The 72,089-nt window shown below is 43.3% G+C and overlaps 2 protein-coding genes and 1 pseudogene across 2 annotated transcripts; 2 read left to right on the top strand and 1 right to left on the bottom strand.

The window, feature by feature from the left end:
• The first annotated feature begins 28,327 nt into the window (after positions 1-28,327).
• On the top strand, positions 28,328-30,158 carry LOC127313933 (inactive anthranilate O-methyltransferase 1). Its single transcript, XM_051344418.1, has 4 exons — positions 28,328-28,484; positions 28,706-29,098; positions 29,179-29,445; positions 29,552-30,158. Exons 1-4 carry the CDS (start codon positions 28,392-28,394, stop codon positions 29,891-29,893), a joined length of 1,095 nt encoding a protein of 364 aa, XP_051200378.1. The 5' UTR covers positions 28,328-28,391; the 3' UTR covers positions 29,894-30,158.
• Positions 30,159-50,986: 20,828 nt separating this feature from the next.
• LOC139833868 (uncharacterized) lies at positions 50,987-57,100 on the bottom strand (annotated as a pseudogene).
• Positions 57,101-60,286: 3,186 nt separating this feature from the next.
• On the top strand, positions 60,287-62,127 carry LOC127313934 (inactive anthranilate O-methyltransferase 1-like). Its single transcript, XM_051344419.2, has 4 exons — positions 60,287-60,444; positions 60,666-61,058; positions 61,135-61,401; positions 61,509-62,127. Exons 1-4 carry the CDS (start codon positions 60,352-60,354, stop codon positions 61,848-61,850), a joined length of 1,095 nt encoding a protein of 364 aa, XP_051200379.1. The 5' UTR covers positions 60,287-60,351; the 3' UTR covers positions 61,851-62,127.
• The last annotated feature ends 9,962 nt before the right edge of the window (positions 62,128-72,089 follow it).

Here is a 72,089-nt window from a genome sequence, read left to right as displayed (position 1 = left end):
CCCTCTCGTCTCATGATCCCTATCCCTGTTCAGATGGCACCCCCAACTCGCAACATGACTCAGGAGGCGATGATGCAGATGTTGCAACAGATGTTGGCTGATAGAGAGGTTGAGAGAGCTGAACGGCAAGCCAACTTAGCTGCACTTCAACAGATTGCTCAGGGCAATCAAGGCCACGGAAACCACGACCACCCAGGGTCGAAGCTGAAGAACTTCCAGAACACCAACCCACCGGTGTTTAGCAAGACGGAGGAACCCCTCGATGCTGATGATTGGCTCCAAACCATGGAGAAAAATCTTGAGGTTGCCGGAGTTGAGGACAACGAGAAGGTGTTGTTCGCCACTCACTATCTGGCTGGACCTGCACGTGCCTGGTGGACAAGTGCCCGCGCACTGAATGCGGGGCAAATGATGACTTGGGAAGATTTCAAACTCAAGTTTAGCAAGTATCATGTGCCCCCGGGCCTGATCAAGAAGATGAGGGATGAATTCCGGGAACTCAAGCAAGGCCGAATGACCGTGGTAGAATACCGCAACAAATTCCTCACTTTGTCAAGGTACGCCCCGGATGAGACGGATACCACCGAGAAGAGGAAGGAGAGGTTTCTGAATGGACTGCATGATGAGATGCAGACTGTGTTGATTAACATCCCCTTTGCTGGCCTGGAAGCCCTCGTTGACTCCGCCATTCAAATGGAGGGGAAGATACACCAAGCCAATGAGAACCGCAAGCGCCGCATGATGAATCAGAGTGGGCCCAGCAATACCCACAAGTATCGCCCCAGCTCAAGTGGAGGGTTCGCCCCAAGAAACAACAAGCCCCCGATGCAGAATTCACGTCCGGGTTATCAGAACCGGAGTGGAGGAAACCCCAGGCCAGGAGGCCACAACAACAACAACAACTTCAACCGCGCTCCACCCCGCGCCCCCAACAACAACTCCAACACCGCTCCAAGGACTGGGAGCAATGCTGTTCCCATCACCCCCAAGGACAAGTCCACCTTCAATTGTTACGAGTGCGGAGTGGCGGGGCACTTCTCCTATGAGTGCCCCAAAAAGCTCGCCAAGACTGCCGCCAACACCTCTGGCCCTGCTCAGCAGCAACACCGTGTCACCAACAACAAGAAGTTCACCCCCAACAACCCGAACAACCGCAATGGCCGCCTCTATCACATGAGTGCGGAAGAAGCTCAGGAAGCCCCAGATGTTGTGCTGGGTATGTTCTCTGTTAACTCAATACCTGCAAGAGTGCTGTTTGATTCTGGAGCATCGCATTTGTTTGTTACCGAAGATTTTGCATGCACTAGTAAGATTCAACCCATCAGTTTGAAGCATGTCATGATAGTTCAAATACCTGGGTCAACAACTAAAGCTAGAAAAATTTGCAAAGATGTGCCTATCAGAATTCATGAAATAGAATTTTATGCAAATTTGATTGTTCTGGGAGCCAAAGGTTTGGAAGTAGTCCTGGGTATGGACTGGATGGCGAAACATCATGGACTGATTGATTGTGCCAAGAAGGCCATCACCATGACTAGTAGCACCGGAATAATAGTCGAGCACATATCTGCAAGAATGCCCAGAAAGTTTACCTGCAACCAAAGTCTAGCCAAACCCACCTTGGATCAGATCAGGGTCGTTTGTCGATACCCTGATGTGTTTCCAGATGATCTACCCGGTATGCCCCCAGATCGGGATATCGAGTTTATCATCGAGTTAATCCCTGGAACCGGACCTATAGCCCAGAGAGCCTACAGCATGAACCCGACAGAGTTAGTGGAACTGAAGAAGCAACTGGATGATATGCTATTCAAAGGTCTGATTCGACCAAGTGGGTCGCCTTGGAGATCGCCAGTTTTGTTTGTGGATAAGAAGGACGGTGCCACTCATTTGGTTACGGACTATCGTAAGCTTAACGATGTCACCATCAAGAACAAGTACCCGTTGCCCAAGATAGAAGATCTGTTTGACCAACTGACCGGTGCCAAAGTATTCTCGAAGATTGATCTGAGGACAGGATACCATCAACTGAAGATTCGTGCCACCGATATCCCCAAAACTGCCTTTACCACCAGATATGGATTGTATGAGTACAATGTCATGTCATTTGGATTGACCAATGCCCCCGCTTATTTCATGAATCTCATGAATAAGATCTTTATGAACTTCCTGGACAAGTTTGTTGTTGTCTTCATCGACGACATCCTCATCTACTCCAAATCCGAAGAAGAACATGAGCAACATTTGGAAGTGGTCCTAGATACCCTTCGGGAACATCAGCTGTATGCCAAGTTCAGCAAGTGTGAGTTCTGGTTGAAGGAAGTAGGATTCCTGGGACACATCTTGTCTGCAGGAGGAATTGTCGTTGACCCCTCAAAAATCAAGACTGTTGAAGAATGGAAAGCCCCAACCACTCAGACCGAAGTCCGTGCATTTCTCAGATTGGCGGGATATTACCGCCGGTTCGTTGAAGGATTCTCGAGCATAGCAAGACCGATGATTCAGTTATTAAAGAAGGACAAGAAGTTCGAATGGACTGACAAGTGTGAAGAGAGCTTTCAACAGCTCAAGAGTAGATTGACATCAGCCCCAATACTGGTTATGCCGGATATTACCAAGCCATTTGATGTGTACTGTGATGCCTCCAAGATTGGTCTTGGATGTGTGCTGATGCAAGAAGGCAAAGTGATATCTTACCTGTCAAGACAGCTGAAGCAACATGAGCAGAACTATCCAACCCATGACTTAGAGGTAGCAGTCGTGGTTTTAGCACTGAAAGTATGGCGTCATTACCTCATGGGTAATCGATGCGAGGTTTACTCGGATCACAAGAGCCTGAAGTATATCTTCACGCAGAAGGAGCTGAATATGAGGCAGCGCAGATGGATAGAGTTAATCAAGGATTACGATATGGAAATCCACTATCACCCCAGCAAGGCCAATGTGGTAGCGGATGCTCTGAGTAGACTGCCGTGTCAGTTGAACTCCATGTTAGCAATCGAGCAACCCAGCCTGTTTCAAGAGTTTGAACAATTTAGAATTGAACTGGTTAGCGAAGGATATCTAGCCAGCATTGAACTCCAACCCACCCTGATTAGTCAGATCAAGGAAGCTCAGAAGGGAAATGCTAGCATTGATGGGATAAAGAGCCAAATAGCTGCGAGAAAGGCACCGGGATTCACCGCAGATGAAGAAGGAGTGCTATGGTACAACGGATGCCTTTGCGTGCCGTCAGACTCAGAGTTGAAACAAGTTATCCTGAAAGAAGCCCATGACACCCTTTACTCCATTCATCCCAGAGGAACCAAGATGTACCAAGATTTGAAGGAACAATTTTGGTGGCATGGAATGAAGAGAGAAATTGGAAGCTACATCGCCAAAATGTGACATCTGTCAAAGAGTCAAAGCAGAACACCAACGCCCCGCAGGACTGTTGCAACTCCTACAGATTCCCGAATGGAAGTGGGATTCCGTAGGAATGGACTTCATCACCGGACTGCCCAAATCTAATAAAGGGAATGATTCCATCTGGGTAGTGGTCGACAGACTGACCAAAGTCGCCCACTTCATCCCCGTCAAGACCACCTATCAAGGACCAAGACTCGCAGAGTTATATATCTCAAGGATAGTCAGCTTGCACGGAACCCCGAAGTCGATAGTATCCAATAGAGGATCCCAATTCACCTCCAGATTCTGGCAGAAAGTACATGAAGGACTCGGAACTCGTCTGAATTTCAGCACAGCCTATCACCCGCAGACAGATGGACAGACTGAACGAGTCAACCAGATACTAGAAGATATGTTGAGAGCATGTGTGCTAGAGTATGGATCTAAGTGGGAAGACTGCCTGCCGTACGCAGAATTCTCGTACAACAACAGCTATCAAGCCAGCTTGCAGATGGCCCCCTTCGAAGCACTGTATGGAAGGAAGTTCCGTACCCCTCTGAATTGGTCGAAAGTCGGAGAGAGTCAAGTCTTTGGACCAGATATTCTCCGAGAAGCTGAAGAGAAGGTTCACAAGATCCGCGAGTACCTCAAGACAGCCCAATCCAGACAGAAGAGCTACGCCGATAAGAGACGCCGAGAGATGACCTTCGAGATCGGATATTTCGTATATCTCAAAGTGTCCCCCTTAAAGGAATGCAGAGATTACAGCTTAGAGGAAAGCTTGCACCCCGATATGTCGGACCTTTCAAAGTCCTGAGTCGCCGAGGAGAAGTATCCTATCAACTGGAGTTACCGGAAGAAATGGCAGCAGTGCACAATGTGTTTCACATCTCGTTACTCCGGAAGTGCTTAGAGATACCTGAGAAGACCGAGGTTTTCAAGAACATCGATCATCGCGCTGTGGATATCAACTCAGATTTGACATACCGCGAAGTACCTATTCGCATTTTGGAAGAAGCTTTCAGAACCACCCGCACCAGGAGTATCAAGTTTCTGAAGATCCAATGGAGTAATCACACCGAAGAAGAAGCCACTTGGGAGAGAGAAGACTTCATGAGGACTGAGTACCCAGATCTCTTTAGTACCTATTTTTCTCTCAGATCTCGGGACGAGATCTTTTGTAAGGGGGAAGGGTTTGTAACATCCCAAGTTTCAACAATAATAATCAAGAAAGAAAATTTCCCAAACTCAAAATTTGCAACAAACAAAAACTTTTTCTATGCATATAGTGCCACATATAGTTTCATGCATATGAGTGTTTTTCTTTTGTGCAATTGCCATGATGAGTGTTAGTATGTTGATCAAGTGTGCTTAAACCCTAAACTAAGATCACCTAACCCTAATTTGAGAAGAATAGAAGAAATATAGAAAAACCCAATTCTCACTCACATACACATAAGGCCAAATTGCAAATCTTCACCAAAGGCCACCTTTGCTTGATATCTTGCTTGTAGAATGTTTATATATGATAAACAAACACAATTTCATCAAAGAAACAAGAATCAAACCAAAGCAAATCTCAAAACCTACATACATGTGATAATGGTCAAAAGTGACTTTTATAAAATGTTCCCTACTTTACCCCTCTGGTTTTATCTTTTCTTAAACTAAACTTGGTCAACCCTTGCCATGTCATCCAAGACCTTGTCAAGGTGAACAACTTTCATGTTGACCACCATTGCTAATGTTGACCAGGTTGACCAAAATGGTTTTGACAAGTGGTGATGTTGAAACAAAGTGAAGATGACCCCAAATTTGAAACTTTGCAATTCAACTCCAAAATGAACACCACCACCACCAATCTTTCACATTAATTATATAATTGAGTTGTACCAAAAAGATTTCCAAAATTCATCAAAAATCTTCTTGCGGGCATTGTGCCGAACACCTTGCTGGCATTGTTCCAGTTTTGTGTTACACACCATTGCACACTGGATAATAGCCTAAACCACCTTTAATTCTTGATGATGACCCTCCTCTGCATCCCCTGCATCGAGCCTAGCCCTTGCCACCGTCGTTTAAAGTGAAGAAATGAAGAGAGGAGCACCACACCGTACCATGCCGGCCACCTTTGGCCAATCTCTCTCTAGCCTCCATCTCAACCCATCTCCTTGTCCTGGAGCATCTCTAAAGCACAAGGAACCCCACCATGCACGGCCGAGCCTCGCCAAGCCACGGCATTGGCCAGAACGCGCGCGTCCAAACCTTGCCAGTACTGTAGGGATTCGTTGCATAGAAAACAAAAAAATTTCCTACCGCGAACACGCAATCCAAGCCAAGATGCAAACTAGAAGATGGGAGCAACGCGGGATGATCAAGACTAACCCTTGAAGAGATTCCAAAGCCTATAAGAGTAGGCTCTTATTGCTGTGGTAGACGATCACTTGCCGCTTGCAAAACGCGTAGAAGATCTTGATCATGGTGCCACAATCGGGGAGCACCTCCGTACTCGGTCACACGTTCGGTGTTGATGAAGACGATGTCCTTCTCCCCGTTCCAGCGGGCAGCGGAAGTAGTAGCTCCTCCTTGAATCCGGCAGCACGACGGCGTGGTGGCGGTGTGATACGTCCAAAACGTATCTACTTTCCCGAACACTTTTGCTATTGTTTTGCCTCTAATTTGTGTATTTTGGATACAACTAACACGGACTAACGCTGTTTTCAGCAGAACTGTTCTGGTGTCTCATTTTTGTGCAGAAATCCAACTTTCGGGAAAATCCTCGGAATTTATGCAGAAGGCCCTATTTTCCCAGAAAACTGACGGAGCCAGAAGGACAAGTTAGGTGGAGGCCCGAGGGCCCCACACCATAAGGCGGCGCGGCCTAGGGGGGCCCGCGTGGCCCTATGGTGTGGCCCCCTCGGCCGGCCTCCGACGCCCTCCTTCGGACTATTTATTGGCCTCGACCTAAAAACACACGGAGAGAAGTCGAAGTCGCCAGAAACCCTCCAGAACGCCGCCACATCGCGAAACTCCGTCGCGGGAGCCAGAAGTCTCCGTTCTGGCACTCCGCCGGGATGGGGAATTGGAGGAGATCATCGCCGCCATCACCGCCAACGCCTCTACATCAACCAGCCATGTTTCCCCCATCCATGTGTGAGTAATTCCCCCGCTGTAGGCCGAAGGGGATGGTAGGGATTGGATGAGATTGGTCATGTAATAGTCATAAGATTGTTAGGGCATAGTGCCTAGTGTCCGTAATTGGTACTTTGATGATATTGTTGCAACTTGTTATGCTTAATGCTTGTCACTAGGGCCCGAGTGCCATGATCTCAGATCTGAACATGTTATTGTTTCATCAAGATATTCATTGTTTATGGTCTTACCTATAAGTTGTATACACATGTCGCTGTCCGGAACCAATGGCCCCGAAGTGACAAGAATTGGGACAACCGGAGGGGATGGTAGTGATGTGAGGATCACATGTGTTCACGGAGTGTTAATGCTTTGCTCCGGTACTCTATTAAAAGGAGTACCTTAATATCCAGTAGTTTCCCTTGAGGCCCGGCTGCCACCGGCTGGTAGGACAAAAGATGTTGTGCAAGTTTCTCATTGCGAGCACGCACGACTATATATGGAACACATGCCTATTGATTGCTTTGTACTTGGACACCATTTTATTATTATTTGCAAATGCCCTGCTATGATTGTTACATGAGTTTCTCTCATCCATGCAATGCCCGTTCATCCGTCCCCGTGCCTACAGTATTTTAATCCTGCTGTTTACTAAAATCACTACTGCTGTCTTTGTTACTCTGCTGCTGTTATTTCACTACTGCTACTGCTATAAAACTGTTACTACTGATAAACTCTTGCGAGCAAGTCTGTTTCCAGGTGCAGCTGAATTGACAACTCCGCTGTTAAGGCTTCCAAGTGTTCTTTGTCTCCCCTTGTGTCGAATCAATAAATTGGGTTTTACTTCCCTCGAAGACTGTTGCGATCCCCTATACTTGTGGGTCATCAAGACTATTTTCTGGCACCGTTGCCGGGGAGCATAGCTTTATTTGGAAGTTCACTTGGATTGGTATTGTTCGCTGCAAATTCTCCATCATGGGTAAACCTCGCGATTCTAAAATCGCCATATTACCATCCACTACAAGAAAAGGTACAATTCTGAGTACCTCCGCTACACTTGATTCACCATCTGTGATTGATAAACTTGTTTCACCGCCGCATGCTTCACATGCGGGTACTTCTGCTGAATCTGAAAACTCTCATAATATTGATAATATTTCTGCTGTGCTTGATGATAGTGGTTCATTGGGATCTTTTCTAGATGCTACGATTGCTAGGTCTAGACAAATTGAAAATACTGAAACTCCTAATGCTACTACACCTGTTAATTCACCTGAACTTGATTATTTTAGTGATGATCCTGATGAAGATTATGTGGAGCTTAATGATGATTTTATTGAAAAATGCAATGCTACTACTGATGCAAGAAAAATTAAAAAGTTGCTTGCAGAACATGCTGTTAGATATAAACTGTCTCCTGATCCTAAGTTTGCCACATCTCCTATAAACATTAAGGATAAAGATTATGATTTTTCTCTTGATCTATCTCATATAGCTATTGTTGAGAAAACACCCTTTTGTGGTACTGAAAAAGAAAGTGCTGTTGAACACATGATTGAGTTATCTACTCTAAGTAGCTTGTTTTCTGATGATGTCAAGATGCGTACTTACTTTGTTGCTAAAATCTTTCCATTTTCATTAAAGGATGACGCTAAAACTTGGTATAATAGTTTGCCACCTAATTCAATTAAAAGTCCAAAAGAATTGCTTGATGTTTTCTTCCGTAAATACTTTCCTGCTAGTGCTCAACATATAGCTTTGCAGAGAATTTATAATTTTGACCAGGAAGATGGAGAGAAATTGCCTGAGGCTTGGGCGAGATTTTGCTCTCTAATTAGAGCTCGGCCTGATCATGATTTGGAAAAGCATGATTTACTTGATATATTTTATAGTGGACTAACCATTGAGTCTAGGGCATACCTGGATAGTTGTGCTGGTTGTGTTTTCAGGAAAAGAACTCCAGACGACGCTGAAGAATTATTGGCTAAAATAGGCCGGAATCATGATGATTGGACTACACCTGAACCAACTTCAACGCCAATATTAAAGAAGAGGGGTTTAATTAAATTGAATGATGAAGATATGAGGGAAGCCAAGAAGTCTCTCAAGGAGAAAGGTATTAAATCTGAAGATGTGAAGAATCTTCCTCCCATAGAAGATATATGTGAGATAATTCCCCCTTCATCCATGATTGAGGTAAACTCCCTTCAACGCTTTACTAGGGAAGATATTCCGTATTCGAAACCTCCTGCACAATGCTTAGATGAGTTTGATAATTATATTGTTAAGCAAGAAAATTTTAATATGAGAGTAGAGAATCATTTAATGGAAAATTCTCGAGCTATTAGTGAATTGCATGATATTGTAGAAAGAACCTCCAATGATGTTAAGATGCTTGTTAAACATTTTCATATGGTTCAAACTCAAATTGATCAACTCACTAAAGTGCAAAATGACTTGTTAGGGAATAATTCTAAAGAGAAACATGCTTATGAAGTAACAACTAGAGGTGGTGTCTCTACCCAGGATCCTCTATATCCTGAAGGGCATCCCAAAAGAATTGAACAAGATTCTCAACGCATTGAACCTAGTGCTCCTTCTAAGAAGAAAAAGAAGAAGAAACATAAAAATGTTGTAGAATCCTCTGAACCTGCTAATGATCCTAATAGTATTTCTATTTCTGATGCTGAAACTGAAAGTGGTAATTAACATGATAAAGATAATGATAAGAATGATACTCCTGATAAAGAAGAGGTTGAAGAAGAGCCTGAAAAGCATGCTAAAAATAAAAAGTACACTAAAGAAGACTTTATTGCTGAGAAACATGGTAATGAAAGAGAACCTTGGGTTCAAAAGCAAATGCCTTTTCCTGCTAAGAAACTGAAATCAAAGGAAGAAGAACACTATAATAAATTTTGCGATTGGATGAAACCTTTATTCTTGCAAATCCCTTTGACTGATGCTATTAAATTGCCACCTTATTCAAAGTATATGAAAGATATTGTTACTAACAAAAGGAAAATCCCCAATGAGGAAATTTCCACTATGCTTGCTAATTACTCTTTCAATGGCAAAGTTCCAAAGAAGTTGGGCGACCCAGGTATACCTACTATTCCTTGTTCTATTAAGAATAATTATGTTAAAACTGCTCTATGTGACTTGGGAGCCGGTGTTAGTGTTATGCCTTTTTCTCTTTATAAGAGACTTTACTTGGATAAGTTGATACCTACTGACATATCTTTGCAAATGGCTGATAAATCTACTGCTATTCCTGTTGGTATATGTGAGGATGTTCCTGTTCAAGTTACTACTAACTGCTTGATATTAACTGATTTTGTTGTGTTGGAAATGCCTGAAGATGATAATATGTCTATTATTCTTGGGAGACATTTTCTTAACACCGCAGGGGCTGTTATTGATTGCAATAAAGGGAAGGTTACTTTTAATGTTGATGATAAGGAGCATACCGTCTATTTCCCCAAGAAGATTGATAAAGTATGTGGAGTCAATACTATTTTTAATGTGAGAACTATCAAAGTGGGAACTATTGATTGTCCTATATATGAGCCTAAGGAAGAATATCAAACTCTCGTGATTGGATCCATATCAATACAATTCAAGGTAACATGATTGATTTGAGGTTTATTTCTTCTTATGCTATGTAAAATTTATTTGGTGGCAAGACTTGATCAACCTTGTTAACAAATACTTTTTATATGCATAGAGGAGGTAAACAACATCTCTTTCTTCCTCCACTTGCTCTAGTTGCTGTAGCATTTTTAATTTGCAAAGTTCCTTAGTTAATTGGAGATTCCAAAATTTTCCTGGCCAGTAATAGTAAACTAAATACCCAGAAATGTGCATTTTTCAAAGTTTTCAAAAATTCACAAAAATTATACCGTTGGTCCTATTTTTTGACGAGGCACCTGGGAGCACCAGAGGATGACCTGTGGGGCACCACAGGGTGCCACACCACAGGCCGGAGCGGCCAAGGAAGGGGGCGCGCCACCCTGTGGTGTGGGCCCCTCCTTGCCCCACTATCTCATCTCTTTCTCCCAGCATCTTCTCTCTCCCGAAAAAACTCGCACCAGGTTCCTCTCACTCGCGTTTTTGCTCAAGAGCTCCAGATTTCTCGATCTCTTTGCTCAGCCCAGATTTCTGTCTGAAATTTGGCACATTTGCTCTTCGAAAATGGAGTGGAATAGATATCAATTGAACCAACAAGAATTGGAGGTCCAACAAGTTATGAGAGTGAACCGTGAAGAGGGAGTATACCCCTCCTACTACCCATGCGCAGATTTCATGAGAAGCGCGGGAATATTTGAAGATGTTCAAAGTCTAATTTCTCGTGCAGGGCTGAGTAATTTTGTTGAGGGAGAGCCAAGACAATATGCAAAATTAACTATGTCTTTTGTGCAGGACTTTAAGTTCAATTGGTCACGATCTAACCCCACGGTCCAGTATAAAATTTACAATAAAGCTGTCAACTTGCCATTCAGTGATTTTTGTGCAGCAATTAGAGTACCGCAATGGGAATCATGCGAGAAGATAAGGGGATCGCCGCAAGAACTCTTAAACCTCTTCAAGATGATTTGCTATGGAAGGAGTTTCTCAGAGGATAGTGGTAAAATCACTAGCATTCAGCTCCCGGCTATCCGCTACTTTGCCTATTTTATTACTAAATGCGTTCTTGCTAGAAAGATTGGCGGTAAACTTTCTATCCCGGATTTAGCTTTTCTAGCTGCGGTACTGCAAGGTAGTAGGACTTATAATTTGGGGGCATTGATAGCTTATAGACTTGCTACTAACCGTGAGAAAGGTGGAATTCGTGGAGGTCTCATCGCCTCTCGTTTACTAGCTTTTCATAATGTAGAACCTCATCATTTTGATATTCCATTCCCCATAGAAAAACTTGACATAGCCTCTATGATTAAACATGAATTTGTTTCTGATTCCTCCAACTTGGGTAACCTGTTTTACAAGATGACATTTTATAAGAAAGTCTGGAGAATAACTAAGAAAACTGAGAAACTAGTAAAATTGCTCGCTACTGTTTTGTCTAACCTTGATTCCAGGGGAGATTGGTCGGTCACAGAAGGTGCACTGGATGCACACATAGAGGGAGGAGGCCAACATGCAAGAGACGACACGGAGGTCGAGGAGCACCTCGACTCATCATCCGATGCAGCAAGTTCCTCACATCAACATGTTGGGCATGCGGAGCCTCCACGCTTTTCTTCTGCACAGGAACTTTACTATGACTACTCCATAAATTATCCACCGGCGAGAAACAGCGATCCTCGTTGGGGTTGAACTCCACTTAGGCCAAAAGCCTAAGCTTGGGGGGAGGTATACCGGCATCACTCATTCTTTGCATATTATGATTGCTGGATACTTGTACATATTTGTTTTGTTCGTTTGAGTGGTTTTCTAATGAGAGGAAGATGATATTTGGGGAAGTGCTGCCTGAAAACAGATTCTGGACTGTTACTAGAAAAATTCGTGCGCACAGCCAGAACGTTATTTTGAGCTGCCAATTTTTGTGCAGGTTCCCCAGGTTGTTATCTAACTTTCATTAGTTGAACACTTTTCGAGCTGACCAACGTAAGATTTTTGTAAAAATCGATTTCTGTACTGCTGTCAGGTTTTGGCAGATTTCTGCCATCTCGCTTTTCTGTGTTTCTTTTAGTTTGCTATTTCTTGTTCTTGCTTTGTTTCTTTCCCAAAACATAAAAAGACCAAAAATATTTCTGTTGTTTCTCTTCACCATTTGTTTGCTTTGGTTTCTTGCATTTGTTTCGCTTTATTTGCTGTTGCTAGTTTGCTATAAGAAAACCCAAAAAGATTTTGCTTTGTTTGCTTGTTTCCTTTTGTTCTTGTTTGCAATTCGAAAACACCAAAAATATTTGCTGTTCTTCTTTGGTTTTGTAAAGTTCTTTATGAGTTCAATGGTCTTCGGTGGCTGGAGCGTGGTTTTCATTTTATATTATCCAAGCTACACAAGTGAAAAGGCAATAATGACGATCTACGACAATCTGATTGTGGTGAGAGGCTGGTATGAACTCTATTTGTTTTCATTTTTGTACATATACTCATCCATGTGAGCATGCTTAGTTGGTTCATGTGAGGTATATGTTATTTGAGAAAGTCTAGTAGTTTATGATCTCTCATGTTTAGCTCCAATCTATTAATATGAGTAGCATGTCATGGATGTTTGTTTGCATTGTTTTATTCATAAGTAAGTATGGCATTGTGGTATCCTCCTCTGAATAATTCATTTATATCGACTTGGCACATGCTCACGCATGCATATGACTGAACCAAAGTCAATTAAGCCTCGATGATTTATATTGCTTCAGAGTTCTTGTATCACTTTTATGCCTCCGTTAATTTATTTTGCCGCAAGCATGATTATGACAGTTACTGCTCTCTTGATTTGTCGCTCCCTAGTCTATTGCTAGCCTTCACTTGTACTGAGCGGGAACGCTGCTCGTGCTTCCAAACACCTGAAAACCAAGTTATTCCAGAGTGTCCACCATAAATACCTATGCATGGCATTTCAAACCATTCCAAGTAAATTCTCATGCGCCACCTTTAAAACCTTCAAAATGCTTCTCAATTTGTGTTTATGTTTCATAGCTCATGAGGAAGTATGTGGTGTTTAGCTTTCAACCTTGTCATTTATTTCTGACGGACTCTCATATGGACTAGTGGCACATCCGCTTATCCAATAATTTTGCAAAAAGAGCTGGCAATGGGATTCCCAGTCCCGAATTAATTAACTTAAATAGACACTCCTCCATGGTTTGTGATTGTTGGACGGCACCCGAAGGATTCGGTTAGCCATGGCTTGTGTAAGCAAAGGTTGGGGGGAGTGTCATCATCATAATAAAACTAAAATAAAAAGGCACTCTTTTATGGTATGAGATTGTTGGCAGGCACCCGAGGATTCGGTTAGCCATGGTTTGTGTAAGAAAGGTTGGAAGGAGTGCCAAATAAATATGCAATAATTCATGGGAGCCGCTCTTGGGAGTCCGGTTGGCGAGGTAGTTGGTGTACCCATTACCATTCGTTGACAACAACAAACACCTCTCAAAATAAATTTACTCCTGATTTCAAAAATGAAAAGCTCTAGCACATGTTAATCCCTGCTTCCCTCTGCGAAGGGTCAATCTTTTACTTTTATGTTGTGTCTCCATTATTTCTTTGAGCACTATCTTGAGAGCACAACTGTCATTCTTAGTATAATATGCTTGTCTCAAAATATGATTGATTGTGGTATAACTTTGATGCTTTTATCTTTGACAATCACTACTTCTAGTCTTTCTATGAACTCCAGAGGTGCCCGGGCATTTATGTTTTGCCAATCAAATACAGGCAAGCGAGATACCACTTTATCATACTCTCTTATGAACATTGCAATCCTGCTTACATACATGATTCATGATGCTTATTATTAATTGTTGGTACCTCTCCATGATTGACATAGCTGTTAGATGATCTTATTTGCATGTATCTCATTATGAACTGCTTAAGTATTAGCCATAGCATGAGAATATATACATCATATGAGCAAATGTGTTCGTGAAAGTTCTTTTATCGCTCAGTTGTTAACTGAATTGCTTGAGGACAAGCAATAAGCTAAGCTTGGGGGGAGTTGATACGTCCAAAACGTATCTACTTTCCCGAACACTTTTGCTATTGTTTTGCCTCTAATTTGTGTATTTTGGATACAACTAACACGGACTAACGCTGTTTTCAGCAGAACTGTTCTGGTGTCTCATTTTTGTGCAGAAATCCAACTTTCGGGAAAATCCTCGGAATTTATGCAGAAGGCCCTATTTTCCCAGAAATCTGACGGAGCCAGAAGGACAAGTCAGGTGGAGGCCCGAGGGCCCCACACCATAAGGCGTTGCGGCCTAGGGGGGGCCCGCGCGGCCCTATGGTGTGGCCCCCTCGGCCGGCCTCCGACGCCCTCCTTCGGACTATTTATCGGCCTCGACCTAAAAACACACGGAGAGAAGTCGAAGTCGCCAGAAACCCTCCAGAACGCCGCCACATCGCGAAACTCCGTCGCGGGAGCCAGAAGTCTCCGTTCTGGCACTCCGCCGGGACGGGGAATTGGAGGAGATCATCGCCGCCATCACCGCCAACGCCTCTACATCAACCAGCAATGTTTCCCCCATCCATGTGTGAGTAATTCCCCCGCTGTAGGCCGAAGGGGATGGTAGGGATTGGATGAGATTGGTCATGTAATAGTCATAAGATTGTTAGGGCATAGTGCCTAGTGTCCGTAATTGGTACTTTGATGATATTGTTGCAACTTGTTATGCTTAATGCTTGTCACTAGGGCCCGAGTGCCATGATCTCAGATCTGAACATGTTATTGTTTCATCAAGATATTCATTGTTTATGGTCTTACCTATAAGTTGTATACACATGTCGCTGTCCGGAACCAATGGCCCCGAAGTGACAAGAATTGGGACAACCGGAGGGGATGGTAGTGATGTGAGGATCACATGTGTTCACGGAGTGTTAATGCTTTGCTCCGGTACTCTATTAAAAGGAGTACCTTAATATCCAGTAGTTTCCCTTGAGGCCCGGCTGCCACCGGCTGGTAGGACAAAAGATGTTGTGCAAGTTTCTCATTGCGAGCACGCACGACTATATATGGAACACATGCCTATTGATTGCTTTGTACTTGGACACCGTTTTATTATTATCTGCAAATGCCCTGCTATGATTGTTACATGAGTTTCTCTCATCCATGCAACGCCCGTTCATCCGTCCCCGTGCCTACAGTATTTTAATCCTGCTGTTTACTAAAATCACTACTGCTGTCTTTGTTACTCTGCTGCTGTTATTTCACTACTGCTACTGCTATAAAACTGTTACTACTGATAAACTCTTGCGAGCAAGTCTGTTTCCAGGTGCAGCTGAATTGACAACTCCGCTGTTAAGGCTTCCAAGTGTTCTTTGTCTCCCCTTGTGTCGAATCAATAAATTGGGTTTTACTTCCCTCGAAGACTGTTGCGATCCCCTATACTTGTGGGTCATCACGGTGGCGGTGGAGATCTCCGGCGGAGCTTCGCTAAGCATATGCGGGAGAAGTGGAGGAGGAGAAGAAGCTAGGGTTTGGGGAGAGAGGGGGGTTGGGCGCCGGCCCTCTAAGGGGTGCGTCCAAGGCTGAGCCAAAGAGTGGCTGCCCCCCTCCCTCTCCTCCTCATTATATAGGTGGAAGCCCCAAGAGTTCTAGTCCAAGTCTTCGAATAAGACCCCAACACTAAAACCTCCCATATGTGGGAAACCTACTCAAGGAGGGAGTCCTACCCAAGGTGGGACTCCCACCTTTCCTTGAGGTGGGTTGGCCGGCCACCCTAGGGGAGTCCACCTTGGACTCCTCCCCTTTAGGGTTGGCTAGCCATGCAAGGTGGAGTCCCTCCGGGACTCTACTTTCCATGGTGATTTCTTTCGGACTTTTCTAGAACCTTCTAGAACCTGCCATAAATGCACCGGATCATTTCCAAACTTGGAATATGACTTCCTATATATGAATCTTATTCTCCGGACCATTCTGGAACTCCTCGTGATGTCCGGGATCTCATCCGGGACTCCGAACAAATATTCGAACTCCATTCCATATTCAAGTTCTACCATTTCAACATCAAACCTTAAGTCTGTCACCCTACGGTTCGCGAACTATGCGGACATGGTTGAGTACTCACTCCGACCAATAACCAATAGCGGGATCTGGAGATCCATAATGGCTCCCACATATTCAACGATGACTTCAGTGATCGAATGAACCACTCACATATGATACCAATTCCCTTTGTCACGCGATATTTTACTTGTCCGAGGTTTGATCATCGGTATCACTCTATACCTTGTTCAACCTCGTCTCCTGACAAGTACTCTTTACTCGTACCGTGGTATGTGGTCTCTTATGAACTTATTCATATGCTTGCAAGACATTAGACGACATTCCACCGAGAGGGCCCAGAGTATATCTATCCGTCATCGGGATGGACAAATCCCACTGTTGATCCATATGCCTCAACTCATACTTTCCAGACACTTAACCCCACCTTTATAACCACCCATTTACGCAGTGGCGTTTGGTGTAATCAAAGTACCTTTCCGGTATAAGTGATTTACATGATCTCATGGTCATAAAGACTAGGTAACTATGTATCGAAAGCTTATAGCAAATAACTCAATGACGTGATCTTATGCTATGCTTAATTGGGTGTGTCCATTACATCATTCATATAATGATATAACCTTGTTATTAATAACATCCAATGTTCATGATTATGAAACTAATCATCCATTAATCAACAAGCTAGTTAAGAGGCATACTAGGGACTCTTTGTTGTCTACATATCACACATGTACTAATGTTTCGGTTAATACAATTATAGCATGATATATAAACATTTATCATAAACATAAAGATATATAATAACCACTTTTATTATTGCCTCTTTGGCATATCTCCTTCAGTCTCCCACTTGCACTAGAGTCAATAATCTAGTTTACATTTGTAAAGATATAACACCTTGGCCTTCTAGTGTTTTATCATGTTTTGCTCACGGGAGAGGTTTTAGTCAACGGATCTGACATGCTCAGAAACGTATGTATTTTGTAATTCATTTGCGTCTCAACGCATCACTCATTTCCAAATGAGTCGGCATTAAATATGTTTGGTCTTCTGGTGGAACCTTAATTCCGCGGTCTGAAATATGTTACTAATATTGTCACACACAATATAGCTTCAAAGTTCCGACTCTGTCGGAACTACACCAAGTTCTCAAAGATCCTCTTGACTTTAACATCCTTTGTCATTTTCAAAACAATGACATATTCTGCCTTCTTTTGTAGAATTTTTCATAATATTTAGAACTCTTCTAAATCTAGCATAGACAACTTCTAGCTCATCGTGCTACCTTTTAAACAACACTTAGTCTAATTTGAGATTGAAATTTCATTTTCATATGTGACAAAACAAATATCAGTGCAACATCTTACAGCGATTTGTTTGTCATTTCCCATACAAAACTATATATATATCCTTAGTTCTTCTAAAGTACTCAAGAATATTCTTACTGTCGTCCAATGATCATCATATGAATCATTCTGGTATATGCTCATAACACTTTATAGCACATGACATCTGATTGTGTACATATTATTCGTGATCTATAATCACTCATGTGTTTTTACTCATTGAGTGTCAGATACACTCAAGTCTTGTTAAAACTTAACATGACAAGAATATTTTCTTAATATTTTTTATATTGAACTATTTCAATATCCATTCTATGTACTTTTGACTTAAACTTATTATGTGTTTCAATCTATCTTCATAGATCTTGACACTAAATTTGTTTCAGTCCATATCCTTTCATTGAAGTTAATTTCTCAATGAAACCTTTTAATCAAGTATATAATTACATCATTTATAACCAACTATATGTCACCTACATAAAGTATTATAAATGTGTCTTAGCGCTCCCACTTAATTTCTTGCAAATGCAAGCCTCTTCATCGACTCTGATGAAATCAAAAACTCTTTGACTATTTCATCTGGTGAAGAATCCAACTCCGCGATACTTACTTCATCCAATTGAAGTTCGTATACCTATCTAGTATTCCACAGACCAGCAAAACTCTTGGTTGTATCTTGTATACACCTTTTAATACACACTTCTGATAAGTAATGTATTTTGCCATCCTACATATCTCATAAAAGAAATATGTAGTGATTACTAGAATAATCCATATAGACTATAAGCATTGCTACGGAAGATCTAATCTTATCGTAGTCAACTCTTTGAACTTTGTCGTAAACAATTTTTCGACAAGTCAGGCTTCTTCAAGGATATTTTATCCAAGTCCATCAATTTTATAGATCTATTTACTTTCAAAAAGTATTCATCTATCTTGGATTTCATGGCGTATAGCCATTTTAACGGAGTCAGGGCCCATCATAACTTCTTTGTTTGTAGTTGGTTTATCATTGTTCAAAATCAATCCTTTGTCCACAAATCATTTATTTGATCACAAAGTAAACCATACCTACAAGGTTCAATATGTACTTCGATCTCCATGGCTAAAACAATTTGTAGTCATGAGAGCCATGATCGTCGTGGCCGCTTCCGAAACCAATTCCGATGCTGCGCTACTCTGACCATTATGCTCAGGTTCATAAACCTTATCAAGTTATATTGTCCTCCCACTCAAATACTTCACTAGAAACAATTTCTTGGAAATAAGAAACATTGACAAACACTTTTGTCTTTGTCTCGTGGGAAGAATTCCCAATTAAATCTCTGGGATAACCAACAAAGACATTCATCCGATTTTGGTTGTAAACTCTTTAGACCAAAATTTAAAGAAAAGACTATTAGGGTTTATATCCATACCATAACTTGTATGGTGTCATTTCAACGGATCATGATGATGCTCTATTTAGTGTAAAAGCGGTAGTCACTAAAGCATAATCCACAAAAATATAATGGCGTCATAATATTTTATCTCATCATTAATCCAACAAGGTTTGGATACATCTCTCGGATACTATATCATCATTATGATACTCCAAGAAATGTGAGTTGTAGAACAATGTCATGACTCTCTTAGATGTTCGCTAAAACTCGTAATTCAAATATTTTCACCATGATCCAATCATAGATATTTGATTTTTCTATTACGATGATTTCCACTTCATGCTGAAATTTATTTGAATCCATTCAAATGTTTCAAACTTCTTCCTTATTGAATATATCCACATATATACTCAATTCATTGTTGAAAGTTTTCATGAAGTAGAAGAATCTCCCGCACACAACTATGCTCAGTGAACCACATACATCATTATGTATTTTTCCACTAAGTTTGTTGCCCGTTCAACTCTTGGCCTATGAACGGTATTTTAATCATTCTCTTTAGAAAAGATTTGCAAGCGCCAAATGATTCAAAAATCAAATGACTCCAAAAATCCATTTGCATGGAGTTCCTTCATGCGTTCCTTTCTAACATGACCTAAATGGCGGTTCCACAAATAAGTGGAATTCAAATCATTTGCCTTATGGCATTTTAGCGTCAGTGTTATGTATGTGTGTTTCACCATTAAGATTTATAATAACTTATCCATCGTACATGGAGTAATGTCATAATTTGAACAACTCATTGTTTTCATTTGACCAGAGCAAAATAAAAATTATTAAGTTCTATATTATAAATTCTAAGGGCTAGATAGAATGCTAACGACGAACATAATAACACTTTATTTTGTTCCAGACGTGCATTCCTATCATATTCCTTGTCAGTCACTTAGGCCATTGTATTCTTGTATTGCGTTGTTTTGTATGACACTTCATACCAACCAATATAGTACTAATACCCAAGAATTTCATAGTGTGACTTAACTAGGAATACAACCATAACATGTATATCATTTATATACACCTGAGCTAGACTTTCTAGTCTTTTCTTTTCTTTTTGCCAAAATATCTTTTGCAGTTTCTCTTTTAGCTTTCCTCATTATTCAGAAAAACACTTCAACATCATTAACTTCTAGGTTTGTTGGTCAAATACCAATAACCTTGAGGTTCTTACTTTGAAATTGATCATCATATGACAAGTTTTCCAGATTTCACTTATTAGTAACTTTGTAATATGATGAACAATTTCACTCATAATTTTATCCATCATATCATGACGACTTTCCGAGACCATGTCTGTACATGCTAGGCTCGTAAAGTTTTAACCTTGGTATTTGCATGTGCAAATCTAGCTTGCACCCGTTGTATGCACACGTAGAATCTATCACACCCGATCATCACGTGATGCTTCGAAACGACGAGTCTTAGCAACGGTGCATATTAAGGATGGTCACTTCATGGATATGTGAATATCGTTAGTGCCCCAATAGTTGGAGGATTGTGACGCCTTGTGTCTTCAACCTTCGTACATTCCCATAAAACTTATGAGTTCATGTAGTCTCACCAAAATATATTCTATCATCTTGCAATAAGGTCTTAGATATCACTTATATCTCATACCTTGATTATTTCTGAAAACTAAATTTTCAGCTCCTTACTTTTCAAACAAATTTGAACTTCAAGTTTCACGGAGACAAGATAACTTTAGGTACTAATTGAAACCATAGCTCTTTGAATCAACAATGTGAGGTTTACTAAAAGTTTGCAATAGGACTTAATCAATTCTTGATTCTTTAACAATACGGTACCAATCCGTAAAGTTTCTTATCAGATTTTAACAGTATTTCTATCTCAATAACAAGACTAGCGCATGGTAGAAAACGGATGCCAATACTACAAAATTAATTCAAAATACTACTCAGACTATGTTTATGATAATTAGTTCATGTTTTAATCTAATTACTAATGAACTCCCACTTAATACAACATCCCTCATAGTTGTTAAGTGGTACACGATCCATATCCACTACACCAAAACCGATCATCACGTGAGATGATGTAGCTTCAATGGTGAACATCAACATGTTGATCATATCATCCATATGACTCGTGTTCAACCTTTCGGTTTCCGTTGTCCCGAGGCCATGTCTGTACATGCTAGGCTCATCAAGCAAACCCAAGTATTCTGCGTGTGCAATATGGCTTACACCCGTTGTATGTGAATCGTTGAATCTATCACATCCGATCATCACGAGATGCTTCGAAACGACGAACTGTTACAACGGTGCATACGAGGGGAGAACACTTTATTATCTTGATATTAATGTGAGGGATCATCTTATAATGCTACCATCGCGATCTAAGCAAAATAAGATGCATAAAAGGATTAACATCACATGCAGTTCATATGTGATATGATATGACCCTTTTGTCTTTGCACCTTTGATCTTCATCTCCAAAGCACGGACATGATCTCCATCATCTTCGGGCATGATCTCCATCATCGTCGGCGTAGTGTCAAGGTTCATGGCGCCGTCTTCATGATTGTCCTCCGTGTAGCAACTATTACAACTACTTTGAAATACTACTCAACATGAAATTTAAAGACAACCATAAGGCTCCTGCCGGTTGCCACAATACAATAATGATCATCTCATACATATTCATCATCACATTATGGCCATATCACATCACCAAACCCTGCAAAAACAAGTTAGACGTCTCTAATTTGGTTTGCATATTTTACGTGGTTTAGGGTTTTCGAGAGAGATCTAATCTACCTACGAACATGAACCACAACGGTGATACTAATGTTGTCAATAGAAGAGTAAATTGAATCTTCACTATAGTAGGAGAGACAGACACCCGCAAAGCCTCTTATGCAATACAAGTTGCATGTCGAACGAGGAACAAGTCTCATGAACGCGGTCATGTAAAGTTAGTCCGAGCCGCTTCATCCCACTATGCCACAAAGATGCAAAGTACTCAAACTAAAGACAACAAGAGCATCAACGCCCACAAAACCATTGTGTTCTACTCGTGCAACCATCTATGCATAGACCTGGCTCTGATACCACTGTAGGGATTCGTTGCATAGAAAACAAAAAAATTTCCTACCGCGAACACGCAATCCAAGCCAAGATGCAAACTAGAAGATGGGAGCAACGCGGGGATGATCAAGACTAACCCTTGAAGAGATTCCAAAGCCTATAAGAGTAGGCTCTTATTGCTGCGGTAGACGATCACTTGCCGCTTGCAAAAGCGCGTAGAAGATCTTGATCACGGTGCTACAATCGGGCAGTACCTCCGTACTCGGTCACACGTTCGGTGTTGATGAAGACGACGTCCTTCTCCCCGTTCCAGCGGGCAGCGGAAGTAGTAGCTCCTCCTTGAATCCGGTAGCACGACGGCGTGGTGGCGGTGGCGGTGGAGATCTCCGGCGGAGCTTCGCTAAGCATATGCGGGAGAAGTGGATGAGGAGAAGAAGCTAGGGTTTGGGGAGAGAGGGGGGTTGGGCGCCGGCCCTCTAAGGGGTGCGGCCAAGGCTGAGCCAAAGAGTGGCTGCCCCCCTCCCTCTCCTCCTCATTATATAGGTGGAAGCCCCAAGAGTTCTAGTCCAAGTCTTCGAATAAGACCCCAACACTAAAACCTCCCATATGTGGGAAACCTACTCAAGGAGGGAGTCCTACCCAAGGTGGGACTCCCACCTTTCCTTGAGGTGGGTTGGCCGACCACCCTAGGGGAGTCCACCTTGGACTCCTCCCCTTTAGGGTTAGCTGGCCATGCAAGGTGGAGTCCCTCCGGGACTCTACTTTCCATGGTGAATTCTTCCGGACTTTTCTAGAACCTTCTAGAACCTGCCATAAATGCACCGGATCATTTCCAAACTTGGAATATGACTTCCTATATATGAATCTTATTCTCCGGACCATTCCGGAACTCCTCGTGATGTCCGGGATCTCATCCGGGACTCCGAACAAATATTCGAACTCCATTCCATATTTAAGTTCTACCATTTCAACATCAAACCTTAAGTGTGTCACCCTACGGTTCGCGAACTATGCGGACATGGTTGAGTACTCACTCCGACCAATAACCAATAGCGGGATCTGGAGATCCATAATGGCTCCCACATATTCAACGATGATTTCAGTGATCGAATGAACCATTCACATATGATACCAATTCCCTTTGTCACGCGATATTTTACTTGTCCGAGGTTTGATCATCGGTATCACTCTATACCTTGTTCAACCTCGTCTCCTGACAAGTACTCTTTACTCGTACCGTGGTATGTGGTCTCTTATGAACTTATTCATATGCTTGCAAGACATTAGACGACATTCCACCAAGAGGGTCCAGAGTATATCTATCCGTCATCGGGATGGACAAATCCCACTGTTGATCCATATGCCTCAACTCATACTTTCCAGACACTTAACCCCACCTTTATAACCACCCGTTTACGCAGTGGCGTTTGGTGTAATCAAAGTACCTTTCCGGTAAGTGATTTACATGATCTCATGGTCATAAAGACTAGGTAACTATGTATCGAAAGCTTATAGCAAATAACTCAATGACGTGATCTTATGCTATGCTTAATTGGGTGTGTCCATTACATCATTCATATAATGATATAACCTTGTTATTAATAACATCCAACGTTCATGATTATGAAACTAATCATCCATTAATCAACAAGCTAGTTAAGAGGAATACTAGGGACTCTTTGTTGTCTACATATCACACATGTACTAATGTTTCGGTTAATACAATTATAGCATGATATATAAACATTTATCATAAATATAAAGATATATAATAACCACTTTTATTATTGCCTCTTGGGCATATCTCCTTCAAGTACATGCCAGCCGACGCGGTGAGCGTGCTCTGGCCGCGCCAGTACGTCACGCGCTCGAGCGTCGTCGTCCTCCACTGCACCAGCTACGCCTGCGTCGAGCATCCACTCACCACCCTCTACACGCTAGACACGCTCCTTAGCCTGCCCCTGCACCGTCGCCGTCGTCCTCGACGGAATCCTCCCGCACGTACTGCCGCACTCGAATCAAGCCCTCGATCGATCTCGTCGCCCTTTTTTCTGCGCCGCTACACGTTGAGTATCGCCAGGACGATGCCTACCCATAGCCGTCCTGGCCTTGCCCCTTCGTGCACCGGAGGCGCCGCGCCATGGACGCTCCTCCACAGCACCCGCGGCACTCCTCCCTCCGCTATAAATAGAGGAGCTCAGCGCTCCATTTCTTCACACCATCTGCTCCCCTCTCATCACTGGCTCTTCTCCACCCATCAATTCCACACCACATCGCCGGAGCAGCGCCAATTGCAAGATCGTTTCCGCCGGAGCCCGCAGATCATCTACACCAACTGGAGCCTCGCCGAGCGCCGCCGCTGTACCAGGGACTTCTTCATCTACTTCCACTTCACCGAGTAGCTTGCCCTCCCTCGCCGGCGGCCTGGTACTCCCTCCGACCCCCTGGTCACGCCGCCAGCACGGCGGGATCTCGTCGGAGACGACGACAATCACCGACCGCACGATCTCTCTCTAATCCTACAGTCTATAGCTTGCGTAACGTTTCGCTGGTTTAAAAGCCACTGACGGGTGGCCCCCACCTCGTCAGGGCGGCCCAAGTGCACCAGTTGCTTGTTGGGCTGCGTTGTGTAGTTTAAAACCGTTTCGGCCCGTTTACGTTTCCCGCCTAGCCCACTAATTCAAATACTGGATTTTGTTAATAATTCAAATACCCTGCAGATGCTTTAGTAAAATTTGAATAGTTTGAAATCTACAATTCCAAATCTAGCAAACTTTATACCGTTGGAAAGCTAATGAAATTATCTATCCAATGCCAGTGGTCTCATCTCCAAATTCAAAGTAAAATTAAACTGATAAAAATAACAAGACAGGGACTTTTGAAACTTTATTTAAAATTCAACCATAATTGATTTTGAATTGATTCCAACTCTAATAAATCACAATTGATGTCCTATAATTGATTATGCAATAATAGAGACAGGTTGTTTGTATGATCATGGCCTAGATCAAAATAATGGCTATGTAGTCATTTCTAGTGCAATTAAATCTTGGATTTCAAATTCTATAAATAGTATGAGAGCTACTCTCTCATTTAAATCTTGACCCTAAGTAATACAACCAGAGGAAATGACCTTAGGCTAATGAACCTCTGATTTTATTACTTAGAGAGTTTAAATCATTTCAATGTTAGTCTTAAATTGTGTGAAGTGTAGCACTTCATTTAAATTATACTCCCATATAATAGATATGGAATGTTGACCTTGGTCAACTTATATTTCATACCTGATTATTATTTGAGGAGATTAAATCTTAATAATATTTAATGAGAGGAAATTATTTTCTCTAAAGATCTAAATAGCAAATTAAAGAAATAAGAATAATGAGAGGAAATTATTTTTCTCTTAAATAAGAACCAACCAAGTAATCCACCATGCCATGATTGATATGATGCTAGGATTAGTGTGTGAATCTTTGGTGTGTTTTAGTTTAGTATGTAAGCTTGGTTGGGTATTTATACCTCGTATTCGTATATAGACGCTAGTAACGAGGAGTATCAAGAGGAGGAAGCCTACTCCCAGGAAGAGGAGGAGAACTTTGACAACTACCTTGCTCAAGGCAAGCTAACCCTTGCTAACCACCAAGTGCATAGCTCTACAAGAGCAAGGCACCATCACACTTTATTTAATGTCTTACCTATCCCATGTTTTTACCTTGCAATTATTTTGCTTATTTACTTTCAAAGTACTTTTTGATTTACGATTCACTTGGTCTAGAGTAGAACAATATTTAAAGTTAGCTTAGAACAAATCAAAGCTAGATAGCACCCCTCATGAAATAGTTGCTAGTGCTAATCAAATAAAATTGACTACTCTAGATGGGAACATGGTGAAGTGAAATGACTTTGAAAGAATGTGAAGTGAAGGTGACATGGTTGACTTGGTGAATTTAAATGAAAACTGATGATTGGGTTTGAATGCGATACCCTTCCAATTATACAAGTACCCCCACAATACCTGATTATGGATAGGGCTTAACTAGAAACTTGTGTATTTTAGTATGGGTTCCCTCTAAACAAGCATCATAGGGGTTACGCCGAGGCTGCCTCCGTTAAGTGAGAAATGATGGGAATATGAGGTGAATGTACGACCCAAGCCCTGTGCAGTTCCCGGGTTAACAGTTGGTTTTCACCGGGAGGCCAAGCTCATGGGGAGAGGTGCCTATACTAGTATATATAAGTGAAAGGTTATGGTTGATGATCCGCGTACTGAGTTACGATGATTCGGGTTATCCTCGACGGATGTAATCAAAAGTTGTGGCACAAGAGTACAACCTCTGCAGAGTGTTAAACCTATTCGAATAGCCGTGTCCACGGTTACGGACGATTGGAAAGGCCATACTGTTCCGTTATCAGAATTTTTGATCTTAAAAAGGAATGGTGAATTGAAAGATGATATTGACTTGAATCACAATGATTTGTGGGAATGACACTAATGTTCCCACTTGAGTTAGTCTAGCAAATGATAAGGCTTTACTAAATGTTTATCAAACTAAAACTTGGCTTTATGCAAATAAATCTAGAGCTTAGCACCCCCTTACTACACTTAATAAGTAATTACTTTAGTATTAGTTTGCGAGTACCTTAAAGTACTCATGGCTATGCCCTAGCTATTCAAATGCCAGACTTTGAAGGAGAGCAACAATATCAGGATGACAGACAGCAGGACGTCTACGATAACTAGGATCGTCTTCTAACGTCAAGCGTTGCTTGTGGAATAGATAGTCCACTACTACTGCGCTTCCGCTACTATTTGTGTTGTTGAACAATATATTTGTGTAATATTGGATCATGTGATCTATGGTTGTAAGACAAGTATGTGTTGTAATAAATGATGACTCTATGCTACTTACTATTATGTCTCGCAAAAACATTATTCCTGAGATTGCGATGTACGGCATAATAGGCATCTGGACTTAAAAATCCGGGTGTTGACAACGCTCTAGTTCGAGATATAGGTTTTCTAATTCCGATCATTTCCATTCTAGCTTCCCCATTGCGGCTGCGAGGATCTGCATGGTGAGATAAAGCTATGTGTTGAAGGGCTACGAGAAGAAAACCAAGATCATTTGTGATCCTCTAAAACGCAGACGCTCAAGAAAGAAAACTCGTTTGCAAAGGACTAAAAGTTCGCAGAGGATTAGGTGCCATATATAAACTGTCATCCACCCTTGCATAATAAAAATTAGGTAAATCGTGTGTGACTGGCCAATATAACCGTATGAAGTGTTACTAGTGATCCTTCGTATGTGTTCTTGGACAGAATAACACAACACAACTACTTCTTTGTCCCTTCTATTTTATTGGATTTATATGTAACTAACTTATACCAATATTCTCACACGTGTACATTGAAGTCAAATCACATGTTAGTATCTCTGATTATTTGACCCATCCCTGTCGGCTGTCGCAATTTTATTGGACTAACGGTTGACTAATTTATAGCACTCTCACGTGTTCAAGTGAGACGGCAATACGTCATTTGCTTCAACGTTTGGAAAGCTCGGAACGACTAGCAGAACAAGGATCGCCCTTCTTGTAGCAAGAATCTTCATTCGGTAATGTGTAACTTTAAAAAGAACCCCATCTTTCTTAAAATACATTTTTCTCTGAACATTGTTGTTTTTGCTCAGTTAGAGATGGAATGCAACAAGCGGTGGAAAGATATCTCCGAAAACCTCTGAAAGTACCATTTCCCCGTCAGGGTACAAGCTTTTAACATCCAAAACAGTGCAGTTTTGGTGTCCGTCTCGGATTAAAAGTCAGCCATGGCATGCGGTACCCATTCTTCCTGGCTGATGCTCACTCATGCATGCGGAGGAAGTTGCGCAGTAGGTACTATATCTTCATGCATCTGGCTTGGATACTCCTTTGAAACTGTGGCACATAGAGAAGAATGTTAGCCATATTCTTGACATTAGATTCGTGGAGCCGGACGTTGCGGCCCGCCGAACAACAAAAATTGTCTCGATTATTGTTTCTCTCTGAGAGTAGGTAGAAGAAAGGGGCTGCGAGAGCAGCCCCAACAAAGAACTAGTCGCTGTATTACATGTGCAAGAGACCGTGACAGATTGGTATCCATACTTTGCCGGTCTGCCTCCGCCAATGGGTTTGACCAGTCGTTTAGCCTCACTACCTGCTCTCTTATGAATGAAAATAATAGACCACGCTGGCCTTACTATCCCCCCCCCCCCCCCCCACACACACACACACACACACACACACACACACACCCCACCTCTATAAAAAGCAGCCATAATAAGCCCAAAGAAGCAATCCAGCTGATCTTAGTAGAATACCACGTCTCAAGTTTACCATGGCTCCAAGCACAGCCATGGCCTCCAAGCAGATAGTGTATATGAATAACGGACAGGGGGAAACAAGCTATGCCTGCAACTCCCAAATTCAGGTATCTTTTCCTATCTTGATTAACCCACCATTCCGTAGCCTGTAACATATGACTACTGGCTTCTTAAATTAAATTGTTTCATCGCGATCAACTTCACAATATAGCTTATTATACTACTGAGGTTGAAAGGAAATTCTTTGTAATTTAAGAAGCAAGGCAAAAAAGAACATTTAGCAAACAGATTAAACCAGATTTTCTAAAGAATTAGAACTCGACTGCAGGGCGGTGCGCAGAACAAGATGAAGCCCCCGATAGAAGCGGCCATCAACGATTTGCGCAGCAGCACCACCAGCTTGCTCCCCGCACAGATGCTGATCGCGGACTTGGGCTGCTCCTCTGGCCCAAACGCGCTAGAACTGGTATCGGTTGCCGCTGAGGCCATCAACAGACACTGCGATAAGCTCCAGCAGCCACCGCCAGAAGTGTGCTTGTTCCTAAACGACCTACCTGGCAATGACTTCAACATCGTGGTGAAGAGTTTGCACACACTCCGCCAACGTAGTAGTTCTACTGTTACGACCGGCGTCATACCGGGGTCGTTCTACGAGAGGCTTTTCACTACTGGCTCCATGCATCTTTTCTGTTCGTCCAACAGCCTGCATTGGCTCTCAGAGGTATGCGTTTGGTACACTCCATGGTTTTTTTTTTTTTTTTGCATTAGTTGTCCATTATGTAAGAAAAACATATTTTACAGGTGCCTGAAGTTCTTTGGAAGAACCAGATTCCGGCATACGACATCGATGAGAATGTTAGGCGTGAAAGGCTCCCTATAGTCATTGAAGCTTATGCCCAGCAGTTCAGGAAAGACTTCAAAAATTTCCTAAATCTTAGAGCCACGGAATTGGTCGAAGGTGGCCATATGGTTCTTTCCCTTATAGGCAGGCGTCCTAATGACTCCACCTCTGAATTCTCTGATCTTTGGGAAATCGTTGCTAAGATTCTACGTGCCATGGCCTCAGAGGTACATCTCTTTATTATTATTTTCTATCATATCATTCTATCGTTTGGTAACAACTATTTAGACTCTATCTTGTTTTTGGAAATTAACCTTTGTGTTGTATTGATAGGGTGTGATCGACAAGGCAAAGTTCGAATCTTTTTATGTGCCGATGTATGCACCTTCCGACCAAGAGCTGAGGGATATCATCCAAGAAGAGGGGTCCTTTTGCACCAAGGATTTGATGGTGCATGACTTAAAAATATTTGTAGACAAATCGACCATCAACGCAAGCTGGGCACTAAACCAGATCAGGGCCGTATTTGAGCCGATAATTGTGCAACACTTTGGAGACGTGATGGATGAGTTTGTGAGGACCGCGGAGCAGCGCTGGAGCCAGGAGGGAAGCTTGCAGGACGAGTTTGTCAGACACCAAACAGTCGCGTTTATCATGTCATTGACGAAGGCATGATGATGAGCTCTGGCGGGTTCTTTACTGCTTGTTTTACGATGGTACACCGTATTGATGAGATTCAACATTTACCTTCTTTCAGGCAACAACTATAGAAACAGGAGGCATATTGGATGCAATAGTCATTAGTCATTAGACACGTAAGGTGTACTAATGCACTAGGACAGCTTACTAATTCCTGTATTCTAAATAAGACACGAAAATGTGCTATACGCTTATGTTTTCCTTCCAAATGATACAAATTCAGTTAAATTAAGACACAGAACATCTCGAGTTATGTACTGAAGATATCCACATGCTTCCTCTCCTTTCTTTGAATTTCTCCAGATTCAAGAAAGTGGGTTAAGTTATGTGTTGTGCTTACAAACATGTGACGAGCGGTTAAGCTTAAAATCATGCAGTTGATGGTCAAACTTCCAAACCACTTTTGGTCTAACCCTCTGCAAGTCATAGAAAGTATGACGTACCAACACACTAGTGGAGAATAGGCCTATTGTCGCAGGCCGTAAGAGCCTTTTGTCTCGACCGGCCAGCTGGGATAACGGGAGCGCGACAAAAGGCCCAACCTTTTGTCCCAGCCCGCTTACCAGCCGAGACATAAGGTCCACCACGTGGCAGCCGCGGGGCGCGCAGGGGACACCCCTTTTATCGCGGCTGGTAACACAGGACGGGACAAAAGACCCTCTACGTGGCGCGCGCAGGACGCTGCTCCTTTAGGGTTTAAGGGGTGCAGCCACCCCCCAACGCCCCCCTTTATTTCATTTTTTCATTTCAAAATAAAAAATTCATATATTTGTACGCTACTACAATGTGTACACGTTCATGCATTATATACAGATAGAGCAAACAAATATTCGTAGCAAAAGTCTATTCGTACACAGGGATCATCAGAAGTGCCTATTTGGATTAAACAAGATGTTGTCATCTATTATTTCTCTCATCAGAAGTCCCGCCACTTTCTCCGCAATTCCTAGTAGGTGTTGGTGCGGTTGGAGCTTCTCCCGCATAAACTCGACCTATATAGGAAAATGAGATGAATATGACTATATCAATCTTGATAACGAAATATTGACGATAATAAATTAAAGTTGTGAAGTTATTGCTTACGTTGAATCTATTATCGTCTTTCTCAGTGGTTAACATGTGAATGGACTCGCAAACGTAGTATCCACATAGATTTGTCCCCTGTGGCTGGGCGCACGGTACAGGAGTAAATGTTAGATTCTCTGCGAAGTTACCCTTAACCACCTTCTTGAAGCTTCTCCAAACCCTGCCAGGCAAAAAAAAATGATTGAATGAGTGGATAATTAATTGATATCTCACGAAAGATATAGCGCGACAATGTTTGAAATTACCTCTGGAGCAACTGCTGCAAGTTGCGGAACCCTTCCAGGCCTCTACTCAATGGGTCCCTTACTTCAACTACTCCCTTATCAACTTGAATGTCTAGCAGAATCCAGTGGAAACTGCACATGTTTATATATATATATATAAAATGTCTACAACAGAGTAAGACCCTCAGCTGTAGTTGTAAGGAAACATTATTGAATCACATAAATTTTGCTCTGTTATAAACCTTAGTAGGTTTCCCCCCGTTTCTTCGTCTTTATCCCTTACCGTGTCATGATGTACTTTATCTGGGCCAACAAACCCAATATTGGTTATCTTATTTCTTCTACATTCATCGATCTTCAGTTTGCATAAGAGAGTACATAAGGATATAATAAGTATATGCAATGAACATGAACAACTGAATGAACAGGAACTTATATGTAATCAACAACTTACAAGCAATAGCAACTCATGAGAGATTCGTCGAGGACATCTAAATTGAATAACTATCAGAGTTCGGAAATCTCGATATGGAGATCCTCCCTTCGGAAGTAATATTCATACGAGATATTCGCCACGATGTATCTTTGGTTCTCATTGCACGCATCAAGGTACCACTGATGCAAATTCCGCATATTTGTTGGCAGTTCTTCCAGCCTCTTTCTGCTGACCAAGTCGGCCATGTAGATAAATTTAGGGGCTATATCAGCAATGGGTAGTGCAACATCTTGGGAACTCGACAATTCCTCCACAGTATAATTCATTTGATCCGCTAGCGCCGCAGCTGCTTCCATATCGAAACCACCATGTCCCTGGTACACCGAGGGAACATCTAACACTTTGAGGGGTGGGATCGATTATTTGGCTTGTTCTCCGAGCCGGGGAATGTCCTTTATTTTTCTGCTTGCTGTCGCTTGTTTGGTCTTGAGGGGTGCACTTTTTGTACTTGATTTCTTCCCGGCTACACTTTTAGTTGATGATTTGCTCGTGCTAGCACTATTCTTCTCTTTGCTCTGCTCAACTACCTTCGCAAGTGTGCATGTATAGTCATCCTTCTTCTCGTGTAAGTCATATTGCGGTGGTGTGTTCAGAAAATTTTCAAGAGCATATGCTTTTTGCTTGTCGGTGTATGGTGCTGGGTGCTTGGGTTTTTCCTTATGAAAATGTTCATGCAATTGTTTCTTTACAACGGCCTCATTTTCCTCGATAGTAAGATCATAAGGATGAGGGGAGGAACCTTTGGTACTCTTGGGAGGGGCGACAGTCGACGGATAGGACTCTTGACACGCTTCCGCTTGGGTGCCTGCCGAGTCTTAGTGGGCGCAGGCGGCGGCGAGGACGGCTGAGCCGGCTGTGGAGATGGAGATGGACTAGGGATGTGGTGGTCGTACTCATGGGGTGATGGCGACATGTGACCACTCGGAGGAGGTGATGGTGACTTGCGACCACTCGGAGGAGGTGATGGTGACCTGCGACGACAAGTAGGGGGTACCCAGCCTGGAAGCCTGATGTTTTTCTTATCCCAAAGAATGATGTCACCCAGTAAGTCTCCGAGTGTAAGCTGACCTTCACCTCCATGGATTTCAAGCTGCGATGACTCAAACGACGGTACAATTGAATCCACCCCGACACGAGCATAGCTAGCTGGAATCTCATTGCCATGCCATAGTGCCGGCTCACCTTCAGGTCCTAAAGTAGGTAAAACAAAGCCGACCGCCACCTTAAGAGATAGGTTCCTGAACACCACATGGAGATCACAAGGTGTATGCTCCTTGATTCCATCCACGGGTAGCCAGGACCGCCATTTATCATCTGTGTACATTCAGGCGGGGTCTCCGAGTCAGCCACGCTGCTTCGCCGCTGAGATATGCCAGCGGTATTATCTGGCTCGCGCCGTCCTTTAAGTTCGTCAATCTCCCGCTGCTGATGGTCAAGTCGGCGTTGGAACTCGGTTAACCGGTCATTCTGCACCTCCTGCTGGCGTTGTTTTGCTCTCGCTCGGTTTCGATAAGTCTCCACGTCGCTGGGAAACCCAATTGACCACGGATAACTAGGGCCGAGGCCTCTTGTTCGTCCTCCCTTTTCGGGATTCCCAAGGACAAACGTCAGCAAGTCATTCTCTCTATCGGGAACAAACTTCAATTTTTCCGATTTAATATCTGCCGTCACTTGAAGCCATTTTTCCATGGGTACCTTAACCTTGTTGTCACTTTAAACAAGGTTCCCTGCCCGCATGTCATACTCACACCTCCGGCTGTGCATAACCGAACCGAAACCGAAAACTGAACCGAAAAAACCTAACCGCAACCGATTTATGGTTTTTATAGTTTATGGTTACAGTTTCAGTTAGTAAAAAGTCCCTCGGTTAATTTAGCTTTTAACTGAAAAACCACGGTTAAACCGAAAGAAAACAGAACACCTAGCCAGCAGAAAATACCGATTTTTAGGCTAGCCCAACTTCGCGTATAACATTAATATAAAGCCTAAAGTGAGTAGACTGCACGTAAGCTGCATCAGCGTGGTGGTTATGGTCTTGATTGTACGCATGTGCAGCCATAAAAAAATACATGTATATTCCGCTTTATTCGAAATTCTTTTTTTTCTTGTCTCTCTTGCAGAATCTTTTGTACGATCGAACAAAACATAAAAAATAAAACATATGACCATAAAAGTTAGTTTTGAATCCAAAATTCGTGTCAACTTTGGTTAGTTTGGTTATTACCGAAACCAAACCGAAGTTTAATGGTTATTACTGAAACCAAATCGTATTTTTATACGTAACCGTATTAACCGAAGTATTGAAACCGTATTTACCGTATAACCGAACTAACCGAACCAAATTAACCATATTAACCGAACGCGCAGCCGGACTCACACCCATGCGCAAGGAACCAATTTCGAGCCCTCATGTCCTAATTTTCTCGGATGGGTTCTGGAGTGACCCCATTCCGCTGCATCAAAGCCTCTTGTTCAGCCCACTTAGGCATGACTTTTTTGTAGCCCCCTCGTCCCGTTTTATGGTGATATTCCTTTTCACTTGCATTCTTCTTGTTTTTCTTTGACAATGCCTTAGCATCCTCTGAGGTATTGTACTTCACAAATGCATCCTAGTTATGCTCCTGCTTCGTGATAACCCACAAGTATAGGGGATCGCAGCAGTCTTCGCGGGTAGTAAAACCCAATTTATTGATTCGACACAAGGGGAGACAAAGAATACTTGAAAGCCTTAACAGCAGAGTTGTCAATTCAGCTGCACCTGGAAACAGACTTGCTCGCAAGAGTTTATCAGTAGTAACAGTTTTATAGCAGTAGCAGTAGTGAAATAACAACAGCAGAGTAGCAGAAACAGCAGTAGTAATTATAGTAAACAGCAGGATTAAAATACTGTAGGCACGGGGACGGATAACGGGCGTTGCATGGGTGAGAGAAACTCATGTAACAATCAAAGCAGGGCATTTGCAGATAATAATAAAACGGTGTCCAAGTACAAAGCAATCAATAGGCATGTGTTCCAATTATAGTCGTACGTGCTCGCAATGAGAAACTTGCACAACATCTTTTGTCCTACCAGCCGGTGGCAGCCGGGCCTCAAGGGAATCTACTGGATATTAAGGTACTCCTTTTAATAGAGTACCGGAGCAAAGCATTAACACTCCGTGAACACATGTGATCCTCACATCACTACCATCCCCTCCGGTTGTCCCGATTTCTGTCACTTCGGGGCCATTGGTTCCGGACAGCGACATGTGTATACAACTTGCAGGTAAGATCATAAAACAATGAATATCATGATGAAACAATAACATGTTCAGATCTGAGATCATGGCACTCGGGCCCTACTGACAAGCATTAAGCATAACAAGTTGCAATAATATCATCAAAGTACCAATTACGGACACTAGGCACTATGCCCTAACAATCTTATGCTATTACATGACCAATCTCATCCAATCTCTACCATCCCCTTCAGCCTACAGCGGGGGAATTACTCACACATGGATGGGGGAAGCATTGCTGGTCGATGGAGAGGCGTCGGTGGTGATGATGGCGATGATCTCCTCCAATTCCCCGTCCCGGCGGAGTGCCAGAACAGAGACTTCTGGCCCCCGAGACGGAGTTTCGCGATGTTGCGGCGTTCTGGAGGGTTTCTGGCGACTTCGACTTCCTGCCCGCGATTTTTAGATCGAAACCCCTTAAGTAGTCCAGAGGAGGGCGTCGGAGGCCGGCCGAGGGGGCCACACGCTAGGGCCGCGTGCCCCCCTCCCGGGCCGCGCCGCCCTATGGTGTGGGGCCCTCAGGCCTCCACCTGGCTTGCCCTTATGGCTCCGTGAGTCTTCTGGAAAAATAAGTTATTTCGCATAAATTCCGAGGATTTTCCTGAAAGTTGGATTTCTGCACAAAAACAAGACACCAGAACAGTTCTGCTGAAAACAGCGTTAGTCCGCGTTAGTTGTATCCAAAACACACAAATTAGAGGCAAAACAATAGCAAACGTGTTCGGGAAAGTAGATACGTTTTGGACGTATCAACTCCCCCAAGCTTAGCTTATTGCTTGTCCTCAAGCAATTCAGTTAACAACTGAGCGATAAAAGAACTTTCACGAACACATTTGTTCATATGATGTAAATATTCTCATGCTATGGCTAACACTTAGGCAGTTCATAATAAGATACATGCAAATAAGATCATCTAATAGCTATTTGAATCATGGAAAGGTACCAACAATTAATAATAAGCATCATGAATCATGTCTATAAGCAGGATTGCAATATTCATAAAAGAGTATGATAGAGTGGTATCTCGCTTGCCCATATTTGATCAGCAAAACATAAATGCTCAGGCACCTCTGAAGTTCATAGAAAGACTAGAAATAGTGATTGTCAAAGATAAAAGCATCAAAGTTATACCACAATCAATCATATTTTGAGACAAGCATATTATACTAAGAATGACAGTTGTGCTCTCAAGAAAGTGCTCAAAGAAAAGATGGAGACACAACATAAAAGTAAAAGATTGACCCTTCGCAGAGGGAAGCAGGGATTAACATGCGCTAGAGCTTTTCATTTTTAAAACAGGAGTAAAATTATTTTGAGAGGTGTTTGTTGTTGTCAACGAATGGTAATGGGTACACCAACTACCTCGCCAACCGGACTTTCAAGAGCAGCTCCCATGAAGGACGTTATCTCTACCAGCAAGGTAGATCATCCTTCTTCTCTTTTGTTTACACACGTATTTTAGTTTTATTATGAGTGACACTCCCCCCAACCTTTGCTTACACAAGCCATGGCTAACCGAATCCTCGGGTGCCTTCCATCAATACCATGGAGGAGTGTCTATTTGGAAAATTAAGTTGCTTACTGATGAATCAGAGCAAAACATGTGAAGAGAATTATTAATGAAGTTTGATTAATCGGGGCTGGGAACCCCATTGCCAGCTCCTTTTGCAAAGTTATTGGATAAGCGGATGTTCCACTAGTCCATATGAAAGTCCGTCAAGAGTAAATGACAAGGTTGAAAGTTAAACACCACATACTTCCTCATGAGCTATGAAACATTAACACAAATTGAGAAGCATTTTGAAGGTTTTAAAGGTAGCGCATGAGAATTTACTTGGAATGGTTTGAAATGCCATGCATAGGTATTTATGGTGGACACTTTGGAACAACTTGGTTTTCAGGTGTTTGGAAGCACGAGCAGCATTCCTGCTCAGTACAAGTGAAGGCTAGCAAAAGACTAGAGAGCAACAAATCGAGAGAGCAGTAACTGTCATAATCATGCTTGCGGCAAAATAAATTAACGGAGGCATAAAAATGATACAAGAACTCTGAAGCAATGTAAATCATAGAGGCTTAATTGACTTTTGTTCAGTCATATGCATGCGTGAGCATGTGCCAAGTTAATTCAAACGAATTATTCAGAGGAGGATACCACAATATCATACCTACTTATGAATAAAACAATGCAAGCAAACATCCATGACATGCTACTCATATTAATAAATTGGAGCTAAACATGAGAGATCATGAACTACTAGACTTTCTTAAATGACATATACCTCACATGAACCAACTAAGCATGCTTACATGGATGAGTATATGTACAAAAATGAAAACAAATAGAGTTCATACCAGCCTCTCACCACAATCCAATTATCGTAGATCGTCATTATTGCCTTTCACTTGTGTAGCTTGGATAATATGAAATGAAAACCACGCTCCAGCCACCGAAGACCATTGAACTCATAATGAACTTTACAAACCAAAGAAGAACAGAAAATATTTTTGGTATTTTCGAATTGGAAACAAGAACAAAAGGAAACAAGCAAACAAAGCAAAATCTTTTTGGGTTTTCTTGTAGCAAACTAACAATAGCAAATAAAGCAAAATAAATGCAAGAAACCAAAGCAAACAAATGAGGAAGAGAAACAACAGAAATATTTTTGGTCTTTTTGTGTTTTGGGAAGGAAACAAAGCAAAAACAAGAAATGGCAAACTAGAAAAGTCACATAAACACAAAGCAGCAGAAATTCGTCAAACTTGACAGCAGTACAGTACTTGATTTTTAAGAAATTCTTCCACTGCTCAAATCGAAAAGTGTTCAACTAATGAAAGTTAGATAACAACCTGGGGAACATGCAAAAAAATTGGCTTCGCAAAATATCGTTCTGGCTATTTTTGAGAATTTTTTCGGTAACAGTCCAGAATCTGTTTTCAGGCAGCACTTCCCCAAATATCATCTTCCTCTCATTAGAAAACCACTCAAAGAAACTAAACAAGTATGTACAAGTATCCAGCAACCATAATATGCAAAGAATGAGTGATGCCGGTATACCTCCCCCCAAGCTTAGGCTTTTGGCCTAAGTGGAGTTCAACCCCATCGAGGTCCCCGTGCAGAGGAGAAGCGTGGAGGCTCCACATGTCCAAAATGTTGATGTGAGGAACTTGCTGCATCGGATGACGAGTCGAGGTGTTCCTCCGCCTCCGTGTTGTCTCTTGCATGATGGCCTTCCCCCTCTATGTACGCATTCAGCGCACCTTCCGTGACTGACCAATCCTCCCTGGAATCAAGGTTAAATAGAACAGGCGCAGGTAATCTTACTAGTTTTTCAGTTTTCTTAGTTATTCTCCAAGCTTTCTTATAAAATGTCATCTTGTAGAACAGGTTACCCAAATTAGATGAATCAGAAACAAATTCATGTTTAATCATAGAGACTATGTCAAGTTTTTCTATGGAAAGTTGAATATCAAGATGATGAGGTTCTACACCATGCAAGGCTAGTAAACGAGAGGCGATGAGACCTCCACAAATTCCGCCTTTCTCACGGTTAGTAGCAAGTCTGTAGGCTATCAATGCACCCAGATTATAAGCCCTATTGTTTTGCAGTGCAGCAGCTAGAAAAGCTAAATCCTGAACAGATAATTTACTACCATTCTTTCTAGCAAGAATGCATTTAGTAATGAAATAAGCAAAGTAGCGGATAGCTGGGAGTTGAATGCTACTGATTTTACCACCATCCTCTGAGAAACTCCTTCCATGACAAATCATCTCGAAGAGGTTTAAGAGTTCTCGCGGCGATCCCCTTATCTTCTCGCATGATCCCCATTGCGGTACTCTAATTGCTGTACAAAAATCATTGAATGGCAAGTTGACAGTTTTATTATAAATCTTGTACTGAACCATGGGGTTAGATTGCGACCAATTGAAATTAAAATCCTGCACAACAGACATAGTCAATTTTGCATATTGGCATGGTTCTCCGTCAACAAAATCATTCAACCCTGCACGAGAAATTAGATTCTGAACATCTCCCAAGATTCCTGCACTTCTCATGAAATCTGTGCACGGGTAGTAAGAGGGGTATACTCCCTCTTCTCGGTTCACTCTCATGACTTGTTGCACCTCCAATTCTTGTTGGTTTAGTTGATGTCTATTCCACTATATTTTCTGAAATTTTCAACAAACAATATAAAATTTGATTTGATGACATATAATTGAGGGAAACTACTATAGGAACTTGCTAGAGTACTAATCATGCATCAAAACTAGTTTATACATCTTAGAACAAGCATGCAAGCTCACTAAACATGTTACCTACAGCAGCAAAATATTCAAGATATACTCAACCAAACAAAATTCTACTTGGATAATCGGAGGAGTCACATACCGGAGAGCAAATGTGCCAAATTTCAGACAGAAATCTGGGCTGAGCAAAGAGATCGAGAAATCCTGAGCTCTTGAGCAAAAACACGAGTGAGAGAAAGCTGGTGCTGATTTTTTCGGGAGAGAGAAGAGTGTGGGAGGAAGAGATGCTGAAGTGGGGCAAAGGGGGACCCACACACCAGGGTGGCGCGCCCCCCTTGCTGGCCGCGCCGGCCTGTGGGGTGCCACCCTGGGGTGCCCCACTGGTCATCCCCAGGTGCTCCCAGGTGCATTTTCGAAAAATAGGACCAACGGTATAATTTTTGTGAATTTTTGAAAACTTTGAAAAATGCACATTTCTGGGCATTAAGTTTATTATTACTGGACAGGAAATTTTTTGAAATCTCTAATTAACTAAGGAACTTTGCAAATCAAAAGTGCTACAACAAGTAAAGCAAGTGGAGGAAGAAAGAGATGTTGTTTACCTCCTCTATGCATATAAAAAGTATTTGTTAACAAGGTTGATCAAGTCTTGCCACCGAATAATTTTTACATAGCATAAGAAGAAATAAACCTCAAATCAATCATGTTACCTTGAATTGTATTGATATGGATCCAATCATAAGATTTTGATATCCTTCTTTAGGCTCATATATAGGGCAATCAATAGTCCCCACTTTGATAGTTCTCACATTAGAAATAGTATTGACTCCACATACTTTATCAATCCTCTTGGGGAAATAGACGGTATGCTCCTTATCATCAACATTAAAAGTAACATTTCCTTTATTGCAATCAATAACAGCCCCTGCGGTGTTAAGAAAAGGTCTCCCAAGAATAATAGACATATTATCATCTTCCGGCATTTCCAACACAACAAAATCAGTTAATATCAAGCAGTTATTAGTAACTTGAACAGGAACATCCTCACATATACCAACAGGAATAGCAGTAGATTTATCAGCCATTTGGAAAGATATATCAGTAGGTATCAACTTATCTAAATAAAGTCTCTTATAAAGAGAAAAAGGCATGACACTAACACCGGCTCCCAAGTCACATAGAGCAGTTTTAACATAATTATTCTTAATAGAACAAGGAATAGTAGGTATACCTGGGTCGCCCAACTTCTTTGGAACTTTGCCATTGAAAGAGTAATTAGCAAGCATAGTGGAAATTTCCTCATTGGGGATTTTCCTTTTGTTAGTAACAATATCTTTCATATACTTTGAATAAGGAGGCAATTTAATAGCATCAGTCAAAGGGATTTGCAAGAATAAAGGTTTCATCCAATCACAAAATTTATTATAGTGTTCTTCTTCCTTTGATTTTAGTTTCTTAGCAGGAAAAGGCATTTTCTTTTGCACCCAAGGTTCCCTTTCATTACCATGTTTCTTAGCAATAAAATCTTCTTCAGTATACTTTTTATTTTTAGCATGCTTTTCAGGTTCATCTTCAACTTCTTCTTTATCAGAAGCATCATTCTTATCATTATCATTATCATGTTCATTACCACTTTCAGTTTCAGCATCAGAAATAGAAATACTATTAGGATCAGTAACAGGTTCAAAGGATTCTACAACATTTTTATGTTTCTTCTTCTTTTTCTTAGAAGGAGCACTAGGTTCAATGCGTTGAGAATCTTGTTCAATTCTTTTGGGATGCCCTTCAGGATATAGAGGATCCTGGGTAGAGACACCACCTCTAGTTGTTACTTCATAAGCATGTTTCTCTTTAGAATTATTTTTAACAAGTCATTTTGCACTTTAGTGAGTTGATCAATTTGAGTTTGAATCATTTGAAAATGTTTAACAAGCATCTTAACATCACTGGAGGTTCTCTCCACAATATCATGCAAATTGCTAATAGCTTGAGAATTTTCCATTAGATGATTCTCTACTCTCATATTAAAATTTTCTTGCTTAACAATATAATTGTCAAACTCATCTAAGCATTGAGCAGGAGGTTTTGAATACGGAATATCTTCCCTAGTAAAGCGTTGAAGGGAGTTTACCTCAATCATGGATGAAGGGGGAATTATCTCACATATATCTTCTATGGGAGGTAGATTCTTCACATCTTCAGATTTAATACCTTTCTCCTTAAGAGACTTCTTGGCTTCCCTCATATCTTCATCATTCAATTTAATTAAACCCCTCTTCTTCAATATTGGCGTTGGAGTTGGTTCAGGTGTAGTCCAATCATCATAATTCCGGCCTATTTTAGCCAATAATTCTTCAGCTTCGTCTGGAGTTCTTTTCCTGAAAACACAACCAGCACAACTATCCAAATATGCCCTAGACTCAACGGTTAGTCCATGATGTCTACGCCCCCCTCCTTTTCCCGTAGACAGTGTTGGGCCTCCAAGAGCAGAGGTTTGTAGAACAGCAGCAAGTTTTCCCTTAAGTGGATCACCCAAGGTTTATCGAACTCAGGGAGGAAGAGGTCAAAGATATCCCTCTCATGCAACCCTGCAACCACAAAGCAAGAAGTCTCTTGTGTCCCCAACACACCTAATACAATAGGTGCACTAGTTCGGCGAAGAGATAGTGAAATACAGGTGGTATGAATATATATGAACAGTGGCAACGGCACCAGAAAAGTGCTTTGCCCAGGACAGTAAACAAGCAGTAGTAACGCAGCAATAGTAACACAGTAAAACAGTAAACAAGCAGCGATAGCAGTATTTAGGAACAAGGCCTAGGGATTACACTTTCACTAGTGGACACTCTCAACATTGATCGCATAATAAATAACTCTTTCTCATATGTGCTACATACACTCTTTTGTTGGATGATGAACACATTGCGTAGGATTACACGAACCCTCAATGCCGGAGTTAACAAGCTCCACAATTCAATGTTCATATTTAAATAACCTTAGAGCATAATAGATCATTGCAAAATAAACCAAGAACTAACATAGTGCACACACTGTCCACATTACACTATGAAGGAGGAATAGATCACATCAATACTATCATAATGATAATTAACTCCACAATCTACAAGAGATCATGATCATAACCTACGACAAGAACCACATGGTGCACACACTAGTCACCTTTACACCATGCAGGAGGAATAGACTACTTTAATAACATCACATGAGTAGCACACAACTAGTAGCGATACAAAGCTCATCATATGGATCTCAATCATGTAAAGCAGCTCATGAGATCATTGTATTGAAGTACATAGGAGAGAGATTAACCACATAGCTACCGGTACAGCCCCGAGCCTCGATGGAGAACTACTCCCTCCTCATGGGAGCAGCAGCGGTGATGAAGATGGCGGTGGAGATGGCAGCGGTGTCGATGGAGAAGCCTTCCGGGGGCAGTTCCCCGTTCCGGCGGCGTGCCGGAACAGAGACTCCTGTCCCCCAGATCTTGGCTTCGCGATGGCGGCGGCTCTGGAAGGTTTCTGTGGGTTTCGTCGAACGTGATAGGGTTTTCGCGACGGAGGCTTTAAATAGGCGGAAGGGCAGCCTTGGAGGGGGCCTGGGGCCACCACACCATAGGGCGGCGCGGCCCCCCTCTGGCCGCGCTAGGGTGTAGTGTGGGGCCCCCAGGGCTTCCCTCTGGCGGCTCTCGGGTGTTCTGGATGCTTCCGGGCAAAATAGGAACCTGGGCGTTGATTTCGTCCGATTCCGAGAATATTTCGTTACTAGGATTTCTGAAACCAAAAACAGCAGAAAACAGGAACTGGCACTTCGGCATCTTGTTAATAGGTTAGTTCCAGAAAATGCACGAATATGACATAAAGTGTGCATAAAACATGTAGATAACATCAATAATGTGGCATGGAACATAAGAAATTATCGATACGTCGGAGACGTATCAGCATCCCCAAGCTTAGTTCTGCTCGTCCCGAGCAGGTAAAACGATAACAAAGATAATTTCTGGAGTGACATGCCATCATAACTTTGATCATACTATTTGTAAAGCATATGTAGTGAATGCAGCGATCAAAACAATGTATATGACATGAGTAAACAACTGAATCATAAAGCAAAGACTTTTCATGAATAGTACTTCAAGACAAGCATCAATAAGTCTTGCATAAGAGTTAACTCATAAAGCAATAATTCATAGTAAAAGCATTGAAGCAACACAAAGGAAGATTAAGTTTCAGCGGTTGCTTTCAACTTGTAACATGTATATCTCATGGATATTGTCATCATAGAGTAATATAATAAGTGCAATATGCAAGTATGTAGGAATCAATGCACATTTCACACAAGTGTTTGCTTCTTGAGGTGGAGAGAAATAGGTGAACTGACTCAACAATAAAAGTAAAAGAATGGTCCTCCATAGAGGAAAAGCATCGATTGCTATATTTGTGCTAGAGCTTTGGTTTTGAAAACAAGAAACAATTTTGTCAACGGTAGTAATAAAGCATATGTATCATGTAAATTATATCTTACAAGTTGCAAGCCTCATGCATAGTATACTAATAGTGCCCGCACCTTGTCCTAATTAGCTTGGACTACCGGATCATCGCAATGCACATGTTTTAACCAAGTGTCACAAAGGGGTACCTCTATGCCGCCTGTACAAAGGTCTAAGGAGAAAGCTCGCATTGGATTTCTCGCTATTGATTATTCTCAACTTAGACATCCATACCGGGACAACATAGACAACAGATAATGGACTCCTCTTTTATGCATAAGCATGTAACAACAATTAATAATTTGCTCATATGAGATTGAGGATATATGTCCAAAACTGAAACTTCCACCATGAATCATGGCTTTAGTTAGCGGCCCAATGTTCTTCTCTAACAATATGCATGCTTAACCATAAGGTGGTAGATCTCTCTTACTTCAGACAAGACGAACATGCATAGCAACTCACATGATATTCAACAAAGAATAGTTGATGGCATCCCCAGAAACATGGTTATCGCACAACAAGCAACTTAATAAGAGATAAGGTGCATAAGTACATATTCAATACCACAATAGTTTTTAAGCTATTTGTCCCATGAGCTATATATTGCAAAGGTGAATGATGGAATTTTAAAGGTAGCACTCAAGCAATTTACTTTGGAATGGCGGAGAAATATCATGTAGTAGGTAGGTATGGTGGACACAAATGGCATAGTGGTTGGCTCAAGTATTTTGGATGCATGAGAGGTATTCCCTCTCGATACAAGGTTTAGGCTAGCAAGGCTTATTTGAAACAAACACAAGGATGAACCGGTGCAGCAAAACTCACATAAAAGACATATTGTAAACATTATAAGACTCTACACCGTCTTCCTTGTTGTTCAAACTCAATACTAGAAATTATCTAGACCTTAGAGAAACCAAATATGCAAACCAAATTTTAGCATGCTCTATGTATTTCTTCATTAATGGGTGCAAAGTATATGATGCAAGAGCTTAAACATGAGCACAACAATTGCCAAGTATCACATTATCCAAGACATTTTAGCAAATTACTACATGTGGCATTTTCCAATTCCAACCATATAACAATTTAACGAAGAAGAAACTTCGCCATGAATACTAAAAGCTAAGAACACATGTGTTCATATGAACCAGCGGAGCGTGTCTCTCTCCCACACAAGCATTTATTCAAACAAAAACAAAAACAAAAGCACACAGACGCTCCAAGTAAAGCACATAAGATGTGACCGAATAAAAATATAGTTTCAAGAGAAGGAACCTGATAATTTATCGATGAAGAAGGGGATGCCTTGGGCATCCCCAAGCTTAGATGCTTGAGTCTTCTTGAAATATGCAGGGGTGAACCACCGGGGCATCCCCAAGCTTAGAGCTTTCACTCTTCTTGATCATAGTATATCATCCTCCTCTCTTGACCCTTGAAAACTTCCTTCACACCAAACTTCTCATAAACTTCATTAGAGGGGTTAGTACATAATCAAAAAATCCCATGTTCAGAGGTGACACAATCATTCTTAACACTTCTGGACATTTCTCAAAGCTACTGGAAGGTAATGGAACAAAGAAATCCACCCAACACAGCGAAAGAAGCAATGCGAAATAAAAGGCAGAATCTGTCAAAACAGAACAGTCCGTAAAGATGAATTTTTAATAAATACTTCTGTTGCTCAGATCAGAAAACGCAAAACTAATTAAAGTTGCGTACATATCTGAGGAACACGCACGTAAATTGGCATATTTTTCTGATTTTTCTACAGAGAAAACAGCCCAGATTCGTGACAGATAGAAATCTGTTTCTGTGCAGAAATCCAAATCTAGTATCAACCTTCGATTAGAGGCTTCACTTGGCACAACAAAACACAAAACTAAGATAAGGAGAGGTTGCTACAGTATTAAACAACTTCCAAGACACAAATATAAAACAAAGTACTGTAGCAAAATAACACATGGGTTATCTCCCAAGAAGTTCTTTCTTTATAGCCATTAAGATGGGCTCAGCAGTTTTAATGATGCACTCATAAGAAATAGTAGTTGAAGCGAAAGAGAGCATCAAGAAGCAAGTTCAAAACAAATTTAAGCCTAACATGCTTCCTATGCATAGGAATCTTGTAAATAAACAAATTCATGAAGCATAATGCAACAAGCATAGAAAGATAAAACAAGTGTAGCTTGAAAAATTTCAGCACATAGAGAGGTGTTTTAGTAACATGAAAATTTCTACAACCATATTTTCCTCTGTCATAATAACTTTCAGTAGCAACATGAGCAAACTCAACAATATAACTATCACATAAAGCATTCTTATCATGAGTCTCATGCATAAAATTATTACTCTCCACATAAGCATAATCAATTTTATTAGTAATAGTGGGAGCAAATTCAACAAAGTAGCTATCATTATTATTCTCATCAAGTGTAGGAGGTATAGTATTATCATCATAAAAATTACTCTCCATAGTAGGCGGCGTTAAAAGACCAATATCATTATAATCATCATAAATAGGAGGCAAAGTATCATCAAAGAAAATTTTCTCCTCAATGCTTGGGGGACTAAAAAGATCATGAAAACCAGCTTCCCCAAGCTTAGAACTTTCTATATCATTATCAACAATGGTGTTCAAAGCGTTCATACTAATATTACTACCAGCATGCAAATAAGATTCCATAGGTTTTTTAATTTTCGCATCAAACAATCCATGTTTTAAATCAGGAAATAGCATAAGAAGCTCATTCTTGTCCATTATGCCAAACTAGTGTAAACAAGAAACAAAAAGTTGCAATTGCAGGATCTAAAGGAAATAGCTTCGAGTACTTACAACGGCGAAAATAGCTTAGTAGCCGAGATCCGGAGTGTGAGTACCTTTTACCTTTCCTCCCCGGCAACGGCGCCAGAAAATAGCTTGATGTCTACGCCCCCTCCTTTTCCTGTAGACAGTGTTGGGCCTCCAAGAGCAGAGGTTTGTAGAACAGCAGCAAGTTTTCCCTTAAGTGGATCACCCAAGGTTTATCGAACTCAGGGAGGAAGAGGTCAAAGATATCCCTCTCATGCAACCCTGCAACCACAAAGCAAGAAGTCTCTTGTGTCCCCAACACACCTAATACAATAGGTGCACTAGTTCGGCGAAGAGATAGTGAAATACAGGTGCTATGAATATATATGAACAGTGGCAACGGCACCAGAAAAGTGCTTTGCCCAGGACAGTAAACAAGCAGTAGTAACGCAGCAATAGTAACACAGTAAAACAGTAAACAAGCAGCGATAGCAGTATTTAGGAACAAGGCCTAGGGATTACACTTTCACTAGTGGACACTCTCAACATTGATCGCATAATAAATAACTCTTTCTCATATGTGCTACATACACTCTTTTGTTGGATGATGAACACATTGCGTAGGATTACACGAACCCTCAATGCCGGAGTTAACAAGCTCCACAATTCAATGTTCATATTTAAATAACCTTAGAGCATAATAGATCATTGCAAAATAAACCAAGAACTAACATAGTGCACACACTGTCCACATTACACTATGAAGGAGGAATAGATCACATCAATACTATCATAATGATAATTAACTCCACAATCTACAAGAGATCATGATCATAGCCTACGACAAGAACCACATGGTGCACACACTAGTCACCTTTACACCATGCAGGAGGAATAGACTACTTTAATAACATCACATGAGTAGCACACAACTAGTAGCGATACAAAGCTCATCATATGGATCTCAATCATGTAAAGCAGCTCATGAGATCATTATATTGAAGTACATAGGAGAGAGATTAACCACATAGCTACCGGTACAGCCCCGAGCCTCGATGGAGAACTACTCCCTCCTCATGGGAGCAGCAGCGGTGATGAAGATGGCGGTGGAGATGGCAGCGGTGTCGATGGAGAAGCCTTCCGGGGGCACTTCCCCATTCCGGCGGCGTGCCGGAACAGAGACTCTGTCCCCGGATCTTGGCTTCGCGATGGCGGCGGCTCTGGAAGGTTTCTGTGGGTTTCGTCGAACGTGATAGGGTTTTCGCGACGGAGGCTTTAAATAGGCGGAAGGGCAGCCTTGGAGGGGGCCTGGGGCCACCACACCATAGGGCGGCGCGGCCCCCCCTCTGGCCGTGCCAGGGTGTAGTGTGGGGCCCCCAGGGCTTCCCTCTGGCGGCTCTCGGGTGTTCTGGATGCTTCCGGGCAAAATAGGAACCTGGGCGTTGATTTCGTCCGATTCCGAGAATATTTCGTTACTAGGATTTTTGAAACCAAAAACAGCAGAAAACAGGAACTGGCACTTCGGCATCTTGTTAATAGGTTAGTTCCAGAAAATGCACGAATATGACATAAAGTGTGCATAAAACATGTAGATAACATCAATAATGTGGCATGGAACATAAGAAATTATCGATACGTCGGAGACATATCAGTCCATTATAGAATATATCAAGTAAATCATGATGTTCTAAATCATGTCCAGGTCGAGCTCTGATAAGAGAACAAAATCTTGCCCAAGCCTCAGGCAATTTCTCTTCATCTCCCTGGTCAAATCTATAATTTCTGTAAAGCAATATGTTGAGCACTAGCAGGAAAGTATTTTCGAAAGAAAACATCACGCGAATCAGTTGGACTTTTAATAGAACCCGGAGGCAAATTATTATACCAAGTTTTAGCATCATCCTTTAATGAGAAAGGAAAATTTTTAGCGACAAAGTAAGTACGCATCTTGACATCATCAGAAAACAAGCTACTCATAGAAGAAAGTTCAATCATGTGTTCTACAACACTTTCTTTTTCAGTACCACAAAAGGGTGCTTTCTCTACAATAGCTATATGAGATAGATCAAGAGAAAAATCATAATCTTTATCCTTAATGCATATAGGAGATGTGGCAAATTTAGGATCAGGAGATAGCTTATGTCTAACAGTATATTGTGTGAGAAACTTTTTAATTTTACTTGCATCAGCAGTAGCATTGCATCTATTAATAAAATCATCATTAAGCTCCACATAATCTTCATCAGGATCATCACTAGAATAATCAAGTTCAGGTGAATTAACAGGTGTAGTAGCATTAGGAGTTTCAGTATTTTCAATTTGTCTAGACCTAGCAATTGTAGCATCTAGAAAAGATCCCAATGAACCACTATCATCAAGCACAGCAGAAACATTATCAATATTATGAGAGTTTTCAGATTCAGTAGAAGTACCAGCAAGTGAAGCTTGCGGCGGTGAAACAAGTTGACTTATCACAGATGGTGAATCAAGAGTAGCAGAGGTACTCAGAGTTGTACCTTTTCTTGTAGTGGATGGTAATATGGCGACTTTAGGATCGCGAGGTTTACCCATGATGGAGAATTTGCAGCGAACAATATCAATCCAAGTGAACTTCCAAATAAAGCTATGCTCCCCGGCAACGGCGCCAGAAAACGGTCTTGATAACCCACAAGTATAGGGGATCGCAGCAGTCTTCGCGGGTAGTAAAACCCAATTTATTGATTTGACACAAGGGGAGACAAAGAATACTTGAAAGCCTTAACAGCGGAGTTGTCAATTCAGCTGCACCTGGAAACAGACTTGCTCGCGAGAGTTTATGAGTAGTAACAGTTTTATAGCAGTAGCAGTAGTGAAATAACAGCAGCAGAGTAGCAGAAACAGCAGTAGTAATTATAGTAAACAGCAGGATTAAAATACTGTAGGCACGGGGACGGATAACGGGCGTTGCATGGATGAGAGAAACTCATGTAACAATCAAAGCAGGGCATTTGCAGATAATAATAAAATGGTGTCCAAGTACAAAGCAATCAATAGGCATGTGTTCCAATTATAGTCGTACGTGCTCGCAATGAGAAACTTGCACAACATCTTTTGTCCTACCAGCCGGTGGCAGCCGGGCCTCAAGGGAATCTACTGGATATTAAGGTACTCCTTTTAATAGAGTACCGGAGCAAAGCATTAACACTCCGTGAACACATGTGATCCTCACATCACTACCATCCCCTCCGGTTGTCCCGATTTCTGTCACTTCGGGGCCATTGGTTCCGGACAGCGACATGTGTATACAACTTGCAGGTAAGATCATAAAACAATGAATATCATGATGAAACAATAACATGTTCAGATCTGAGATCATGGCACTCGGGCCCTAGTGACAAGCATTAAGCATAACAAGTTGCAATAATATCATCAAAGTACCAATTACGGACACTAGGCACTCTGCCCTAACAATCTTATGCTATTACATGACCAATCTCATCCAATCCCTACCATCCCCTTCAGCCTACAGCGGGGGAATTACTCACACATGGATGGGGGAAGCATTGCTGGTCGATGGAGAGGCGTCGGTGGTGATGATGGCGATGATCTCCTCTAATTCCCCATCCCGGCGGAGTGCCAGAACAGAGACTTCTGGCCCCCGAGACGGAGTTTCGCGATGTGGCGGCGTTCTGGAGGGTTTCTGGTGACTTCGACTTCCTGCCCGCGATTTTTAGATCGAAACCCCTTAAGTAGTCCAGAGGAGGGCGTCGGAGGTCGGCCGAGGGGGCCACACGCTAGGGCCGCGCGCCCCCCTCCTGGGCCGCGCCGCCCTATGGTGTGGGGCCCTCGGGCCTCCACCTGGCTTTCCCTTCTGGCTCTGTGAGTCTTCTGGAAAAATAAGACCTTTCGCATAAATTCCGAGGATTTTCCTGAAAGTTGGATTTCTGCACAAAAACGAGACACCAGAACAGTTATGCTGAAAACAGCGTTAGTCCGCGTTAGTTGTATCCAAAACACACAAATTAGAGGCAAAAAAATAGCAAAAGTGTTCGGGAAAGTAGATACGTTTTGGACGTATCACTTCGCTAGATAGCCTTCGAATTTTGGAGGTGCGTATAATCTTCCACTGCCAGAATAGTTCCCCCAACTTCTGAAGAGCCCACTTCTTCACTAGCGTCTTCTGCTTGTCCATCTCAATCTGCGATTGCAATTCTGGCAGGGTGAAATGTGTCATGAGGTCGTCAAAAAGCTTGCCTTTGAACCTATCAGCAATAAACTCACTTTCGGGCACCTTTTTGCTCTTGTTCCATTCTGTAACACTGATCGGGATACGATCCCTAACCATAACTCCGCACTGATTTTTAAATGTCGTTGCGGCCTTTGCGGGTTCCAACGGTTCGCCTTTAGGTGATATAAGTGTAATTGTGAAGTGGTCATTTTTGCCCAACTTCTTTGCCGAGCCTCATTTGTCCAATCTATCTTGGGAGACCTAAAAGAATAAACATTAATTAATTTATATACATGGACATATAGAATTCCATTAATGGCTCTAGTGATCATATACATGTATATATACCTCGCCATCACCGGAGTCCTCGGCTTCTCCATCACCGGAGCCCTCGGCTTCTGCATCAACGAAGTCGTCGTCTTCTCCATCAACGGAGCCGTCGGCTTCGCGGATTATGTCCTCGGCAATGTCTTCCTGTTCGAAGTCTCGATGGAATGGATACATTGTTTCTGCAAAATATTAAATCGATAAGTACATGATTAATTTTGAATAGGGGTTCATAATAATAATAATGTTGACATAACATAGAGGAGAGAGGGATGCCGGTGATGATGTAACGTAGGGGTCGTGGTAACGTACAGGGAAAGGGGGATGCTGGTGACCACATAATGAACGCAGGGGGTCGTCGTAACACACGGGGAGAGGGGGATGTCAGTGACTACATACCGATGGCGAAGCGGGGTAACATTCGAATCAGGGGGAACAATTTTACATAGGGGCGATGTCACGGATCGGGGGAACAATTTTTACATAGGGACGATGAAGCGGGATAACATTCGGATCGGGGGAACAGTTTTTACATAGGGGGATGTCGTGGATCGAGGGAAAAAATTTACATAGCGACGGCGAAGCAGGATAACATTTGGATCGGGGGAACAATTTTTACATAGGGCGATGTCGCGGGTCGGGGGGAACAATTTTATATAGCGACGGCGAAGCGGGATAACATTCGGATTGGGGGAACAATTTTTACATAGGGGCGATGTCGCGGATCGGGAGGAACAATTTTTACATAGTGACGGTGAAGCGACCACATAATCCCTAACCCTAAGTAAACTAACCCCTAACCCTAACTAAACTAACCATAACCCTAAAAAAATAAACTAACCCTAACTAAACTAAAACTAACCCCTAACCCTAACTAAACTAACCCTAACCCTAATTAACCTAATTAACTAATTAAACTAATCACAAATTAAAAATGGAGGCCGGCCGGTGGCCTACCTGCGCGTGGGGGCGGCGACCGGCGGTGGCGTGGGGCGGCGGAGGAGGGCCGGCGTAGGCTGGCGGTGGCGTGGGGCCGCGGCGGAGGCCGGCGGTCGCGTCTGCGTGCGCGCGGAAGGCGCGGGTGCGGGCTGCAGGCGGCCGGTGGGGGCGGCGGCAGCGGCTTTAATTTCAGCAGCCTGGAGGCGTCAATTTCGTCGGCTGGCATCCAGTGTCGCGGGTGGTTGCTCGGGCCGGGATGGTGGGAGCCTTAAATACCCCAAACCCTTTTGTCGCGGGTGGTGGCTCCGGCCGGGATAAAAGGGTGCCTTTTGTCGCGGCACGTGCCAACACCCGCGACAAAAGGGGGGGGCCTTTTGTCGCGGCCCGTGCCACCACCCACAACTAAAGGGGTTTATCTGTGGCATCTCGAAACCAACGGATCTGGCCGGTTTGATCCAACGGCTTGGAGCTCAATCCGTGTACTTGGGCTCCAGGCCAATGGTAGCCTTTTCTGGTTTTTTCTAGTGCTTTTTCTGTTTCTTTTCTAGTGCTTTTTCTGGTTTTTTCTAGTATCCCGCCACGACGCCGGCCGCGCGGGAAAGTTTCCCGTCACGACGCCAGCCGCGCGGGAAAGTTTCCCGCCAAGACACCACGCGGGAAAGTTTCCCTCCTACACGTCTCTATAAATAGCTCCTACGTCCATGTCTCCAACTTCACTCACCGAACCCTAGACCATTTTACAATGCCCCCAAAGCCGCACCCGCCGCCGGTGGAGGTGGACCCGCAGCTCCCGGAGATAGAGGAGTGGGAGGAGCAGCAGCAGCAGCTACGGCATGAGGCGGCAGTTAGGAGGGCAGCAGCGGATGAGGTGGACCCGCAGCTCGCGGATATAGAGGAGGGGGAGGAGGCGGCGCTAGCGGCTACCATAGAAGCATTTGAGAGGCAGAGTCTCCAGGAGCTGCATAAGCGGCGGTGTGGGGCGGAGCTGGATAGTGAGGAGATGCATAAGCGTCGTCGTGAGGAAGAGCTACAGCAGCAGCTACGACAAGAGGCGGCAGCCAGGAGGGCAATAACGGATGCGCAGAAGAACAAGTCGAAGTCGTTATTTTAGTTTAAGTTTAGTTAACGTATCTAGTTATATTCCAATAAAGTAGTAGTCGTTATTTTGGTTTAAATTTTTAGTTAACGTATCTAGTTAAATTTCAATAAAGTCGTTGTCGTTATTTTAGTTTAAATTTAGTTAAAGTAATATGAGCAAGCACGTGGATGGACCTTTAGTCCCGGTTCGTAAGCAACCGGGACTAAAGGGGGTGGGCTTTAGTCCCGGTTATTTAGTCCCGGTTGCACAACATCGGGACTAAAGTGGATGGACCTTATGAACCGGGACTAAATGCCCTTTTCGTACTAGTGGAGCATTATATGGGGTGGTGGATTTCGACCGAGATGGTGGGTTAGTTTATATACCTCTTTTATCCCGGGTGGGTGCTCAAACCGGGACAAAAGATGGGGGGCTTAATCTGGGGGAGGCTTATGTGCTGTTTGCCTTATCTGGGGGGAGGGGATTATCTGGAGGCACGCCGCTATATATAGCCCCTCCGATGAGAGCAGAGAGAGCAGCCTGGGAGCAGAGAGAGGAGAGGCAACAACCAGGAAGGAGGGGAGAGTAGAGAGAGCTTCCCGGGAGCTGGTATACACCCGGTGACGTTGACCTGGAAGGAAAGAGCCTCTCCGGCGGAGCTTCTTGAAGATGTCTTAGATGGCCAGCCGTCTTAGACATCTTTGGAAGCTCCGCCCGAGGGAACTCTTCCCGCAAGCATGACTCCCGCCCGGAAGCTGCTAGTATATATACACCCAACAACCAGTAGCTCAGGGTACAAAAGGAGGGGAGAGAAGAGAGAGCTTCCCGGGAGCTGGTATATATACACCCGGCGATGGCAACCTGGAAGGAAAGAGCCTCTCCGGCGGAGCTTCTCGAAGATGTCTTAGATGACCAGCCGTCTTAGACATCTTCGGAAGCACCGCCCGAGGGAACTCTTCCCGCAAGCAGGACTCCCACCCGGAAGCTGCTACTATAAACCCAACAACCAGTAGCTCAGGGTAGAAGATGAGGGTTCTCATTATTACATAAATGTAGAGATTTTCTTGGGAACTATTAAGAATACATTATTACATTATAGGTTTAAATACCTCCAACATCGCCATCTAGGGATGTGGTTTTCTTCTGCACCTAGCCATGGAGAATCTTCATCATTTAGCAAGATGCTTGGGTCAATTTTCACCGTGAAGGGCGTAATTTCTTTAAACTTATTATAATTTTGTGACATGTCTGTCTTGTCATCCACTCCCACGATGTTTCTTTTCCTCGAAAGAACTATGTGACGCTTTGGCTCCTCGGTTGATGTATTCTTTTGCCGATTTCTTCTTCTCGGTTTGCTAGACATGTTCTTCACATATAAAACTTGAGCCACCTCATTGGCTAGGACGAATGGCTCGTCCATGTACGCAAGGTTGTTGAGATCCACTATTGTTATACCGTACTTATCGTCTACATGTACCCCGCTGAGCTTCACCCATTTGCACCGAAACAAAGGGACCTTAAAAGTAGGTCCATAGGCAAGTTCCCATATATCCTCTATGTACCCATAATGTGTGGTGATCTGCCCATTCTCGTCTTTTGCATCAAAGCGGACACCACTGTTTTAGTTGGTGCTCTTTTTATCTTGGGTGATCGTGTAAAATGTATTCCCATTTATCTTGTACCCTTGGAATGTACAAATTTTTGAAGATGGTAACCTGGCCAACAAGTACAGCTGCTCTCCAACAGTGGTGTTACTCATGAGAAGTGTTTGCAACCAACTACCGAAGGTCTTCATGTGTTGACATGTAATCAAGGAGTCGGGCTGGCCCGGGTTTACTTCTCGTACAACATTCTTGTGTATCTCGATGTACGGAACCACCAAGCTGGAATTGTATAGAACTTTGTAGTGTGCTTGATTGAAAGAAATTTTGTCCCTGCACATCATTGCTTTCCTTCGTAGTGTGCCTTTTCCAGTCAGCCTCCCCTCATACTGAGATTCAGGAACACCAATCGGCCTAAGGTCAGGAAGAAAGTCAACACAAAACTCAATGACATCCTCTGTTTCGTAGCCCTTTGAGATTCTTCCTTCTGGCCTAGCGCGGTTACGAACATATTTCTTTAAGATTCCCATGAATCTCTCGAATGGGAACATATTGTGTAGAAATACATGACTGACAAACTTTCTGGATCCATTACCTTCTGAGAAATTGCATTGAGGAATGCACATATCTTCACAATGGCTAGTCAAACATTTTCTGGTAGAAGTCCCCTCAATGCAACAGGAAGCAATTGTGTCATAAGCACGTGGCAGTCATGAGACCTTAGGTTCTGGAATTTTATTCTCCTTCATATTTACTATTCCCTTTATATTCGACGAAAAACTAGACGGAACCTTGATACTGAATAGGGCTTCAAAAAAGATTTCATTCTCTTCTTTGGTAAGAGCTTAGCTAGCATGCCCTTGAAACTGCCCTGGATGATTGCTGTTTCGTCCTTTATGACGTTGTTGGTCCTCCTTTGCTTCTGTTGTATCTTTTGTCTTCGCATACACGTCCAGGAAACCTAGAATATTCACATAAAGATTCTTTGTCAGGTGCATCACGTCGATTGCAAAGCGGACTTCCAGAACTTTCCAATATTCTAGCCCCAAAAATATAGATTTCTTCTTCCACATGGGCGCGTGTCCGTCAGCGTCTTTCGGAACAGGTCGTCTGCCTGGACCCTTTCCAAAGATAACATTTAAATCCTTGACCATTTCAAATACATGAGCACCACTACGGGGGACAGGCTTCGAACGGGGTTCTGCCTCGCCATTTAAATGCTTGCCTTTTTTCCTTAATTAAGGCATGCCTGCGCAGAAGAAAATGACGATTGTACGGGTACACATTTTTCCTACTTTTTTCCAAATATTTACTTTCAGTCTCATCTAAACAGTGTGTGCGTGTATTGTATCCCTTGTTCGTCTGTCCTGAAATGTTACTAAGAGCAGGTCAATCATTGATGGTTACGAATAGCAACGCTCGTAGGTCAAATTCTTGTTCGATGTGCTCATCCCACACACGTACACCTGGTTCGGCCCACAACTCCAAAAGTTCATCAACTAATGGCCTTAGGTACACATCAATGTCGTTGCCGGGCTGCTTTGTGCCTTGAATAAGCACTGGCATCATAATGAACTTCCGCTTCATGCACAACCAAGGAGGAAGGTGGTAGATACATAGAGTCACGGGCTAGGTGATGTGACCGCAGCTCTGCTCCCCAAAAGGTTTCATGCCATATGTACTTAGACCAAACCATAAGTTACTTGTCTCACCTGCAAAATCCGGAAACACTCTCTCGATGTTTCACCACTGCCGACCATCAGCGGGGAGCCTCAACATCGCGTCTTTCTTACGTTCTTCCATGTGCAATCGCAACAACTTGGCATGCTCTTTGTTTCTGAATAAACGTTTCAACCGTGGTATTATGGGAGCATACCACATCACCTTCGCAAGAACCCTCTTCCTGGGTGGCTCGCCCTCAACATCACCAGGGTCATCTCTTCTGATCTTATACCGCAATGCACCGCATATCGAGCATTTATTCACATTCTCGTACTTCTCACCACGGTAGAGGATACAGTCATTAGGGCATGCATGTATCTTCTGCACATCTAATCCTAGAGGGCAGACAACCTTCTTTGCTTCATACGTACTAGCGGGCAATTCGTTCTTTCTTGGAAGCAGCTTCTTTATTATTATCAGCAAATTTTCAAATCCCGAGTCAGTCACACCGGCCTCTGCCTTCCATTTCAGCAATTCCAATATGCTACCCAGCTTTTTCTGCCCATCTTCGCAACATGGGTACAACAATTTTTGGTGGTCCTCTAATATCTTGTCAAACCGCAACCTCTGCTTATTTGTGCCACAGTCTCTCCTTGCATCAGAAATGGCCCGACGAAGATCATCATCACCAGACTCATGTGGTGCCCGTTCTTCACCTCCTTCTTCTTCATTGTCTTCCATTGCGGTATCATCGTATTCAGGGAACATAGATCGGTAGTTGTCATTGTTATCTTCTTCATCACCGTATTCCATCATAACCCATTCTTCTCCGTGCTTGGTCCAAACATGATAGCCCGACATGAATCCGTGCCGAAGCAGGTGGCTCTGAATGTCTCTTGAACAAGAGCAATCCTTCTCATTCCGACATTTCAGACATGGACAACAAATAAAACCTTGCTTCCCCTTGTTGGCCTCGGCCACAAGCAGGAAAGATTTCACGCCCTCTCTGAAAGCGGGATCGCATCGGTTATCGTACATCCATGGATGACTCATCTGTACCATAAGTACAATTATGTATCAAATGCAATGACCATGCTAAAATTAGTATTGTGCGGTCTATATATACGATAAAATAGTTGCTAACCTTTTAGGACAAGAAAGAGGAGAAATCTTATTAAATAAAATCAAGTGGCATCTTCACAAACATTTCATCAAACACCTCTTGTGCACATGGAGAAAAAATAGTTAGCATAAACCTCTACCTTCCACCGCGAAGGAAAAAAATGTAGGGAGAGATGGGGGAGGGCTGCCTGTATATATATAGGCCTCGACCTTTTGTCCTGGTTTGAGCCACAAAGCGGGACAAAAGGGCTGCCAGCAAGCCGCAAAAGGCCTCAGACCCTTTTTCCTCGGCCCAACCCTCCAGCCGGGACAAACGGTCCCTAACAAACCGGGACAAAAGGCCCCGTGCCCTCCCGCTAGCTTCGGGGTGACGTGGCCTGGCCTTTTGTCCCGGCTCCAGACTGGGCCGGGACAAAAGGCCTGGATAGAAGGCCAATTTTCTACTAGTTTGAAACTCTTGTACACCCAAAATTTGAAACCTGGCTCCGCCCATGCATTCACCCATATTGGGTAACCAACTTCTTAGCCGTTTCTTCCAACCGTGTAAACATATCCGTAAAGAGATCGCGGTACTCCAAGCGCTGGAGTGACAACCATGAATGGAGCAAAGCCGTACACTGGTAGATGACCTGCATAAGAGATGAAACTTTGTCATAAAAAACCTTTTCATTCCTAAACAAGCACAGCGAGAGGAAAAATTAGGTAAATCGTGTGTGACTGGCCAATTTAACTGTATGAAGTGTTACTCACTAGTGGAAAACGGCCATTTTGCACCGGTTCGTTAGGGCCATATGCACCGGATTGTGAACCGGTGCAAACAATCCGGTGCAAAAGGTCCCCCCTTTTGCACCGGTTTAGTTACGAACCGGTGTTAAAGGGGGCACCACGTGGCGGCTGTCGGGCGCCCGAGCGAGAGGATCTTTAGCACCGGTTCGTATTATGAACCGGTGCTAAAGGGTCTGCCGCGGCAGGAAAATGTCCCAAAACGCTGCCGCTGTAGAACCTCGCTACCGTAAAAATAATTCGAATTATTTTTCACTCCCTCTTTTTTTTCTTTTTTTTTCAGAATTTCTAATATTTTAGTTATTTCACAAGTTTAGTCTCTAACTACCATTATCTCTAGTCTAATTACTTACCCGTGCTCAGACTTCCCGCTCGGTCACCCATCCTCCCACTATTCTAGCACTAGCACGCTTAACTTCCAAGTTCCTTTCCATCCTGGAACCAAGTGTTTCGCGCGCATATATGTGATAGTAGTATCATATCAATCCTATTAACATATCGGTCGATATCATATTTCTTTATTGTTCAAATTTCAAATAATTCTTTTAATAAACAAAAGTAATGATATATCTTGAATAAATAAATAAACATTAACTTTATAATTTGTATTATTTATAATTATTTTCAATTTTTTTTGCCAAACCTAAAACCTGAAAATTTGAAAAACTTATAACTTGCTAAAATTAATAGTAATCTTTATGCAGGATGCAATTATTAATTTTAATTTTGAAAAATAAAAAATATAATCCTAAATTTCTAGAAAAAACTAAAATCTTCCTGCTTTCATATTTTAGTTTTTCAAATTTTTATTGCAAAAAAAATTGAAATTCAAATTAGGGTTCGCGGCTGACGTCAACCCTTTAGCACCGGTTCGTGTTACGAACCGATGCAAAAGATAGCTCATTTGCACCAGTTCGTAACACGAACACGAACCGGTGCTAAAGGTCCCTCGAACGGCTGGACCGTACAAACCGGTGCTAATGACCCCCTTTAGCACCGGTTCGTGCCAAATTCGGTGCAAAAGCTCTTTGGGGCAAAAAACCAAAGCCCTTGTTTCTACTAGTGACTAGTGATCCTTCGTATGTGTTCTTGGACAGAATAACACAACACAACTACTTCTTTGACCCTACTATTTTATTGGATTTATATGTAACCAACTTATACCAATATTCTCACACGTGTACGTTGAAGTCAAATCACATGTTAGTATCTCTGATTATTTAACCCATCCCTGTCACAATTTTATCGGACTAACGGTTGACTAATTTATAGCACTCTCACGTGTTCAAGTGAGACGGCCCGCAATACGTCATTGCTTGAACGTTTGGAAAGCTCGGAACGACTAGCAGAACAAGGATCGCCCTTCTTGTAGCAAGAATCTTCATTCGCAATGTGTAACTTTAAAAAGAACCCCATCTTTCTTAAAATACATTTTTCTCTGAACATTGTTGTTTTTGCTCAGTTAGAGATGGAATGCAACAAGCGGTGGAAAGAAATCTCCGAAAACCTCTGAAAGTAGCAAGTCAGGATACAAACTTTTAACATCCAAAATAGTACAGTTTGGGTGTCCGTCTCGGATTAAAAGTCAGCCATGGCATGCGGTACCCATTCTTCCTGGCTGATGCTCACTCATGCATGCGGAGGAAGTTGCGGAGTAGGTACTATATCTGGCTTGGATACTCCTTTGAAACTGTAGCACATAAAGAAGAATGTTAGCCATAATCTTGACATTAGATTCGTGGAGCCGGACGTTGCGGCCAGCCGAAAAACAAAAATTGTCTCGATTATTGTTTCTCTCCGAGAGTAGGTAGAAGAAAGGGGGAGAGCAGCCCCAACAAATTAAGAACTAGTCGCTGTATTACATGTGCAAGAGACCGTGAGAGATTGGTATCCATACTTTGCCGGTCGCCATTGGGTTTGACCAGTCGTTTAGCCTTACTACCTGCTCTCTTATGAATGAAAATAATAAACCACGCTGGCCTTACTATTGCCCCACCCACCCACCCCTATAAAAAGCAGCCATAATAAGCCCAAAGAAGCAAAGCAATCCAGCTGATCTTAGAACAGTACCACGTCTCAAGTTTAGCATGGCTCCAAGCACAGCCATGGCCTCCAAGCAGATAGTGTATATGAATAACGGACAGGGGAAAACAAGCTATGCCTGCAACTCCCAAATTCAGGTATCTTTTCCTATCTTGATTAACCCATCATTCCGTAGCCTGTAACATATGACTATTGGCTTCTCAAATTAAATTGTTTCATCACGACCAACTTCACAATATAGCTTATTATACCACTGAGGTTGAAAGGAAATTCTTTGTAATTTAAGAAGCAATGCAAAAAAGGACATTTAGCAAACTGATTAAACCAGATTTTCTGAAGAATTAGAACTCGACTGCAGGGCGGTGCGCAGAACAAGATGAAGCCCCCGATAGAAGCGGCCATCAACGAGTTGTGCAGCAGCACCACCAGCTTGCTCCCAGCACAGATGCTGATCGCGGACTTGGGCTGCTCCTCTGGCCCAAACGCGCTAGAACTGGTATCGGTTGCCGCTGAGGCCATCAACAGACACTGCGATAAGCTCCAGCAGCCACCGCCAGAAGTGTGCTTGTTCCTAAACGACCTACCTGGCAATGACTTCAACATCGTGGTGAAGAGCTTGCACACGCTCCGCCAACGAAGCAGTTCTACTGTTACGACCGGCGTCATACCGGGGTCGTTCTACGAGAGGCTTTTCACTACTGGCTCAATGCATCTTTTCTGTTCGTCCAACAGCCTGCATTGGCTCTCAGAGGTATGCGTTTGGTACACTCCATGGATTTATTTTTTTGCATTAGTTGTCCATTATGTAAGAAAAACATATTTTACAGGTGCCTGAAGTTCTTTGGAAGAACCAGATTCCGGCATACGACATCGATGAGAATGTTAGGCGTGAAAGGCTCCCTATAGTCATTGAAGCTTATGCCCAGCAGTTCAGGAAAGACTTCAAAAATTTCCTAAAGCTTAGAGCCACGGAATTGGTCGAAGGTGGCCATATGGTTCTTTCCCTTATAGGCAGGCGTCCTAATGACTCCACCTCTGAATTCTCTGATCTTTGGGAAATCATTGCTAAGATTCTACGTGCCATGGCCTCAGAGGTACATCTCTTTATTATTATTTTCTATCATATCATTCTATCGTTTGGTAACAACTATTTAGACTCCTATCTTGTTTTTGGAAATTTACCTTTGTGTTGTATTGATAGGGTGTGATCGACAAGGCAAAGTTTGAATCTTTTTATGTGCCGATGTATGCACCTTCCGACCAAGAGCTGAGGGATATCATCCAAGAAGAGGGGTCCTTTTGCACCAAGGATTTGATGGTGCATGACTTAAAAATATTTGTAGACAAATCGACCATCAACGCAAGCTGGGCACTAAACCAGATCAGGGCCGTATTTGAGCCGATAATTGTGCAACACTTTGGAGACGTGATGGATGAGTTTGTGAGGACCGCGGAGCAGCGCTGGAGCCAGGAGGGAAGCTTGCAGGACGAGTTTGTCAGACACCAAACAGTCGCGTTTATCATGTCATTGACGAAGGCATGATGATGAGCTCTGGCGGGTTCTTTACTGCTTGTTTTCCGATGGTACACCGTATTGATGAGATTCAACATTTACCTTCTTTCAGGCAACAACTATAGAAACAGGAGGCATATTGGATGCAATAGTCATTAGTCATTAGACACGTAAGGTGTACTAATGCACTAGGACAGCTTACTAATTCCTGTATTCTAAATAAGACATGAAAATGTGCTATACGCTTATGTCTTCCTTCCAAATGATACAAATTCAGTTAAATTAAGACACAGAACATCTCGAGTTATGTACTGAAGATATCCACATGCTTGCTCTCGTTTCTTTGAATTTCTCCAGATTCAAGAAAGTGGGTTTAGTTATGTGTTGTGCTTACAAACATGTGACGAGCGGTTAAGCTTAAAAGCATGCAGTTGATGGTCAAACTTCCAAACCACTTTTGGTCTAACCCTCTGCAAGTCATAGAAAGTATGACGTATCAACACACTAGTGGAGAATGGGCCTATTGTCGCGGGCCGTAAGAGCCTTTTATCTCGACCGGCCAGCCGGGACAACAGGAGCGCGACAAAAGGCCCAACATTTTGTCCCAGCCCGCTTACCAGCCGAGACATAAGGTCCACCACGTGGCAGCCGCGGGGCGCGCAGGGGACACCCCCTTTTATCGCGGCTGGTAACACATGCCGGGACAAAAGACCCTCTATGTGGCGCGCGCAGGGCGCTGCTCCTTTAGGCCTTGTTTACTTCTAGGTTATTTATGGGGATGGGAGGGGATTATTCCGTATCCCGGAAAATCCCCACTAGTCCGTTTACTTCTCCGGTTTTGAACGACATAATCCCGAGATATCCCCTCCCATCCCCTCCCATCCCCACATTTTTTGCCTAAATCAAAAACTCTCCATCATACTAGTGTATTTTTGGGGAGGGGTATTTGAGGGGATTGGGTGAACACCAAATCCCCTCCCATCCCCATACCCATTGGGAAGAAAAATACGAGAGAAGTAAACAAGGCCTTAGGGTTTAAGGGATGCAGCCACCCCCAACACCCCCCTTTATTTCATTTTTCATTTCAAAATAAAAAATTCATATATTTGTACGCTACTACAATCTGTACACGTTCATGCATTATATACAGATCGAGCAAACAAATATTCGTAGCAAAAGTCTATTCGTAGATTTCCCTTACATATTCATGGAGCTCACGACTACCGGGACTAGAGCCCGTCGTCTATTCGAACTATTACACGGGGATCATCAGAAGCGCCTATTTGGATTAAACAAGATGTTTTCATCTATTATTTCTCTCATCAGAAGTCCTGCCACTTTCTCCGCAATTGCTAGTAGGTGTTGGTGTGGTTGGAGCTTCTCCCGCATGAACTCGACCTATATAGGAAAATGAGATGAATATGACTATATCAATCTTGATAACGAAATATTGACGATAATAAATTAAAGTTGTGAAGTTATTGCTTACGTTGAATCTATTATCGTCATTCTCAGTGGTTAACATGTGAATGGATTCGCAAACGTAGTATCCATATAGATTTGTCCCTTGTGGCTGGGCACACGGTACAGGAGTAAATGTTAGATTCTCTGCGAAGTTACCCTTACCTTAACCACCTTCTTGAAGCTTCTCCAAACCCTGCCAGGCAAAAAAAATGATTGAATGAGTGGATAATTAATTGATATCTCACGAAAGATATAGCGCGACAATGATTGAAATTACCTCTGGAGCAACTGCTGCAAGTTGCGGAACCCTTCCAGACCTCTACTCAATGGGTCCCTTACTTCAACTACTCCCTTATCAACTTGAATGTCTAGCAGAATCCTGTGGAAACTGCACATATTTTTATATATATACGTCATGAATTACACTTAACATCGATCGATAAAAATTGAATGTCTACAACAGAGTAAGACCCTCAGTTGTAGCTGTAAGGAAACAATATTGAATCACATAAATTTTGCTCCGTTATAAACCTTAGTAGGTTTCCCCCCGTTTCTTCGTCTTTATCCCTTACCGTGTTATGATGTACTTTATCTGGGTATATAAACCCAATATTGGTTATCTTCTTTCTTCTACATTCATCGATTTTCAGTCTACATAAGAGAGTACATAAGGATATAATGAGTATATGCAATGAACATGAACAACTGAATAAACAGGAACTTATATGTAATCAACAACTTACAAGCAATAGCAACTCATGAGAGATTTGTCGAGGGCGTCTAAATTGAATAACTGTCAGAGTTTGGAAATCTCGATATGGAGATCCTCCCTTCGGAAGTAATATTCATACGAGATATTCGCCACGATGTATCTTTGGTTCTCCTTGCACGCATCAAGGTACCACTGATGCAAATTCCGCATATATGTTGACAGTTCTTCCAGCCACTTTCTGCTGACCAAGTCGACCATGTATACAAATTTAGGGGCTATATCAGCAATGGGTAGTGCAACATCTTGGGAACTCGGCAATTCTTCCACAGTATAATTCATTTGAGCCGCTAGCGCCGCAGCTGCTTCCATATCGAAACCACCATGTCCCTGGTACACCGAGGGAACATCTAACACTTTGTGGGGTGGGATTGATTGAGTGGCTTGTTCTCCGAGCTGGGGAACATCCTTTATTTTTCTGCTTGTTGTCGCTTGTTTGGCCTTGAGGGGTGCACTTTTTGTACTTGATTTCTTCCCGGCTACACTTTTAGTTGATGATTTGCTCGTGCTAGCACTATTCTTCTCTTTGCTCTGCTCAATTACCTTCGCAAGTGTGCATGTATAGTCATCCTTCTTCTCATGTAAGTCATATTGCGATGGTGTGTTCAGAAAATTTTCAAGAGCATATGCTTTTTGCTTGTCGGTGTATGGTGCTGGGGGCTTGGGTTTTTCCTTATGAAAATGTTCATGCAGTTGTTTCTTTACAACGGCCTCATTTTCCTCGATAGTAAGATCGTAAGGATGGGGGGAGGAACCTTTGGTACTCTTGGGAGGGGCGACAGTCGACGGATAGGACTCTTGACACGCTTCCGCTTGGGTGCCTGCCGAGTCTTAGTGGGCGCAGGCGGCGGCGAGGACGGCTGTGGAGATGGAGATGGACTAGGGATGTGGTGGTCGTACTCATGGGGTGATGGCGACATGTGACCACTCGGAGGAGGTGATGGTGACTTGCGGCCACTCGGAGGAGGTGATGGTGACCTGCGACGACAAGTAGGGGGTATCCAGCCTGGAAGCCTTATGTTTTTCTTCTCCCAAAGAATGATGTCACCCAGTACGTCTCCGAGTGTAAGCTGACCTTCACGTCCAGGGATTTCAAGCTGCGATGACTCAAACAACGGTACAATTGAATCCACCCCGACACGAGCATAGCTAGCTGGAATCTCATTGCCATGACATAGTGCCGGCTCACCTTCAGGTCCTAATGTAGGTAAAACAAAGCCGACTGCCACCTTAAGAGATAGGTTCCTGAACACCTCATGGAGATCACAAGGTGTATGCTCCTTGATTCCATCCACGGGGTAGCCAGGACCGCCATCTATCATCTGTGTACATTCAGGCGGGGCCTCCGAGTCAGCCACGCTGCTTCGCCGCTGAGATATGCCAGCGGTATTATCTGGCTCGCGCCGTCCTTTAAGTTCGTCAATCTCCCGCTGCTGATGGTCAAGTCGGCGTTGGAACTCGGTTAACCGGTCATTCTGCACCTCCTGCTGGCGTTGTTTTGCTCTCGCTCGGCTTCTATAAGTCTCCACGCTGCTGGGAAACCCAATTGACCACAGATATCTAGGGCCGAGGCCTCTTGTTCGTCCTCCCTTTTCGGGATTCCCAAGGACAAACGTCAGCAAGTCATTCTCTCTATCGGGAACAAACTTCAATTTTCCTGATTTAATATCTGCCGTCACTTGAAGCCATTTTTCCATGAGTACCTTAACCTTGCTGTCACTTTGAACAAGGTTCCATGTCCACATGTCATACTCACACCTCCGGTTGTGCATAACCAAACCGAAACCAAAAACTGAACCGAAAAAACCTAACCGCAACCGATTTATGGTTTTTATAGTTTATGGTTACTGTTTCAATTAGTAAAACATCAAACCGAAAGTCCCCCGGTTAATTCAGCTTTTAACTAAAAAACCGCGGTTAAACCGAAAGAAAACCGAACACCTAGCCAGCAGAAAATCCCAATTTTTAGGCTAGCCCAACTTCGCGTATAACATTAATATAATGCCTAAAGTGAGTGGACTACACGTAAGCTGCATCAGCGTGGTGGCTATGGTCTTGATTGTACGCATGTGCAGCCATACAAAAATACATGTATATTCTGTTTCGTTCGAAATTCCTTTTTTTTCTTGTCTCTCTTGCAGAATCTTTTGTACGATCTAACAAAACATAAAAAATAAAACATATGACCATAAAAGTTAGTTTTGAATCCAAAATTCGTGTCAACTTTGGTTAGTTTGGTTATTACCGAAACCAAACCGTAGTTTAATGGTTATTACCGAAACCAAATCGTATTTTTATACGTAACCGTATTAACCGAAGTATTGAAACTATATTTACCGTATAACCGAACTAACTGAACTGAATTAACCATATTAAGCGAACGCGTTGCCGGACTCACACCCATGCGCAAGGAACCAATTTCGAGCCCTCAGGTCCCAGTTTTCTCGGATGGGTTCTGGAGTGACCACATTCCGCTGCATCAAAGCCTCTTGTTCAGCCCACTTAGGCATGACTTTTTTGTAGCCCCCTCGCCCCGTTTTATGGTGATATTCCTTTTCACTTGCATTCTTCTTGTTTTTCTTTGACAATGCCTCAACATCCTCTGAGGTATCGTACTTCACAAATGCATCCCAGTTATGCTCCTGCTAGCGCTAGATAGCCTTTGAATTTTGGAGGTGCGTTGTCCTGCTTATAATTTGCCCATAATCTAGTTCCCCCAACTTCTGAAGAGCCCACTTCTTCACTAGCGTCTTCTCCTTGTCCATCTCAATCTGCGATTGCAATTCTGGCAGGGTGAAATGTGCCATGAGGTCGTCAAAAAGCTTGCCTTTGAACCTATCAGCAATAAACTCACTTTGGGGCATCTCTTTGCTCTTGTTCCATTCTGTAACACTGATCGGGATGCGATCCCTAACCATAACTTCGCACTGATTTTTAAATGTCGTTGCGGCCTTTACGGGTTCCAACGGTTCGCCTTTAGGTGATATAAGTGTAACTGTGAAGTGGTCATTTTTGCCCAACTTCTTTGCCGAGCCTCATTTGTCCAACTTATCTTGGGAGGCCTAAAAGAATAAACATTAATTAATTCATATACATGGTCATATAGAATTCCATTAATGGCTCTAGTGATCATATACATGTATATATACCTCGCCATCACCGGAGCCCTCGGCTTCTACATCAACGAAGTCGTCGTCTTCTCCATCAACGGAGCCGTCGGCTTCGCGGATTATGTCCTCGGCAATGTCTTCCTGTTCGAATTCTCGATGGAATGGATACATTGTTTCTGCAAAATATTAATCGATAAGTACATGATTAATTTTGAGTAGGGGTTCATAATAATAATAATGTCGGCGTAACGTAGAGGAGAGAGGGATGCCGCTGACGATGTAACGTAGGGGGTCATCGTAATGTACAGGGAAAGGGGGATGCTGGTGACCACATAATGAACGCAGGGGGTCGTTGTAACACACGGGGAGAGGGGGATGTTAGTGACTACATAGTGATGGTGAAGCGGGGTAACATTCGGATCGGGGGGGACAATTTTACATAGGGGCGATGTCACGGATCGGGGGAACAATTTTTACATAGGACGGCGAAGCGGGATAACATTCGGATCGGGGGAACAACTTTTACATAGGGGCGATGTCGCGGATCGAGGGAAAAAAATTTACATAGCGACGGCGAAGCAGGATAACATTTGGATCGGGGGAACAACTTTTACATAGGGGCGATGTCGCGGGTCGGGGGGAACAATTTTTATATAGCGACGGCGAAGTGGGATAACTTTCGGATTGGGGGAACAATTTTTACATAGGGGCGATGTCACGGATCGGGAGGAACATTTTTTACATAGTGACGGTGAAGCGACCACATAATCAATATCCCTAAGTAAACTAACCCCTAACCCTAACTAAACTAACCATAACCCTAAAAAATTAAACTAACCATAACTAGACTAAAACTAACCCCTAACCCTAACTAAACTAACCCTAACCCTAATTAACCAAATTAACTAATTAAACTAATCACAAATTAAAAATGGGGGCCGGCCGGTGGCCTACCTGCGCGTGGGGGCGGCGACCGGCGGTGGCGTGGGGCGGTGGAGGAGGGTCGGCGTCGATGGAGGCTGGCGGTGGCGTGGGGCCGCGGCGGAGGCCGGCGTGCGGCGGAGGCCGGCGGTCGCGTACGTGTGCGCGCGCAGCAGCGCGGGTGCGCGCTGCAGCGGCCGGTAGAAGCGGCGGCGGCGGTGGCGTGCGTGCGCGCGGCAGGCGGCCGGTGGGGGCGCCAGCCGGCGGTGGCTCGTGGGCGGCGGTGGTGGCGTTAATTTCAGCAGCCTGGAGGCGTCAATTTCGTCGGCTGGCATCCAGTGTCGCGGGTGGTTGCTCGGGCCGGGATGGTGGGAGCTGATGTCTACGCCCCCTCCTTTTCCTGTAGACAGTGTTGGGCCTCCAAGAGCAGAGGTTTGTAGAACAGCAGCAAGTTTTCCCTTAAGTGGATCACCCAAGGTTTATCGAACTCAGGGAGGAAGAGGTCAAAGATATCCCTCTCATGCAACCCTGCAACCACAAAGCAAGAAGTCTCTTGTGTCCCCAACACACCTAATAGGTGCACTAGTTCGGCGAAGAGATAGTGACATACAGGTGGTATAAATAAGTAGTAGCAACGGCACCAGAAAAGTGCTTTGCCCATGACAGTAAACAAGCAGTAGTAACGCAGTAGTAGTAACGCAGTAAAACAGTAAACAAGCAGCGATAGCAGTATTTAGGAACAAGGCCTAGGGATCATACTTTCACTAGTGGACACTCTCAACTTTGATCACATAACAGAATAGATAAATGCATACTCTACACTCTTTTGTTGGATGATGAACACCATTGCGTAGGATTACACGAACCCTCAATGCCGGAGTTAACAAGCTCCACAATTCAATGTTCATATTTAAATAACCTTAGAGTGCATGAAAGATCAACACGACTAAACCAAGTACTAACATAGCATGCACACTGTCACCTTCACACTATGTAGGAGGAATAGATCACATCAATACCATCATAGCAATAGTTAACTTCATAATCTACAAGAGATCACAATCATAGCCTACGCCAACTACTAACACGGATGCACACACTGTCACCATTACACCGTGCAGGAGGAATAAAACTACTTTAATAACATCACTAGAGTAGCACATAGTTGAATTGTGATACAAAACTCATATGAATCTCAATCATGTAAGGCAGCTCATGAGATCATTGTATTGAAGTACATAGGAGAGAGAGTAACCACATAGCTACCGGTACAGCCCCGAGCCTCGATGGAGAACTACTCCCTCCTCATGGGAGACAGCAGCGGTGATGGAGATGGCGGTGGTGTCGATGGAGGAGCCTTCCGGGGGCACTTCCCCGTCCCGGCGGCATGCCGGAACAGAGAGTCCTGTCCCCCAGATCTTGGCTTCGCGATGGCGGCGGCTCTGGAAGGTTTCTCGTACCGTGGTTTTTTCGTATCGAGGTTTTAGGTCGAGGACCTTTATATAGGCGAAGAGGCGGCGTCAGAAGGTCAACGGGGCGATGACACCATAAGGCGGCGCGGGCCCCCCCTTGGCCGCGCCAGCCTATGGTCTGGTGGGCCTGTGGCCCCCCTCTGGCAGCTCTCGGGTGTTCTGGATGCTTCCGGGCAAAATAGGACCCTGGGCGTTGATTTCGTCCAATTCCGAGAATATTTCCTTACTAGGATTTCTGAAACCAAAAACAGCAGAAACAAAGAATCGGCCCTTCGGCATCTCGTCAATAGGTTAGTTCCGGAAAACGCATAAATATGACATAAAGTATGCATAAAACATGTAGATATCATCAATAATGTGGCATGGAGCATAAGAAATTATCGATACGTCGGAGACGTATCAGGAGCCTTAAATACGCCAGACCCTTTTGTCGCGGGTGGTGGCTCCGGCCGGGATAAAAGGGTGCCTTTTGTCGCGGCACGTGCCAACACCCGCGACAAAAGGGGGACCTTTTTTCGCGGCCCGTGCCACCACCCGCAACAAAAGGGGTTGATCTGTGGCATCTCGAATCCAACGGATCTGGCCGTTTTGATCCAACGACCTGGAGCTCAATCAGTGTACTTGGGCTCCAGGCCAATGGTAGCCTTTTCTGGTTTTTTCTAGTGCTTTTTCTGTTTCTTTTCTAGTGCTTTTTTCTGGTTTTTTCTAGTATCCCGCCACGACGCCGGCCGCGCGGGAAAGTTTCCCGCCACGACGCTAGCCGCGCGGGAAAGTTTCCCGCCAAGACACCACGCGGGAAAGTTTCCCGCGTACACGCCTCTATAAATAGCTCCTACGTCCATGTCTCCCACTTCTCTCACCGAACCCTAGACCATTTTACAATGTCCCCAAAGCCGCACCCGCCGCCGGTGGAGGTGGACCCGCAGCTCACGGAGATAGAGGAGTGGGAGGAGCTGCAGCAGCAGCTACGGCAGGAGGCGACAGCCAAGAGGGCAGCAGCGGATGAGGTGGACCCGCAGCTCGCGGAGATAGAGGAGTGGGAGGAGGCGGCGCTAGCGGCTACCATAGAAGCATTTGAGAGGCAGAGTCTCCAGGAGCTGCATAAGCGGCGGTGTGGGGCGGAGCTGGATAGTGAGGAGATGCATAAGCGTCGTCGTGAGGAAGAGCTGCAGCAGCTGCGACAAGACGCGGCAGCCAGGAGGGCAATAGCGGATGTGCAGAAGAACAAGGCGAAGTCGTTATTTTAGTTTAAGTTTAGTTAACGTATCTAGTTATATTCCAATAAAGTCGTAGTCGTTATTTTGGTTTAAATTTTTAGTTAACGTATCTAGTTAAATTTAAATAAAGTTGTTGTCGTTATTTTAGTTTAGATTTAGTTAAAGTAATTTGAGCAAGCACGTGGATGGACTTTTAGTCCCGGTTCGTAAGCAACCGGGACTAAAGGGGGTGGGCTTTAGTCCCAGTTATTTAGTCCCGATTGCACAACATCGGGACTAAAGTGGATGGACCTTATGAACCAGGACTAAATGCCTTTTTTCTACTAGTGGAGCATTATATGGGGTGGTGGGTTTCGACCGAGATGGTGGGTTAGTTTATATACCTCTTTTATCCCGGGTGGGTGCTCAAACCGGGACAAAAGATGGGGGGCTTAATCTAGGGGAGGCTTATCTAGTGTTTGCCTTATCTGGGGGGGGCTTATCTGGGGGGGAGGGGATTATCTGGAGGCACGCCGCTATATATAGCCCCTCCGGTGAGAGCAGAGAGAGCAGCCTGGGAGCAGAGAGAGGAGAGGCAACAACCAGGAAGGAGGGGGGAGTAGAGAGAGCTGTAGGATAACGTTGCATAGAAAACAAAAATTTTCCTACCGCGAACACGCAATCCAAGCCAAGATGCAATCTAGAAGACGGTAGCAACGAGGGGGTATCGAGTCTCACCCTTGAAGAGATTCCAAAGCCTACAAGATGAGGCTCTTGTTGCTGCGGTAGACGATCACTTGCCGCTTGCAAAAGCGCGTAGAAGATCTTGATCACGATCGGTTCCGGCGCCACGAACGGGCAGCACCTCCGTACTCGGTCACACGTTCGGTTGTTGATGAAGACGACGTCCACCTCCCCGTTCCAGCGGGCAGCGGAAGTAGTAGCTCCTCTTGAATCCGACAGCACGACGGCGTGGTGTCGGTGGCGGTGTAGAAGTCCGGCGGAGCTTCGCTAAGCAAACCGGACAATATGAAGTGGAGGAGCAAAGCTAGGGTTTGGGAGGGGGTGGCCGGCCACTCAAGGGGGGCGGCCAAGCTATGGTCTTGGGGTGGCCGGCCCCCTCCCTTGGCCCCTCATTATATAGGTGGATCCCAAGTGTTGGTGTCCAAGTCTTCGAATAAGACCCGAAACCAAAACCTTCCATAGGAGGGGGCAAACCTAGCCCAACTAGGACTCCCACCCAAAGGTGGGATTCCCACCTCCCATGTGGGGGGGTGGCCGGCCCCCTATGGTGGAGTCCACTTGGGACTCCACCCCCACTAGGGCTGGCCGGCCAT

The sequence above is a fragment of the Lolium perenne genome, chromosome 7 (assembly GCF_019359855.2).
Source record: "Lolium perenne isolate Kyuss_39 chromosome 7, Kyuss_2.0, whole genome shotgun sequence".
Classification (NCBI taxonomy): domain Eukaryota; kingdom Viridiplantae; phylum Streptophyta; class Magnoliopsida; order Poales; family Poaceae; genus Lolium; species Lolium perenne.
Note: the sequence above shows the minus strand (reverse complement) of the source record. Positions and strands in the feature narration are given on the sequence as shown.

What these genes read in the sequence shown, in the direction of transcription:
- LOC127313933 (XM_051344418.1), top strand. Translation starts at nt 28,392, where the DNA reads ATGGCTCCAAGCACAGCCATGGCCTCCAAGCAGATAGTGTATATGAAT. An exon ending in CCTGCAACTCCCAAATTCAG is followed by an intron (nt 28,485 to 28,705) that starts GTATCTTTTCCT and finishes ACTCGACTGCAG; the next exon opens with GGCGGTGCGCAGAACAAGAT. An exon ending in TACGTGCCATGGCCTCAGAG is followed by an intron (nt 29,446 to 29,551) that starts GTACATCTCTTT and finishes TTGTATTGATAG; the next exon opens with GGTGTGATCGACAAGGCAAA.
- LOC127313934 (XM_051344419.2), top strand. Translation starts at nt 60,352, where the DNA reads ATGGCTCCAAGCACAGCCATGGCCTCCAAGCAGATAGTGTATATGAAT. An exon ending in CCTGCAACTCCCAAATTCAG is followed by an intron (nt 60,445 to 60,665) that starts GTATCTTTTCCT and finishes ACTCGACTGCAG; the next exon opens with GGCGGTGCGCAGAACAAGAT. An exon ending in TACGTGCCATGGCCTCAGAG is followed by an intron (nt 61,402 to 61,508) that starts GTACATCTCTTT and finishes TTGTATTGATAG; the next exon opens with GGTGTGATCGACAAGGCAAA.